Raw genomic sequence first — 72089 nt, 5'->3', positions numbered from 1 at the left:
TCTGCTGTGGAAGTAGCGGTAGGCGCAGTATTAATGGTGGAGCGAGAAAACATTCAGACTCTAATTTACTATATAAGCAAGATGCTCACTGGCCCAGAAACGCGCTACTCAATGATAGCGAAACTGGTCTTAGCACTGGTACACACATCACGGCGCTTACGTCGATATTTCTCTGGCCATGTCATCACAGTTCTCACCAATTACCACTTAGGGCAAATTCTATCCAAACCCGATGTTGCGGGAAGACTGGCTAAGTGGGCTATTGAGCTAGGAGGATACAACATCCTATACAGACCGCGACCAGCAATCAAGGGGCAAGTTCTAGCGGATTTTGCCACAGAGGTTCCCATCGGCAAAGTCCAAGAATGCGAGGCAATCCAGAACCCTGTTCCTATTTTCGACGACATGGTGTGGACTCTGCACACAGATGGAGCTTCTAATGATGATGGAGCAGGCGCAGGCCTCCGATTGGTCAGCCCAGATAATCACGAACTTACATATGCGATACGCCTGGATTTCCAAAGCACAAATAACGAAGCAGAATATGAAGCGTTTCTGGCAGGCCTTCGCTTAGCGCTCAAGATGGGAGCACGAAATCTCGAAGCTAACGTAGATTCAAAATTAATGGCTGAGCAAGTCAATGGGCATTACGATGCAAAGGGTGAAGCTATGGCGTTATATCTGGAACAAGCGCGGATGTTAATCAGCCAATTCCAAACGTTCAAAGTCAATCACATAAACAGAAGCGAAAACAAGCACGCGGATGCACTAAGCAAGTTAGCTGCCACCAGCTTCAGACACCTAGCAAAAGAGGTACGCATCGAAGTGTTATCCAATCCTTATGTCCCTCTTAAACAAGTAAACGTCATAGAGATCGGCAATCCATCTTGGATGTCCCCGATCATCATGTATCTACAACATGGGAAACTGCTGGAAGGAAAGGCAGAAGCTAGGAAAATCTAGAACAAGGCAATAAACTATGAAATGGCGGAGGAGATTCTGTACCGGAAGTCATTCATGGGACCACTACTGCGCTATGTTGACAAAACAGACGGGCAATATTTAGTCAGGGAAATCCATGAAGGTTTATGCTGGATACACGCTGGACCGCGCATGGTAGTGGCAAAACTAATGAATGAGGGCTATTATTGGCCGGGAATGCACGTGGACGTAGTAGAATTACTACAGAAATGCGTAGCTTGTCAGCGCCATGCACCAAAGACACTCCGACCAAAAAATCCGATCGTACCAGTCACGTCCGCTTAGCCCTTCCAGCAATGGGGCATTGATCTCGTTGGTCCATTCCCTAACACGCCAGGCGCCGTTAAATTTATCATCGTAGCAGTCGACTATTTCACAAAGTGGGTTGAAGCTAAGGCATTAGCTTCAACCACAGCAATGGTAATCCGCAAATTTATATGGGAACATATTATTTGCAGATTTGGATTACCATTACGTATTATCTCCGACAATGGCACCAATTTTGCCTCAGAAGATCTTCAATAGTGGTTCAAAGAAATGAAGATCGAACACAATTTTGCTTCTGTGGCACACCCACAAGCAAATGGCCAAGTTGAGAGTGTCAACAAACAGATCGTCGATGGCATAAAAGCACGACTTGGAATAGCGCGCAGAGGATGGGTTGATGAACTTCCCAGCATCTTATGGGCCCATCGTACCATGCCAAAGACTAGCACAGGGGAAACCCCATTCAGTCTTGTCTACGGATCAGATGCGGTAATCCCAGCCGAAATTCGCCTTCCATCGTCGCGCATGCTCGCCATGGAAAAGCAAAACAACGAGCAGGAGCAAAGAATGGATTTAGACCCTCTTGAGGAAAGGCGCGAAAACGCCGCCATCGCAGAGGCAAGGTACAAATCCAAACTTGAAAAATACTACAACACGCGCGTACGCGTGTGTACATTCGTTCCAGGAGACTTCGTTTTGCGCGACAAGGAAGCTTCTAATGCCGAAAACTAGGTAAACTAGCGCCAAAATGGGAAGGACCATACATTATCAATGAAGTCCTAGGCAAAGGGGCGTACACCCTGAAAATAATTGATGGGACAAAAGTTCCCCGCACCTGGAACGCGCAGCAGCTGCGCAGGTGTTATATATAAGCCGAACTATTCCACAAGACGAAACAATACAGGCAATGTATTTTTCTGTTCCACTTTGTATTATTGGCCCTGCGCCTTACTAATGCAAAAAAATTATCCTTACACGTTATCGTTTATTACAAATTACATATAATCCTTTTTGGTTTACGCGAAAACAAAATGGTGAACATTGTGCGCCTCATGAGCAGTCTAAAAACAGCACAATTCCGCGCGCATTTTTAGACAAACATTCACGCATGAGCACAAATACCATTCTCATTCGCTCTACCTATTCAAAAGTAATTAAGCATATTCAACATATTGTAATTCAAACATAACCTATAAACCATCAAGACAGATATGCACAAGCAGTGCATCAAAAAATATCATTAGTGCAGCAAGCACTCTAAACAAGCCATTTATAAAAAAAAAAAACCACAGTAGTGTTTCTTCAAAAAAGGAAAGAAAAAGTACTAGTTACAAAGTACACAAATTAGGAAAGCTGATCCAACACCCCAGTATGGAGAACCTCACCATACTCGGACAAAGGACGAGGATCCACAATCTAGGGGTTGGCACCCTCCCCACCGACTTCATCAACACCTGCCGGAACTTCATCCGGAATAACAACCCGGCAACGTCGTTGGTAAATAATCGACGAACTCCCTCTCCGGCCAACCGGAAAGGACTGGGTCACCAGATGTGCCGACAACCGGGTAACTCCACCATTATTATCGTCAGCAAGACGAAGATGAATCCGGTCTTCTGAAACGTCCCGACGGTTGGCATCTTCATCCCTAGCAGCAGGATCAGGCAATGATCGGGAAAGTAGTAGCAAACCATCAGCGGCATCAAGCACTTGCAGCACCTTAGAAAGTCTTCTCCATCGAATCATTCCCCTGTTCTCCATTTTGTCAACATTGGGGAAAGAACGTCTCCCAAAGTGAATATATGGACCAAAGAAGCGGCAACATCGAGATAAGAATTGTGATGATTGATTGTCAAATCAACTGCTGTCTCAACGGCGCTGCCATTGCAAGTATCACATCCCATTTAAAACCCCTGACATGGCCTACACGCATTCCAAGAACCTACAGTTAAGCCAGAAGACGAAGAGTCAGCACGAATTATAAGAAATGACGTCACTTATCGTCAGCTCATAATTACAAAAACCCTTCATCGCAACAGTCCAGAATAAACAAAGGTATAAATATCTTCCCTCATAAACTGTTCATCTTACCCAAAGTCAAAACTTTTTTCACTAAAATAAGCAAAGAGAATCTTCTCATAAAAGATTCTTCATTTTCGCGCCTAAAAAACCCACAAGTATCCCTCTCATAGTCCAGTCCTCCACTTATTTGCATAAGAGCAACAGTAGACTGGGGGGACTTGAAGGGGTAAGGTCCCAAAAACCTCATAAATAAATATTTGGGACCATACCATAACTTTATCTTTTAGCCATCTTTGACCCCGCGCGGCCGCGCACTGGTCCCACAAAGAAGGCTTAGGAGAAAGACAACAAGTAACACTTGCGCGCTGAAAAGGAAATCATAAATCCTTGCGCCTTCCTCCATAAACAAAGGATAGAAATCCTAAGTTAGACACTTCCGCTTAAATAATACCCAGACTTAGGGATTGTTTACTCAACTGGTGCCACACGATAAGGAGTCACACTGGATTATGGTAATAACCTTCTAGAAGGACTCAATCGTGCACTACCAGATGGTTATAACCGTCTGGACACGTGTCGTCATCTCAGGCCTCCCTGAAACCACGATGATGGCATGGAATTGGAGGAAAACCTCCACTTGTCCACTTTCCACGTGACAATTCCCCAGCCGTAGATCAAAAGAGCGATCCGTGTGCTCTCACGTCGGATCAAGAAGATTAACGGAAGGAAATGTAACCGCCTACGGGTTTAGCATCTTCCGTTAATATTTCATCAACGAGTTTTCCCGCCCAAACTCTCGGCTATAAACATGAGAACAATTCAGGTATGAACACCAAGTTACACACACTTCGTCAATACTTCTTCTTCTTCTTCATAAACACATACTTATTCTCACGCCGGAGTCGGGCCACGGAGAAAACCTCCATTTTCCCCGTGACGAGGCTAACGGTGTTCTGTTTTGTAGTGTTCACCGGAGAAGAAGGTCAGTCACATCGAATCAAATGAGAGAGAACAACCCCCTTTATGCAGATCCAAACCCCTTATAATTTGATTCTGGTCATTTATCTAGTGTTTCTTCACATGCTCATCCCTAATTATGATCAGATAGATCAAGAAGAGTTAGAACTGATGGAAATCATGTGGAACATGGCTAGTATTTTGAGACGGATGTAGAGGTTTACTGAAATCACAGGGAGACAATGTTTGCTTCGATCTGATTCTAAACTTGGCTTTGATAAATCAAAGGTTTGTTTCAAGTGCAAACAACGAGGACATTTTGAAAGAGAATGTTTGAATCAAGAAAATTAGAGCAATGTCAATCATTTTCATAGTGATTACTATCAACAAGCTATATATCACAAGCCTTCACCACAACCAGGACCTAAAATCGAAGCTGGATCTTCAAAATCGAAAAACAGAGCATTAGTTGTCACTCAAGAAGACGAGTGTTTTAATTGGAATCATCACATTCCTAACATTGAAGGGCGAGCATTGCTTGCTGAAATTATTGAAGAACCCAAACAAATGGTTGAAGAAATGATATGGAAAGAAGAAGAAATTTATTCTGATGTAACTTCCAAAAATTCTGATGTATCTTATTCTTTATCTGATGAAATTTATAATGCTTTTGCAGATATGTACTACATCAGCATCGGAATCAGTAGGACATAGAGAGTTGAAGAAATCGTCGATGTGGTAAAAGTGATGGAAGAAGAAAATGTGAGCAACATAGCAGATAAAGCAATGACGGCTCAGGTTGGAGAAAAAGATGAATCGGTTGGTGAACAGATGAAAAGTGAGAAGTTTGAGAAAGAAGAAAGTGAAAAAGATGTTGGGAGAAATGAATCTGAGTGCAACAAATGCACTAAACCATGCGAGTTCTGTGCCGAAAAAGAAGAATTTTTCAAACAAAAATGCGCAGAATTTACTGAAAAAGAAGAATTTTTAAAACGAACTTACTTATAGGTTGTTGAAAAAGAGTTTTGAAACAAAAATGCATAGAGATAGTTGAAAACGATAAAATTTTAAAACAAACATACTCAGAATTAACTGCAAAAGAATAGTTTTTCAACAAAAAATGTACAGAGATATCTGAAAAGGAAGACCTTTTGAAACATAAATGCAAGGAACTTGATGAAACAAATGATATTCTGAAGGAAAAATGTTCAATAAAGTGCATTGAATGTTCTCAAAAACAATGTTTTTAAAACCGGACCGGTGATCGAACCGGTCATTCTACCCGTTCATTGGTCATACCGGTTCAACCGGTCGAACCAGTTACGTGAATCGGATTACCTTATATTCAAATTATTATTTAGGAAAAATATATTTTAAAATATAAAGTTGCAATTGTATTTTTAAATAATAATAACCATATTCTTACATATTATAGAAAAAATGAGATTTATGGGCTTAATAAAGCCCACAAATAAAAAGAAACATTAAACCTAGCATCAGAATACCTAATCCACATTCCTATTTTACTTTCCTTTCTTTTCGTTCAGTATCAAAACCCTACAACAGATTGCAGCCGTCATTCTTATGGTATCCAGAGCATCACCAACAGTTGAAAATTGGTACTTTTCCAGTATCGTTATTTTCAAGCTATTACAACATATGAAACTCTGCAATCGTATCTACAGACTACAACTCCTCGATCTCACCCTTTTTTAATCGTTCTTACTCCTTCTCTGGCACCCGCAAACAAAAAAATAAGAAAATCCAGCCCGACCGCCGATGGCCGGCTAACGGCTCAACTGGAAAACCGCCAGAACCGGCCGATTTAAGTTAAAAGCAGTTCAGATAGCATGGCCGGACCGTCAGCGTCGCCAATTCTCGGTTGAACCAGTCTGGCCGGCCGGCCGGTCCGGTCTGGCTGTGAAAACATTGCTCAAAAAGATAAAAAATTTCAAGAATTGAAAAAGCAAAATGATCTTTTGAAATATGATTATTCTCTGATGAAAGAGGCATATGATAAGATGAGTAGCAAAACTAAACAATTTGTTGAGCTTATCCATGAAAATGAGACTACTATAATGATCCTTAAAGCAACCACGATAGATAAGCAAACTGCAATCAACATTCATCTTGACACAATTGCAGTACTTAAGCAAGAGTTAGCAACATCAACAATTGAAATGGAAAGGTCAATAAGAAATTTAATAGTTACTCAACTTCGTCATATGTGTTTGATCACATTTTTCCAAACCAGACCAAAGAGAACGAATATGAGGAAAAGGTTGTTGGGAATGGAAAAGGATCAGAATATCATCATGTTCCACCTCCCTTTAGAGTAAGTTATTGTCAGAAAAAACTAGGGATAGATTCACCTGAAGAGGGGGTTTGAACCACTTTCTCTGAGAGGATAGAGAATCACACCTTGTTCTTCCTCTTGAACGTTGATCTGCAATGGAGAAGAGAGAAACACGGGGATGTAGAGATGGCCGGTAAGAGAAGAATCTCTTATTTCCAGCAGCAAAAGTGTGGCAGCTCCATATCTTATGCCCTAATAATGAGGTGAACACCTCCTTATATAGGAGACATGGGCTTCCCCTAACCTTAATGGGCCAAACCCAGTTAGGGGTTATCTCTACAAGTCCCCAGCCCAAAGTAGTGTAAACTACACCATGTTGGATCTCGCGGTTGGGTTAGTAAGCAACAATAATAAATATTAATATAAAAGACGATAAGTAACGAGAATGTCCGACCATTCGGGTCGGGTCCAATACCATACCCCATCACCGGGCCAAAGAATGTAATTCACAACCAGGTCAGCTATTAAAGCCGACTAAACCCAAACCTCGAAGTATTGTAACCCATCAATCCTTTTGATTACAAACCAGTTGAATACCTCATCGTACTTCCAACTAAAAATTTCTACCAGTTGACTTTACTTTGAAGCCCCTTTGTTTACATACAAAGCTTTGACAATTGGAGGAATAGACAACTGCTTAAACCATGAGGCGTTCTCCTTTTTCTTTTCTTCACTAGATTCTACTTTGTCTGCCCCTGTTGATAGAGTTGTTGAGCTTTCAGAAACACTGGTTTTCAGTTCTTTATCATCTTCGAAAGAATAATTGATGTTAGGAACCAATCCACCATCTGAAGCCACATAAGTTCTATCAGAAGACCATTCCAACTCAATTTCATTAGCATCCTCTTCAGTGATGTCTTCCATGATGACGTCCTTAACCTCAGCTTGCAGGCTTTTTAGGTATCAGGTATCTGAGGTTTAAGGCACATACACCACCATTTCCCTGTCTGTTAGAGCACTTGATACTTCATCAACAATATCATCCAGATCCAATTCTTCTGTAACTACCAATTCTTTTGTATTTTCACTAAACTCCCCTTGATCAGTAGCTTCATTCATATCATCATATTTTGGCTCAGTATCATCATAAACATTATCATTATTGGGATCTGGTTGTTCACCATTCCATTGTGATAACCGAGAGTTTTTAAACACTCCTAACAAAGTAAAGAAAAAGATAAGCAAAACAAAAGGGATAACGCATACTAATTTGAATTTGAAATTTAAAAAGATAAGAAAAATAATAACTCCCATGTAACCCATGTGATGACGGGGGTAGCTCAAGTGTCAATAATATGACTAAAACACATAACAGCTTAAGAGGTTAAACGGTTAAAAGGTTCAAAACCTGCGAGTTATGGTAAACAACAAAAAGAACAAGCACAGTAACCAGTCACGTCACTGGTAACCCACCAACTCTCCTCTCAGCAGCAAAAGTGGAATGCACAAAGGAAACATCCTTTTACCCGCAAGTCCGAAGCCTTCAACCCCTAAATGGGTAAGTCCCCTACTGCAGTTGAGGTTCACTAGTCAAAGGTTTCCCCTTTGGGAAGAACTTTCCTCTATAAATGACAGCCCTTGTCATTCATGCAGGACATTCCGATCAGCTCAGATGATCCTTGATCTCTAATTTTTCTTCTTCTCCCTTGAGAACTTGCTTCATGCATGCCTCTCTTCTTCACTTCAAATATTATAACTTCGCTAATAACAACATTCGAGGCTGAATCTATTTCAGTCAAGGATTTCAAGTGAACAACAACAGAACTGGTGAACCTCCTCCTACGTCTAGCAAACGTGGGGGGACCCCACGACCTGCGTTAGGCAAACCAGAACCCTTCAAGCCTTTTGCCTAACCAGTCAGTCCACTACCCTTGGTCTCGTATTTGTTGTAGTAACAAGTTGGCACCCACCGTGGGGCTACGTCGCTTATTTTTCTCAAAAGACTAGTAGTGTAGCTCCATTCTCTCTGAAATCATCATGTCTGAAGGGGAATCCCCGGGAGAGGTAAACCAAATTCCACGTACCTCTACTCCCAGCACTAGCCAAACTCCTATGGTTGTACCTACTTCGTTTTCGACTCCGGGAAGCACTCCAACAGGAGCAACATATCCCGAGTTCCTCTCCTTCCAGACACCGACCCCGTCTCGTTCAGGAGTCCCATCTCCTAATGTCGGTGCAACAAACACTCCAACATGCATCGACCTCACACCGGAGGGGGTCGTGAACAATTTCCTACATTTAAGGTCTCTCCTTAACCAATACGTGAACAGGGAAAGGGATAAAGGGGTAAGAATCAGGCTAGACTATGATGAACCAGAACCGTCATTGTCACCAGGGCCACCTGTTCTTCCTTTAGAAGCTCACAGCCTACCGTGTCCAGAAATGAAGCTGGTCCTAGCCATCCTCCTCTGAATCCCAGTCTATATACATTTACAAGGCCAGATCCAACATCTTTTCCTTTATTTTCTTCTTAGCCAGTGGCAACCGGTGCACCATTGGGGCACGAGTTAACTTTGGTTCAGTTGTTACAATCTCCTATTGCAAGTCTTCCACCTCCAGCAACTACCACGTGGGAACAGGCCTTATCTGTCCTTGCCTTGGCACGTAGTGCCGTCATGAGTGCTCCTATGGGGGTGAACTATACAGCTGCACCTGAAAGCCTTCAAGGCTTCAACTTCATGCCACAAATGATGGCCAGCTTCCCTTAGCAGCACTTCATCAACCAGGTGCTAGCCACCCAAGGGAATGCTAACAACAACCTGGGCACAAGAGCAGAAGAAGATTTGGCCAAACCATACAAGCCAAGCAATTTATCCTGTTTCTCCTAACAAATTGCTGATTACAATTTCCAAACCAGAATCAAAATCCCTTCTCACATACGGACGTATGATGGAACGGAAGATCCAGAGGATCACCTCCAAATCTTCACCGGGGCAGCGAGAATAGAGAAATGGTCCAACACTGAATGCTGCTTAATGTTTATGCAAACCCTCGTAGTGTCTACTCGAATCTGGTTCAACGACCTACCAGCCTGAAGCATTCGAACCTTCGATGACTTAAACAAAGGTTTCTTGGCTAACTTCTCACAGAAAAGGAGGTATGTGAAGGATGCCACAGTGATTTTCCAGATTAAACAAAAGGACAATGAAAGCCTCAGGGATTTCATCGAGAGGTACAAAAAAGAAGGTTTGACGTATGTGGGAGCCGAAGAGAAGATGAGGGTTGCAGGCTTTATGAATGCAATCACCTCTAAGTATCTCACCAGGGACTTTTACAAGCGCCTGCCCAAAACCTTGGAAGAAGCCCTTGAAAGGGCTGAGGCTCACATCAGAGGGGAAGAGGCGGTCGACATCAAGGAGCAAAGAAAGAGGGGTCCCAGCTGGAGAAACAACAGCCCCGGCCGAAAAAGGAGCAACTATGGCTCTTATGATAGACGCTCCCGGAGCTCAGACCCTCGAAGGTCTGAAGGCAGGAACCCTTCAAGCAGGGATAAGGTTGTGAACTTCACAGCCTTGACCAAAACTCCTCAGGAAATCCTTGCCACAGAAGAAGTCAAGCATAGCTTCCGTGTCACACTCCAAAAATGTCGCAGCGGAATATAAAACGTAGTGGTGACGGAAATTGGTGCCCATAATATCTTTGATGAACGATGCATTTAATTGTTGGACATATTAACTTAATAAAAAAAAATTTTAAACATAGAGTTTCAAAACACGACACAACCACAGCATAGTTTAGTTATCTTGATCCTTATGGATCTTATTACATTGTTCCCGAATAGTTTTAAAAGTTTGTCCTACACATTACGTAACAAAACATGCATCAACAACCACAAGATACGCCATAATTCCCGAAGCCGAACTCAAGTACCTCAAGAACACGTTAAAATCAAGTGTCAACACAAAGGAAAGTGAGTTCACATATCCAAATTTAAATAATTTGATCCCAAGGAAAAAGCTTTCCAATTATGTGTTTATCATAAAAACATCCATATAATTTACGAAAGTCAATTTATTTCCTTAATAAAATCCAAGGGTCAGTTGTCGCAAGCGTTTCCCAGAAACCTTCGAACAAAGCATCTTCCCAAGTTTACGTATTAAATTTATAGCATCAAATGTTTGGACTCGTAAGTTAGCTAGACATTACGAACTATATATTTACAATGAAGGGATAATCAAAGCTAGACAATAAACCGAATATCAATTCGTCATTTGACCTGACATGGAACGACCGGTCACGACGGGGTTGTCAACCCGATAGATCTACCAACAATTCCTCGCGTGCAATACTTAAATGATTAAACGACATCACTTGCGCATGACCCATATCGAGGTCATCTATGATGCCTGCCTCACGTACAATATATATATATATATATATATATATATATATATATATATATATATATATATATACTAGGTTATTCCCCGGGTAGATACCCGGGTAGGAAAATTTAAATTACAATCAAAAGCAACAATAATATACGGGTTCAATAGTCATCAACACACCCTTAAATCTTTTTATGAATATAAAAATGAAAATATTAGAAATTTTAGTCAACTCTAGACCACAACATGCTAAACCATATCCATTGTGACCTCATTAATAAAAGCTTTTATAATATGTACCTTTGTTACATTAAGAGTTAGTTTCCCATTAACTTCTACAATCCATTAAAGAGCATATACACTATATTATGTACTGAGCTCCCATGAGAGACCGGCTGCAATAATTTATATTCAAAAGGAGAATAGATAAAGACAATCACTAACACATCATCAAAGTTACTAAGGTAAAGAAACAATAATCCTAGTAAATATAGTATAGATCTATAAAATAAAACCACATTATTCAACTGGATAAATAGCAGATGCAAAATCATAAACCTCTATAAGTAACGGCTTGAAGACCCATGTAATTCAATAAGTTGTTTAGTTATATACCTTTTCAACAGTAATAACTTCGGTTTGGTAAGCATTAGAACCCGTTACCAAGAAACTGATGGGACCCTACCAAATATTCTACTAACCGATGGAAACTTAGCCGTTCAACGTACAGTAAGGTCTTCAAAACCTCCACCCATTGTTTTCGGAGAGATCTTTTTCAAGCACAGTACAAAATAGTTCTAAAAAATTTAGCCGTTTCTTGTTCGCGAATCCAATGTTTTAAAAACCACTTCAAACCGGCCGGTAGTACCGGTTGAATCGACCGATAGAATCGGTTAAACCACACGGTACACCCGGTTGGACCACCCGACACACCCGATTAAACCGTTTCTGAGCCCAATCCGATGACAATTCCCGTGAACACCCCATACAGAAAAGATTCAATACCAAATAAAAAAATCTTTATATTTCACATAAAAATGCAAAAGACACTTAATTAAATTAACTTATATATTTCCAACGCACTGTTGAGTCAAGTATTTGGTCAACATTGTGTTTCTCTTTCGAGTTGGCAGACACCCACTTGGCTAATTAAGATCCTTCACTAATTCCCTGTCAAGAGTTCAACCAATATCACCCCAAAACAATACACATTTCCACGCATTGTCACCCTAATTGTGTAAGCATAATGATTAGGATTTGAACCATTAAATAAAACACAAAGCAAATTAACCAATTGAAAAATCGGGGTGCTAAATGGTTCATGTTCGCAGATTAACGGGTTCGAACCAAAATAAAAAGTGAAATAAACCAAATAAAAATAAAGATTAAAAAAGACCTTTCTACAAGAAGCATATACTTCATGGACCAGTTGACCTCATACCATCTTACCATGTCTGTAAGATGATCATAAGAGTACAAGAAGATAGAAAGTGTCACCAACGCTGGTTTGTCCACATTGAAGTTCAAACTCTTTTTGTTGGGCCTTTAAAGTCACACTTTTAGTGAAGTTTGTAAATTGTCCATTAACTACAATGTGTAGGAACCTTGTAGTGAAAATTAAAATTAATAAAAATCATATTATTTATTTTGGGACATCCCGAGAGAGAGAGAAATAAATCCATTCATATTGTAACCAACTGGACATGTGTTTTGGTGTGACATACAAACCAAGTGAAACTGACCATTGAATGATATCAAAATAAATGCATAATGATTAAAAATTTCCAATATGATATGGCAAATTCTCAAGACTGTAACAAAATATATTCAATGAGGCATTACATTGAAATCGACTATTTCTTTTCATATCTTGATCATCTCTTCGTTCGGATTCTTAGCTTTCATAACACTGTCTTGAAATTCCTGTAAGCCAAAAGCCAAAACAAACATGCTTAACTACAATCAAATCTTGACTTCAAAGTCATGTTTATATCCACCACTTGAAGGTATTGAGGGGCTGCCAATGTGGTTTACAACATAAAGAACCTCTTTTGTCTTAAATATTAGTGTTAATTGCCATTTTAGTTTTTGTGGTTTGGGCCATTTTGCTAGTTTAGTCCAAAGGTTTCATTTTTAACATTTGGATAAAAAAGGTTTCATCGTTGCCATTTTGGTCCAACTGACTTAACTCCATCCATATCTGTTAAAGCTGCCAAGGGCATTTTTGTCAGATATGGATGGAGTTAAGTCAGTTTGACCAAAATGAAATGACAAAAATGCCCTTGGCAGCTTTAACAGATATGGATGGAGTTAAGTCAGTTGGACCAAAATGGCAACGATTAAACCTTTTTGGATCCAGATGTTAAAAATGAAACCTTTGGACTAAACTGGCAAAATGACCCAAACCACAGGGACTAAAATGGCAATTTACTATAAATATTATTAAAAATACCAAAAAAGGGAGAATCTGATATCCATATCATCAATTCCTTTAATAAGATAACAATGGAAAAAAAAGCAATTTATAATATTCTCATAAACATGAATGCTTTTAGCCCATATCTAGAAGCCCTGTATCCGTATGTCATTCAATTCTTCACAGTATTCTTAAATTATTAATCACCAATTAATAGTGATGATCATGATATATGCACACCATGCATCAAGAACTAAATTCGGAACATACTAATATCTTTAGTTACCTTCTTTGATCGTGATCCATTCGATTGGTTGATCATAGTCATGTGTTCACTTCTATTTCAATCGCTGATTCACATTATGTCACCTGCTGGAAACATCACCAACCTAGATTCATGTTTTCAACTACTTAAATGTAAATATTAAATTTTCATACACTACTTTTAGACCATCTGGCCAGAATTGATCCGTTCGGCTGGCTCAGTTATTTCAATAAATCAATTTAAGAGGTTGTAACTATTCAAATATGTTTCAGGTCACTCCTGACCTGTTCAACTAATTTGACCTGTTCCAATTTTACTCGTTTGACCCATTAGATTTAGAATATAACCATGTACGTAACTCTTTGCAGCCTCTCTACTTTGACCTCATGTTATATTTGTACCTATGTTGTCAAAGACGCAAGGCGCAGGCGAGGCGCATCGGCCTCGCCCGGAGCCTAGGCGCAAGGCGCAAAAAAAGCGTGGGCTTTTTTAAGAAAAGCGCACATAGAGAAAAAAAATGTAAAAAATATGTTATGCTTTGAAAATAAATAAGATTCCACATAAAATTAAAAAAAAAACTATTATATATGCCATTTAAGATCATATATAATAGTTTTTGCACGCACTCGGTTTCATTTTTTTCAGTTTTCCTGCTTATCCACTGCGCCTCAGCACCGTTTTTGCGCCTAGGCGCGCGCCTTTTTGCGCCTCAGCAACGTTTTTTTTCAAAAAAACCCATTTTTGCGCCTAGGCTACCACCAGGCGCTATAGGTGCGCCTCGCTGCGCCCGGGCGCCTAGGCGCACGCTTTTTGCGCCTTTGACAACATAGATTTGTACAGCAGCGGCAAGACCCCCAATCGCATCATTACTTAGGTTCTTTGTTCCTTCTGCATCTGCTAAACCATGATTAATTTCATGATGTCTCGTTAAAGCTCATTCCAAGCACCAAAATCAATAACCATAACTAACTCCTTTATTAATTTTTTTTACAAAGATGGAGGATAAGTGTTTTATGGATCAACCCAATGTGACCCAGCCCATTTCAACAAGTATTTAGAAATGACCAAAATAAACCCTTTACCCAACACCCCAATCCACCAATCTCAAACTTCTATTTAAGAAAATTTGAATCATAACATGTTTAATGCAATAATACTAATAAGTTCCTATAACCTAACCTGAGAGCAGCAGAACCGAACTAAGCAGCCAATCCAATACCGAATTCACCAATAAATTCGCCTCAAACTTATTCAGATCCGCCAAAGCAGACATATCCTATGTTGTCAAAGACGCAAGGCGCAGGCGAGGCGCATCGGCCTCGCCCTGAGCCTAGGCGCAAGGCGCAAAAAAAGCGTGGGCTTTTTTAAGAAAAGCGCACATAAGAAAAGCGTGGACATATCACAACCAAATGTGATCACAGCAGCTGCCAACGCAGTCAAAACCTTCAAATATACTCTATCGGTTCTTCCGGGATGGCTTTGTCCACAAAATAAATTATCTACAACAAGACGATATTAATATATAAGTTTTAACCTATAAATTGTCTATTCGCTAACTTTTTTAGAGAATCTGATCGCCACACTTAACATCGGACCACCTGCTACTTTATAACTTTTATAACTTCAGAATATCTAGAATATCTGAGTGACTAAATCTCATTTTTATTTCAGTCAAAGGCGTGACCGAATCAATTAGAAAATACAACTCTATCAAGTCACAAATAGCTAATCACTTACCTAAATTCACCAAATGCTGGCAGCCTCTCTAGTATCTGCGTCATTGAAGCCGAGAAAGCCCAATACCACAGTCATCTGAACCCAATGTCGGTCCTTACCAGGTTTTGAATGCTATGAACGATCTTGAAGGTGGAGCTTTTCACTTCTGCAGATTTCAGTGATTCATGTCACTAAACTGGAACTCATACCAACCAAAAAGCATAACACCAATCAACTTTCCAAATTCAAGCAACAGGTCCACATCAATTTACATGATAATTAAGGCATAATTCAGCTAAATTTCTAGAAACCCAATTTTAAATAAATCAACTTACAAAAATAAAAATAAAATAAAAACCCAAAAACAAAATTCAACAACTGTAACAAACAAAAACCCCAATTTCCCAAGTTACAAAAAATAAAAAATAATAGTAAAGTGAAGAAGATTAACCTTATGAAAAATTAGGTTAAGAGCATGATGACCCGCGAGTTGTTTAACTCGATTGATAGCAACTTGAGAAGAATTATCAAGATTATCAATCACCACCGTCTTGTAACCGCTTAACAGCAGTTGCAAGACGGTGTGACTGCCAATATAACCGGCACCACTGGTGACCAAAATGCAATGCAATGCGGTGGCGCCATTGTAATAATCAACAAATGGGTATACCATATAAAAATGGGTTGAAATTACCAAATAGTATATGTATGGTGAATCAGATAAGGAACTTTGTCATCACAAAGCTTGTTTCCATACATGAAATAAAGCCAAATGCAAGCCTAAAAATTAAAAAAAAAAAAAAAAAACTTAAGAAACCAACAAAAAGTCAGACTACAAACGAAATTGAAGACGAAATACATACCTTCTCTAATAACAAAATTGATGCTTAATTTTATGACTAAATTTTCACAAACTTAACTTGGATTGCACCTGAAGAAAATAAAAAAACAAATAAACAATTAGAGCAAGAGACGGATTAGAAGAACACAAACGGTTTGATACATTGGAAAAAATCAAATCTTCAAGAATAAAATGCGCCGCTGCCACTGTTGTTAGGGTTCACAGCGAAACCCTAATCGCGCCGCTGGAGTGCCTCTTGCCGTTGTTGTCTTCAGCCTCAGGAATCGCCCGAGTCGTCGTCCGATGATCCAAAAGAAATGGTCTGCAAAGAAGAGAGAAGCGGATGAACATATGAAATCATATGAAATTCAAGTAAAATTCTCTACAAATTGTGGATTAGAAAAAAACATACCACGATCCATATGAAATCAATATATGAAATCGGCCAGCTTGAAATCTTCAAAGTCATAAGCGACAGAGATTTAGGGTTTGAGATTGTAATAGATTGGATGTAACAAATAATCAGTTGCTGGAATGGAGATGGAGGCTCTCTAGGGTTTTGGAAAAGAGAAAACAAAGTCGGGTCATAATAATAGGAAACGGATCCCGCTGTAGCCCATATACCAAAATCTCTGACCCGAAGTTTTCCGCCAAAAAGCAAAATTCAGAGCCCTCATAGCTTGACACATCAGCAAAATTTAACACATTTATTATATATAATAGATATATATCCTACTAATATGACAAATTTAATATAAAATGTTGTACGAATTTATTGAAATCTCTTGGACCAAGCAAATCCGTCCCAACTACACGGTCGTTTTCTCTGAAACGCCGTACAAATCCCCGTTTCATCCCGAAACAAATATATTCACCAAAACCGTTTCATCCCCGAAACATATATTTTTACCAAAACCGTTTCATCCCCGAAACATATATTTTCACAAATCCATATATTTTCAACGAACATATATAATTTATATAAAAAAGGTATGTTTTATTCCAAAAACATTATTAAACCCTTTTTGGCGTGTTCTTCCCCCAAAACATATACAAAACAGTAAAAAGAGGGGGTTTACTGACACTCACCTTTGGGTGCGTATTTTTAAATAGCGCAATCCCACAGATTGATTTCTACACGTCCTATTATAGTAGGAACGATTTATAAATCAATATATCACAAAATCCTAAGTTTCTCTGTTTATTAAAATTTTCACATAACTTTGAGATTTTCTCGAAAAGTTATAGTTTTTGATTATGTTGGCACGTTAACATATATATGAGTCCACATATATATATATATATATATATATATATATATATATATATATATATATATATATATATATATATATATATATATATAGGGGATGGATCATGAGAAAACTAGTTTAAATGAGAAAACCAAAAAACTAACTAATAAAACCTAAAAAAAAACCAAATTTTTTTTTTTTACAATTTTTTAAAGAAAAATCGCTACTTTTTATGTATGGAAAAAAATTTTCAAAAAAAAAAAAAAAAAAAAAATTTGTTGTCCTGCACATGTGCACTAATACGGAAAGCCTAAACCACTTAACCCCCCCCCCCAAAACCTAAACCCCCCACCCCCACCCCCCAAAAACCTAAATTCACCCTCCCACCAAAAGCCTAACCCCCCACCCCCCAAAAACCTAAACCCCCCACCCCCATCCCCCAAAAACCTAAAACTAAACCCTAAACATAAACCTGAAAAAAAACCTAAACCCCCCACCCACCCCCCCCCCCCCCCCCCCCCCCGCAAAAAAAAAAAAAAAAAACTAAACCCCCTCTCCCCCCACACCCAAAAACCTAATCCTAATCCTAAACCTCCAAAAAAACTAACCCTAAAAGCTAAACTAGACTCAAAAAGCTAATTTTAAGCATGTAATGCAATTGTAGTACATGTTATATTGCACATGTGCACTACTATAATAATAGTGTTAAAAACAAGACGACACCATAAATCTTTTTTTATGTCATAAAAAATATGCTCGAATATACTTGAATGAAAGATAAGAAAATTTGTGATCTTATGGTGCCATTTTTGTTTTAAAATGATAACGTATGGAGAAATGGGAAATGTTTGAAAAATTATATATTTTTTTTTTCCAATTTTACCCCTCCTTCATTAAAAGTCCCCCCTCCTTCACTAACGCTGTGTTCCAGAGATGTACTTAACAGGGGGAGGGGAGGGGAGGGGAGGGAAAATGGTGTTCCAGAGATCCACTTAACAGGGGGAGGGGAGGGAAAATGGGGTTTTTTTTGCCTGAAAATAGTCTTTCCAATTTGGAAAGACATGGAGGGGAGGGGAGGGGAGGGGAGAGAAGGGGAGGGATTTTTAACTCGGGAACACACCGTAAAAGTCTCCCTCCCCCTCCTTTTTAGTGGATTTTAGTTAGTTTTCTAGTTTTCTCATTTATATCTAGTTTTCTCATGATCCTCTCCCTATATATATATATATATATATATATAAGATATTGCGACTTGAACGATTTTATTGATGACCGTGATCATGTAAATCCGTTAACACACCCGTTTATACGTAATATATCTACGATTTGCGCGTCGTAATATATATATACATAAACGTAAACAATTTAACACGCGAAATCTAGTTAGCTTATTTATTTTGTCATTTTTAAGGCATGCATACATAAAATAACTCATATGCATCAATTTTCATGCTCGATAATAAGTTACACATTTAACGCGATTTTACCGATTCTACCGCATAAACGCACAAGTGTACATGCATAGTCTAAATTTCCCACTATCATGTTAACACTTAAGATATTATCACATTCACATGTTTAAATCACATAACACATTTTAACACATAAGGTTCACCCAAAATAATCCATACTAGTGTTCATTGAAAAACGCGTATTTTAGTGATTTAGTAACGTTTTCGGGCGTCGGAAGTCACGTATGACTAACCAAACACCAAGTAAACTTAAAATACTTATTTTTAAACTAAAAATATTAGTTTACTTACTGATCTAAATCAGTTTCATAGAAATCGTTCGAAAAGCTGATTTTTGACCGTTTTACCGCATAGTCTTGCGTTAAACGTTACTATAATCATCCCATCTCGGAATGACTTGATATTTTAACACAATATATGTTACTTACTGATTAAAATAGTGTTTATAATCAGATTAGTGCAATTTTTGTGTAAGTCACATAAATCATGCGATTTCACGTATTTTACAACTCCTAATGCACCAAGTACAACATGCAAGACTAGTAAACTTTATGACAAAGTTTTATATCATTTAACACTTCAAAATAATCATATTTTAGTGTTTATGATCTGATAAAAAATTTTTTTATCAAATCATGCTCAAATCATCATTTCATGCTTTCATATCATCATGCATGTTCATGTATGTGCATCTAATGCACTCATACAACATCATCATCATTACTTATGATTTAATCATACCCAAGAACACATTAATTCCATGTTCTCACAAAACACAACATATATCATCATGATCATCCAATCATTCATAAATAAATGCAAGTATTCTTCACATTTATGAATATGTGACAAGCATTTACATGCATGCATACATATATACATACATATACACGACATACATATATACATATGAACTTCCAAAAGTTCACTTTTTCATCAAGTCCCTTTCAAATCTTGAAACACTTTTAGAACATTCCTTTATGACACTTTTGATTCTTGCATGCAATCTATCATTCAAGTATCATATTATTTCAAGAATCTTTCAATCAAAAATCAAAACACAATCACCTACACACACACACATATTCACAGCCATACATACATACATACATACATACATACATGCATACATACATACATACATACATACATACATACATACATACATACATACATACATACATACATACATACATACATACATACATACATACATACATACATACATACATACATACATACATACATACATACATACATACATACATACATACATACATACATACATACATACATACATACATACATACATACATACATACATATACACACCCATTTTCATTTTGATTGAAATCTCATCCTTTATCATTTTCAAGTGCATGTTAAATTCCAAGTTCAAGAGAAACTTTACATCATCTTTATCATCCCTAAAAATCAAGAATGTAATTTCAAAAATAAATTTATACCTTTCAAGTTTTTAGTGGGGTTTGACTAGATTTTGATGTTTTAAAGCTTGTTTCACCAAGAAACCTCCTTTGGATCCTTAAACCACCTTGAAACCTTCTTGGATTTAACTTTAATCTTCAAGAACAAGTTGAAAACTTTAAAATGGATGAGTTAGAGGGGGTGTTCGGCAGTGAGTGTGTTCAAGAGAGAGAGAGAGAGAGAGAGAGAGAGAGAGTGATTTTGATTTGATTCTTGGAATATGGTGAGGTTATGGAAGCTTTGTAAAGATTAATCATCATATGGGATTTCCAATGCCTACACATGGAAGAGAGAGGAGAGAGAGAAGCACCTCCTAGCTGCCACCTTGCACCATCATGTCCACCTTTCACACATTTGATATATACATACATATATGTATGTAAATTAGAGGTAAAACTGGTATTTTACTGGATACCGGGTATTTTATCTAGCATTTTAATCCCGTTTTAGTGCATTTTAAATTATTTTTTATCATTCTATAAATATAATCACACTAAACTATAACTGAAATAATTATCAATTGCCTTGACTGGCTGCGTTGACAGTATTTTGTCAAATACGCGCAGTATCGCGCGGTACGCGCTCAAACTCGAAAAATAGAGTTTCTTAGCGTTTTAATTTATTTTTCCTCATGAACATGATTAAAATTACCATTCTAATCATAACAGACTATTTTTAGGATTTTAACACTGATCGGGTGGTCACCGACGTTCGTTTCGCATTTTATTCGTTACGCGATAAGCGTTTATTTTATCGTTGCCAACATAATTTTTACCAATGTTTGGATTTACCAACACATTAAATATCACATATAATTATCAAAATCAGTCAAATACAGCTTTTTTGTTTATTCATAACACGTGTTACATCTGTACGGTACTGCCTGAAAAGTCGGGTGTCACATTCCGACCGCCAAGACCCTTTCCCAAAAGAAAAAGAAATGAAAATTCTACTCAGTTTTGTGAGTTCCATGAAGAAAAGGGCCATCACACCAATGGTTGATTGTAACTCAAAAAGAGAATTGAGGAAGCCGTCAAATCTGGAGAACTTGCCCACCTTGTTAAGGGGGTGAAAGATAAAATGGGTGATGGAAAAAACAAATAAGTAAACATGGTAAATGTTGTTGAAGAAACCCCCGCCAAGCGACAACACTTAGAAGTTTGGGTGCTTCAGTTCTTGTGCTTCCCACCACCACAAAAGGGACTTCACTCGAACCCTTTGGTAGTCGAAGCCATGGTGGGAACATTGAAAACAAGCAAAGCATACATTGACATGGGTGCAGCAACAAAGATAATGTTTGAAAAATATTTCAACCAACTCAGTGACCATGAGCGTTCAAGGCTTCAGCCAGCTGAGTCATCCATCAAAGGCATTGTTGACATCCCCATCAAGCCTTTAGGCCAGTTGACACTTGACGTTTGCTTCAAGGAGGGTGAAATGGAAAGAACCAAGCCACTCACCTTCATTATAATCGACATGCCTTCTACCTACGATGTTATCATAGGGAGGCCAGGCCAAAGTGAGTTTAGTATGGCTGTCCCTGTTGGCAAGGCATTGTTAAGTTCCCCACCAAGAGAAGAATTGCAACCCTTCAACCTGCCCAAGAAGCCTTCCTGGTTTAAGGGGAAAGCTCAGGAAAGAATGAAAATGAAGAACAAGGTTAGGCCATTAACCCTAAGTATCCCGAACAAAGGATAAGGGTAAACACCAACCTCACTCAAGAAACTATCTCGTACCTCAAGAAGTTGCTGACCCATAACATGGACATCTTTGCATGGTGTCCTGATGACATGACCGATATCCCTCAGGATATTGCCGAACACGAGCTCAAGATCCCACCAAACGTGAAACCCATTGTTCAACAGAAAAGAAGCCTCGCCCCTGATCGAAGTTTAGCAACATGCAAAGAGGTTGAAGGGTTGGTGCAAGCTGGCATACTCTGAGAGGTTAAGTACCACTCTTGGATAGCCAACCCTGTGATGGTCAAGAAACCCAATGGATCATGGAGAATGTGCATCGATTTCAAAGACTTGAACAAAGCCTGTCCAAATGATTGCTATCCTTTGCCCGAAATTGATCTAAAAGTAGACTCGCTCACAGGCTTCCAATTCAAGTGCTTCCTTGATGCTTATAAAGGCTACCACCAAATTCAAATGAAAAAGGAAGATGAAGAAAAGACGGTCTTCCATACCAACAAAGGTATTTTTTGCTATCAAAAGATGCCTTTTGGCCTAAAAAATGCAGGGGCAACCTATCAACGATTGGTGGACAAAGCGTTTGTTGAACAAATCAGTAAAAACATGGAAGCCTATGTGGATGACTTGGTAATCAAAAGCAAGACTGAGGGCCAAATGCTTGACGATATTCAAGAAACATTCTGAAACCTCAGAAAGATAAACATAAAGCTAAATCCGGTGAAGTGTTCGTTCGGTTTCGAAGAGGGCAAGTTCTTGGGGCACATTGTAGGCAAGCAAAGCATAAAAGCCAACCCAACAAGGTTAAAGCTGTGACAACCCTTGCAATTACAGGTACTGTACAAATTAATGAATTTTGATTATGTGCTTAATGACTGTGCGTGACTACAACTGACACCTTAAACTGCTTACTGATTTATGTAACATACATACATGTGCATCACTTTACATACAGTCGCCCCATTTATTTCATACAGACTCTTAGTGACAAACCTGATGCACAAAGCACAACTAGCACAGTGAGCGGATAACTCAGACACATGCTGACAATGCCAGCACATAGACAAACACTATATTGAGGCCAGTATGAGCCAGGGACAGAGTACTACACCAGTATGGAGTGTAGGGAAGTAAGGACCATAAGACTGTGTCACTAGGTGATAGTTTGAGTGCCGGAAAGTGCCTAAAACTCATTTCAAGTACAGAATTCTGCATTTTCAGAAACAATTCAGCCCTTAACACACTCGTGTTATACAGAGAATTGACTAAATGGTCCTGAACGCTTTCCTAAGTGTTGGAATTAAAATTCGTTACAAAAAGATGCATAAAAGACACTGTGCGGTACAATTAAACGCTTTAACGGAACGATACGTAACCGAACAAGCAGACATTACCCGGGACACCAAAATATTGTCAGAAATATTATTTTATCATTCTTAATTATTTACGGTCACAAAAATCCCCACACACTATAGAAACATGTCATACACCCACTATTCTAGAAAATACCCGTAACCTCCTAATTATTTACCTACTAACTATCAAATTTTACACTTAACCCCGCCCCTCACAAATTTTCGGCCCACATATGGGACCCACCCCATCATTACAAGATCCTACCAAATATTCCATCTATTTTGTGATTGGACCACCTTATTTGCTACACTTACCAAGATATTATAATTATTACAAATAGGTTGGGCTAGATGCTTAATCTCATCATTTCACCTTCACCAACAAGACACTCCACCATTTTCCTTCACTCTCTCTCTCCCTCTTGGCTGATTATATCCGCCACCACCACCATCACTTCAACCTCCACTCCTTTGATCCATTTTTAAGTCTAAAACAAGTGTTAGAAAGAAGTCTTGTGGAGTTTGGAGCATTAGAGCCTTGAAGAAGCATCACCACTTGCATTCTCACACCTCTTTCACCATCATTTCTCATTCACAAGTTCCTCCCTATCCCTTGTGCTAGTAGTAAGTCTTCGATCTAGCTCATGAATCATTTCTACGTTGATTGTTCGAAACATTGTTGTTTGAAGCTTAAAATAAGAACACAAAGAGAAAGTGAACAAGGAACCTAAACACAAACTTATGTAATGATAAAATCTGGTTGTATTATGTTGGTATAAGTATGCATGTTGTTTGATCATTGATTTCTCGATAAACCCGTTGTTAGAACAATCGTTGACGCGTTTTTAGTAACTTTTACATTGTAAACAGCAAGCTGATTGGTATTTCCAGCCAACTTCAACAGGCTGTAACTGGACCGTTTTAAATCAAAAAACTGATTTTCTGAAGCCTAAAATATGCATTTTGGAATAACCGAGCAAATGGCACTGGAATCGTAATTTTTCGAGGTCGTTTACTATTTTTAAAGGACTGTTTTTGGACAGCAGCTTAAGCTGTGTTTTTACTACAGGAAAAGTGTGTTGTATTCGGAGTCATAACTTGAAACCTGAGTAGAATCAACTCATGGAATTTTTACAGTAGATGGTCACCGTTGTCAAGATGATCCTCCAACTGGAATTTCGTCAATCGGACTTACGGTTAATTTTTAGTGAATTATTCCGTAAACTGCAATCAGAAAGTAACAAATCTGATTGCAGTCGGGTAAATAAATTTCTATAAAATATTGGTAACAAACTGGACCCTGATATTCTCACACAATAAAATTTGGATCGTATGAGTCATTCTGTAAAAATTTGGGAATTTTTGGAAAAGGTTAACTATTTTATAAAAATCCTCGAAAACAGTCCAGTTTTGGGTGATGAAGCTGAAATAAAGTAAGTAATGCTTTGTATGTCTATATGTCGGTTTGATTATTGAAAATGAACTACGGGATATACGTAAAAGAAAATGATATGCTATGAAGCATGGACACCCCTATTTACAAAGGAGACTAAGATGAAATTTTCCGAAAATCCTAACACTTAATAAATATTTTTGAGACGGGTGTTTACTAGTATACTTTAGATTTTGTTTTCAAAGATAAAACTCGTCATAATATTTATCACAAAATACAAAGTATCGGAGGTTGGTTTCATACATGAATATGGTTAAATATATATTCTCTAAAAGGGACTTAAAAATATATTTCCGGCATCCCATCCTTGGGAAGGAAACGCGTATATAAGATACTTTAGAAGTATTGATACTAGAATATAGAATGAACAAATATTCCAACACGACATATGATTAAGTTGAAGTATTAATTATTTTGACAAATAATTATCACTCGAAATAATATAAGAAACGTAACTCAAAAACATAAATACTGAGACAAGGCACGACCCGTTCGTCTAATAGACGTTAGACCATTGTAGGTAGTCGTGTTTGCTGAGGAGATTTGGGTTACAAGTACCGAAGACGCAATACAGTGAGTTCATGTCCCCCTTTTCTCTTTAACTGTTTTCAGTTTTACACCTCGGGGGTGAAATACATGTTACAGACATTTACAGACATTTATAGACATTTACAGACATTACCGACATTTATTTACATGGTATGGTTAGCTTAAGGAGGGTTTTTATTACGCGAACATGTGAGTGGTGGGCATGACACTTAAGGCCATTAATCATCGTTGTAGGACCGAGGGACATTAGTGATAGATCTATTTGGGTGTAGCGAGCCCCACTCCTGAGTCCGCTGAGTGGACCATGAGATGACTAAGTGCCCGACGCACAAATCCGCTAGGTTTGAGTCTTCCTGCATCACTTCAAACTTATCATTGGCTTTGCAACCCAATGGTGGTCTCTTTTTCCTTAATTGCTACATACCAGGGATTTTCATACACACAGACATTTTTACAAAGGTTTATACATACTCACTTACACATGAACTCGCTCAACTTTTGTTGATTTTTTTCAAACTACATGTATTTCTGGGAATTAGTAAATGGATCTGGCAGGCGTTGGAGTTTTTAAGCTGCGTTGTGAATAAAGGTGTCATCCAAGTCATTAGGGCTTAGGAGGCGTATCTTAATCCTGGACGAGATACGTGGTCCTAAACTCGGGGTTGTTTTAAAATCTTTTGTTGAGTCTTTTTGAACTCCTTAAAACATGTTACGGCTTGTAAGTTGAATTTGGTCTCGTCATTTCAGACAATTGTTTTGTACTACTTTTAAACTTAAATTAATGGATGTACACCTACTGGTTTTATCATATAGTGTTGTTATGATCATATGCAATGGTATTAAGAAGTCACACCAATAATCACGCTTCCGCAAAGTCAGGGTGTGACAGCTTGGTATCAGAGCTTCGATCGTAGCGAACTAGGATTCACTCTCGAGTCTAGACTACGATCAATAGGGCTCTCACGAAAACGCTTTTACAAACATGTTTTCATTGCATACACAAAACGCCCAAATCCAGGGAACAAACATTTTTACAAACAAAAGGCACAAATACACATTCCAAAATATATGTTTATAATTCAGCCTTAGAGGCTGGGGAGGTTCAGTCTTAGAGACTGAGGGATTCAATCTTAGAGATTGAGGGAGGTTCAACCTTAGAGGCTGGGGAGGTTCAGTCTTAGAGAATGAGGGGTTCAATCTTAGAGATTGAGGGAGGTTCAGCCTTAGAGGCTGGGGAGGTTCAGTCTTAGAGACTGAGGGGTTCAATCTTAGAGATTGAGGGAGGTTCAGCCTTAGAGGCTGGGGAGGTTCAGTCTTAGAGACTGAGGGGTTTAATCTTAGAGATTGGGGAGGTTCAGTCTTAGAGGCTGGGGAAAAATTTAGTCTTAGAGACTGGGAGGTTTGGTCTTAGAGACCAGGGATTTAGTCTTAGAGACTGGGAGGTTTGGTCTTAGAGACCAGGGATTTAGTCTTAGAGACTGGGAGGTTGGTCTTAGAGACCAGGGATTTAGTCTTAGAGACTGGGAGGTTTGGTCTTAGAGACCAGGGATTTAGCCCTAGAGACTGGGGAAGTTGGTCTTAGAGACCAGGGAGTTGGTCTTAGAGACCAGGGAGTTGGTCTTAGAGACCAGGGAGTTGGTCTTAGAGACCAGGGAGTTAGTCTGAGAGACTAGGGAGTTCAGTCTAAGAGACTGGGTGGGATAGTCTAGGGAAGACTAAGATGATTACTTGCTTACATTGTTATCACATACATGCTTAATTGCTGATTATTGATAAACGTGCATATGTGGAAACTGTTTGCATACGCTAACTGATAGTAATTACTATGGAAATACATACTATGACTACCATGTACCGATACACATGTCGCCTTGATCAAAAAGCGGGTTGTCAAGCATTGATGACCCTCTGGCCACCACCACAAATGATGAGACTGCACTTGCGCCGGAGATATTTACGTCAGACACTGAGAGTGATCCTGATATGCTGACCAAGGGCAAGGACGACTTACAACAGTCTGCGCTACCAGATTTTGGGATGATTTATCCTTGCTGAAGGCTTCTCTGATAAGAATCTTCCTATTACTCTTGTTTCAGTCCATGACCACTCCATCACTGGTCACCCCGATGGTGAACGCACCATGGCTCCGATCCTCGACAATACGCCTCATGTGGACCTTTCCTTCCAAAGGGTGGCTACTCGACGAATAGTCGATGACGTTGACATGACTATTGATGGTCCTCTTGACGACATCCATGGTGATGGAAAGTTAGACGAGAACGTTATTATGAATTTCACATCTGAGACCCCTGTTATCAGGCTATCCTCTGCGCCTAGAATACGCTCGATTTCAGACTCCTTTGAGTCTGTGACATTTACAGCCTTATAGATGGCCGGATTACAACCTTCTACTACTTACACAGACGACGACGCCATTATGACTGCTGCACTATCACTTGCTCGAGGCACCACACCGTTACACGACCCAGGGACTGCCCCTGAGCTAGTCTCTGCACCTTTGTGGGACAGCTTGATGTTGCACCTGCTGGTCCTGCACCCTTGATTGATCATGACCCTGTTTCCTTTTGGTTTACCAGACATTGCACCCCTTATATCTGACCAAGTACCTGCACCTGATGATCCCCTTATTGGTTGAGATGTTTGTTTTTGCACTCGCAACCGATGATGATTGCTCCTTCTCTCCTATGGAGACCGACGTCCATTGCATCAGCATGCCTATCGCTTCCTCTTAGGACTTACCCACACCACAGAAAGGTACTCCAGGACGGCACCCGCATAATGATCCTTATTGCTGCTGCAACATTTTCGATGACCTCACAGGCCGCACCATTGCTACTGTCAACCCTACAGCGCTGGACGAGCCATTTCGATGGTCCCTATAATACACTATGCTAATTTTAGACCCTTACCATCCCTCACACTATGGAGACTACACAGCTACAGTTTGAGGATATGAGTCGCAGAACGTTGGAGCTTGAGCTGACACCACGTCCTCCACCCTGTCTATGCCAGTATACTTTGATCCTCCACATTCATCACTGTCTCCTTTGGCACGCTCTCCTGCTGCTATTACACCTTCTTGATTATTAAGGCTCGTTTCTCTACTGTCGAGCGGCAGATCAATTAATTACTTCGATGTATATACAAGCTTAAGGAGGAATTCACGCATGTCAATAGTTTACTTTTCTTTCCCCCTCCACCTCAGTCACAAATATAATTGATTTCTGGATTTTGCGGATTGCATTACATTTGGGTAAAGACACTAACGATAAGCCGGGGTTGTGGAGACTTTTAAAGACCACTTCAGACTACGTGATTTTGATACACTTATTGGGCAAGGGTAGGGTGACCCTGTTTCCCCTTGATGTGATACATTTTGAAAGACGATACAATTGTGGTTGGAGAATAATGAGAGCCCAACCATCATGAAACATGCGACAATACTTTGTGGCCAATGACCAGCGAAAGCTCAGACGCTATGTGTTCGTTAAGCACGTCATTGATCTATATGTGTGTGCTATAATTTTAACGCTACGTGCTTACTTGCTATGCTCTCATTAAACAAAATTACCAAATTACTTGGTTATGCTATGATTATGCTATTACTTGGTTGGTCGGTATAATGACCTGTTATGTGTATGTACGTATGACCACTAAACAACTAAATGCACTTCCTGAACAATATGACCTGAGCTAACTTCTTCTTAGAAGATGTCGATACAAGGGAACATCACTACCAACAATCCTCCGCCAACAACAGCATCAGAACTACAAGAGCACATCTCACAGGCTATTGCACAGCTCGAGGCCCTTCGCTCCGAATGCGACGAAGGCTGCACCTACAAGCAGTTCTTGGACCACAAACCTCGAGAATTCGACGGCACCGGGGGTGCCTTAACTTTTGTGCGTTGGGTTGAGAAGACGGATTATGTTTTGCGACTAAGTAAATGCGCCCCAGAACATCAGGTTACGTACATAGCAGGGTTGTTTGTAGATGGGGCTCTGTCATGGTGGAACCTTCAGGTTCAAATAATGGGCGAGACTGCTGCAAATGCTTTGACGTGGGACGAACTGAAAGAACTAATGCGAAAAAGATATTGCTCGAGGGCAGAAGTCCAGAAGTTGGAGACGGAATTGTGGAGCTTGAAAATGGAAGGTCCAAAGATAGCCGAATATGTGCAGAGATTTGGCGAATTATCACAAGTTGCTTCGCGTTTGGTGGAACCGGAACCTAGGAAGATTGAACGTTTCATAGGGGGATTGGCACCTCAGATTCTAAGCCTAGTAACAACATCTAAACCTTCAACGATCACCGAGGCTATCAACACAAGCATGGCGCTCACTGAAGAAGCGATTAGACTCGGAAAATTTTCCACTACGGACGAGAAAAAGGAGACTCCTATAGAGTTATCTGGGGATAATAAGAGAAAGATCGCAAATTTCAAGAAGATTACTCAGGAAAGTAACAAGAAAAAGGCCAAAATGGGAAAGGACTACATGGGTATTCTCCCTAAGTGCGACAATTGTCTACGCTATCATGTCGGGCGATGTAAATATGGGAAATGTGATAACTGTGGCAAGAGAGGGCATCCTAAGGAAACTTGTAGGCAAGTTACTGAAAGTAGGAATGTAAGCCAAGATGGAAGCAAGAATCACGGAGGGAACAACGACAGTGACGATTATCCAGGCAGGACAAGTGACAGACAGAAACGTGCTCAAGGTTGTCTTAACTGTGGGAGCAAGAAGCATTTCAGAAAATACTGCCCAAAGAAGAATCAGACACGAGGATAAAAGCTCAGTAGCAGAGCTAGGGGAGCACACCAGGAATCCAAGCATGGATACCGGTACGTCCAATATCACTCAACGTTATGCATCTGTGTTGCCAAATACTGTTGCAAATTTTCGGTTTCCCATCTCTAGAGTTCGAGAGTGTACTTGATATGGTAGCACGTAAGTTAGATAACTTGCACTCAACGGAACTAGCTAGGTGAAGCTAGTGGAAGCCAACGCAGTGACTAGAAACGGCAAGATAGAACCCGGAGAGCGTGAATTTACGCTTGATCTACTGCCAGATGAGTTGGAAAGCTTCGACAAGGTAATTGGGATGGATCAACTGTCGAGTGTTCGAGCGGAGATTGATAACCGGATCACAATGGCAAACGAAGAAACGACTATGGCTCATGACGCAGGATACGCCCTACAAATTACTAATTGCGGGGAGGCACAAAAGTTGTTGCGTAAAGGATGTGTTGTTTTCTTGGCTCGTGACGGGGACAAGGGAGCCGAAGAACCAAAACTCAAAAATATTCCTGTGATAAGGAAATATCCTGAAGTCTTCCCTGAAGACTTGCCAGAATTATCCCCTCAACGACAAGACGAATCTTCGCATCGATTTGATTCCAGGCTTCGCGCCTGTAGCCGATGCACTTTAGCGACTTACACCTTCGGAGATGCAAGAATTGGCAGCGCAACCTCAGAAGTTGATAGAGAAGGAAGATAACAGACCAAAAATTCCGTGTTGGGTAACCCAAATTCTGCTCGCCAAGAAGGAGGACGTAATTTTCAAATAGGCATCAACTATCAAGAGCCGAACGAGCTAACCCACAAGAGTCAGTAACTCTTGCTGAGAATTAACGAATTTCTTACTTAACTAGCTGTGAGGATCCAACTACTATTACACGACTGATTGATGATCGAGTGTCGTTAGCGATGAATTCAGGAAGAAAGTATACCTGGGAAATCGTGGGACGATAACTTGTTTTTAGACGCACACAATATGGTGTTTCCTACTCAATGCACAAAACCGAGTTACACAGAATACGAAACCTTGAGGATCTAGAGAACATATGCTTAGGACCCTTGGGAACCTAGGTCCAAACTTGTAAAGGTTGTTACTTAGACACCATATCTGTTAACTCAATCGAACACTATTAACCTGACATATATGCCATTTCAGTTAACAGAACAGAAAGTACTTGAAATTCTTTCGTTAAAATCTTCACTTTTGCTTCTAGCCGAGTAGATGTTTGCATCTCTACTCCTCTTAAAGTAGTTGCATTGCTTTGATTTTCTTCGCTAAGAGCGAACACACGTTTGCTTCGATACATGGTTATTACCTCATACTCATTGTTTCATCACCTGGAAACTCACATGTTACGCGTGCACCATCTGCTACGCATACGGTCTCATTTCGAACGCTTCATTGAAACTCGAATATTATGTTGCTAAATCTAACTACTGGTTTGTGATTCGAATGGCCTACATTATTGTAACGGTTGACTCTTTGCTATCAGGTCAATACACCTTCTCGAAAACTTCTTTTGTTTCAAGATACATTCATGGTTTATTTTTGTAACCATGCTGGGATTTCCCTTGTTGATACATACGTTTATTGGTGAGTTACACTGAAACTAAGTTCAATTGTTTGAACTTATCCATTTCACACGTTTGATTTGAGACGCAATATGATGTATTGGGAGCATCATATTCAAATATTCTTGCAAAAGTTCTTTCATTACGAGTCGTAGTAGATTAGGTTGGTCTACGACTCCATTAAATCGTTTGATTAGTTTCAATACCCTGCGGTGATATCTTCACAAAATTGAGCTTGCGCTAAGTTGGTTACTCACTTCATACACGGATTTAAATTATTTATTTGCTCTAAATCCGTCTCGTTTATCACAATTAAAGCAGTCTCAACACGATTGTGTGTTAAGGCAATGGTACATAGATTCATTTCATACCACGATGTACCTCCTAACGATACTTTCATTGTCAATTGAATACCTTGCGGTACTTAATACTTTTCACCGTCGATCAAAAACAGTGGCTCTTTGATATTTCATATTCAACTGGAAACTTTACGACATTGTGTAAATCAAATCTTCAGATTGTCTCAGTACACTTTCATTTGATTTCAGGCATGGTAAAATTGTTCAGTCACCATTATTATTGAACCTCGTCATTCGACACCTTGTGGTGTCATTAGCTTGTGCTAATCATGGTCAACTGTTTTACACAAGACTACATATACTTTTGTCAACTTGTCATATCAACATTTCTGATGCAACTACGAATTAAAACAATGACACACCAGATTTGCTTTTACCTCACTTGGTGTATTTTTCGCAATTCAAGAATGTCAGCACACAAATTCTTATCATTTACTCATTCGAAAGTTGACAGGTCATTTTCATCTCCAAGTTGTTGATTTTGAGTTCATGTAGCGGATGCTACGGTTTGTGAAAATTTGCATACTGTGATCAATCGCTTGAAAATCCTGTTGGACAAAACTCCTCTTTTGTGGAACCCCTGTAACTGGATTACACTAGACTACACGTCAATACGACTTATGCCTTTGACATAAATGCTAAAAGCACATACCTTTTAACCATTGGATTCGTGTTGTTATATATTCTTGGACTCACTTGAGGTGAATAAGGTTTGATTCGGGTTGGTGATTATTTACCTCGGTACTATTCATATACATACATGCATAACGAAACCCTAAGGAGTTAAGATAGTACAAATTTCGAGAACGAAATTTTCTTAACGGGGGGAGAATGTGACAACCCTCGCAATTACAGGTACTGTACAAATTAATTAATTTTGATTATGTGCTTAATGACTGTGCGTGACTACAACTGACATCCTAAACTGCTTACTGATTTATGTAACATACATACATGTGCATCACTTTACATACAGTCGCCCCATTTATTTCATACAGACTCTTAGTGACAAACCTGATGCACAAAGCACAGCTAGCACAGTGAGCGGATAACTCACACACATGCTGACAATGCCAGAACATAGACAAACACTATATTGAGGCCAGTATGAGCCAGAGATAGAGTACTACACCAGTATGGAGTGTAGGGAAGTGAGGACCATAAGACTGTGTCACTAGGTGATAGTTTGAGTGCCGGAAAGTGCCTAAAACTCATTTTAAGTACAGAATTCTGCATTTTCAGAAACAATTCAGCCCTTAACACACTCGTGCTATACAGAGAATTGACTAAATGGTCCTGAACGCTTTCCTAAGTGTTGGAATTAAAATTCGTTACAAAAAGATGCATAAAAGACACTGTGCGGTACAATTAAACGCTTTAACGGAACGATACGTAACCGAACAAGCAGACATTACCCGGGACACCAAAATATTGTCAGAAATATTATTTTATCATTCTTAATTATTTACGGTCAAAAAAATCCCCGCACACTATAGAAACATGTCATACACCCACTATTCTAGAAAATACCCGTAACCTCCTAATTATTTACCTACTAACTATCAAATTTTACACTTAACCCCCCCCCCCTCACAAATTTTCGGCACACATATGGGACCCACCCCATCATTACAAGATCCTACCAAATATTCCATCTATTTTGTGATTGGACCACCTTATTTGCTACACTTACCAAGATATTACAATTATTACAAATAGGTTGGGCTAGATGCCTAATCTCATCATTTCACCTTCATCAACAAGACACTCCACCATTTTCCTTCACTCTCTCTCTCCCTCTTGGCTGATTATATCCGCCACCACCACCATCACTTCAACCTCCACTCCTTTGATCCTTTATAAGTCTAAAACAAGTGTTAGAAAGAAGTCCTGTGGAGTTTGGAGCATCAGAGTCTTGAAGAAGCATCACCACTTGCATTCTCACACCTCTTTCACCATCATTTCTCGTTCACAAGTTCATACCTAGCCCTTGTGCTAGTAGTAAGTCTTTGATCTAGCTCATGAATCATTTCTACGTTGATTGTTCGAAACATTGTTGTTTGAAGCTTAAAATAAGAACACAAAGAGAAAGTGAACAAGGAACCTAAACACAAACTTATGTAGTGATAAAATCTGGTTTTATTATGTTGGTCTAAGTATGCATGTTGTTTGATCATTGATTTCTCGATAAACCCATTGTTAGAACAATCGTTGACGCGTTTTTAGTAACTTTTACATTGTAAACAGCAAGCTGATTGGTATTTCCAGCCAACTTCAACAGGCTGTAACTGGACCGTTTTAAATCGAAAAACTGATTTTCTGAAGCCTAAAATATGCATTTTGGAATATCCGAACAAATGGCACTAGAATCGTAATTTTTCGAGGTCGTTTACTATTTTTAAAGGACTGTTTTTGGACAGCAGCTTAAGCTGTGTTTTTACTGCAGGAAAAGTGTGTTGTATTCGGAGTCATAACTTGAAACCTGAGTAGAATCAACTCATGGAATTTTTACAGTAGATGGTCACCATTGTCACGATGATCCTCCAACTGGAATTTCGTCAATCAGACTTACGGTTAATTCTTAGTGAATTATTCCGTAAACTACAATCAGAAAGTAACAAATCTGATTGCAGTCGGGTAAATAAATTTCTATAAAATATTGGTAATGAACTGGACCCTGATATTCTTACACAATAAAATTTGCATCGTATGAGTCATTCTGTAAAAATTTGGGAATTTTTGGAAAAGGTTAACTATTTTATAAAAATCCTCGAAAACAGTCCAGTTTTGGGTGATGAAGCTGAAATAAAGTAAGTAATGCTTTGTATGTCTATATGTCGGTTTGATTATTGAAAATGAACTACGGGATATACGTAAAAGAAAATGATATGCTATGAAGCATGGACACCCCTATTTACAAAGGAGACTAAGATGAAATTTTCCGAAAATCCTAACACTTAATAAATATTTTTGAGACGGGTGTTTACTAGTATACTTTAGATTTTGTTTTCAAAGATAAAACTCGTCATAATATTTATCACAAAATACAAAGTATCGGAGGTTGGTTTCATACATGAATATGGTTAAATATATATTCTCTAAAAGGGACTTAAAAATATATTTCCGGCATCCCATCCTTGGGAAGGAAATGCGTATATAAGATACTTTAGAAGTATTGATACTAGAATATAGAATGAACAAATATTCCAACACGACATATGATTAAGTTGAAGTATTAATTATTTTGACAAATAATTATCACTCGAAATAATATAAGAAACGTAACTCAAAAACATAAATACTGAGACAAGGCACGACCCGTTCGTCTAATAGACGTTAGACCATTGTAGGTAGTCGTGTTTGCTGAGGAGATTTGGGTTACAAGTACCGAAGACGCAATACAGTGAGTTCATGTCCCCCTTTTCTCTTTATCTGTTTTCAGTTTTACACCTCGGGGGTGAAATACATGTTACAGACATTTACAGACATTACAGACATTTATTTACATGGTATGGTTAACTTAAGGAGGGTTTTTATTACGCGAACATGTGAGTGGTGGGCATGACACTTAAGGCCATTAATCCTCGTTGTAGGACCGAGGGACATTAGTGATAGATCTATTTGGGTGTAGCGAGCCCCACTCCTGAGTCCGCTGAGTGGACCATGAGATGACTAAGTGCCTGACGCACAAATCTGCTAGGTTTGAGTCTTCCTGCATCACTTCACACTTATCATTGGCTTTGCAACCCAATGGTGGTCTCTTTTTCCTTAATTGCTACATACCAGGGATTTTCATACACACAGACATTTTTACAAAGGTTTATACATACTCACTTACACATGAACTCGCTCAACTTTTGTTGATTTTTTTCAAACTACATGTATTTCAGGGAATTAGTAAATGGATCTGGCGGGCGTTGGAGTTTTTAAGCTGCGTTGTGAATAAATGTGTCATCCAAGTCATTAGGGCTTAGGAGGCGTATCTTAATCCTGGACGAGATACGTGGTCCTAAACTCTGGGTTGTTTTAAAATCTTTTGTTGAGTCTTTTTGAACTCCTTAAAACATGTTATGGCTTGTAACTTGAATTTGGTCACGTCATTTCAGACAATTGTGTTGTACTACTTTTAAACTTAAATTAATGGATGTACACCTACTGGTTTTATCATATAGTGTTGTTATGATCATATGCAATGGTATTAAGAAGTCACACCAATAATCACGCTTCCGCAAAAGTCAGGGTGTGACAAAAGCTATCCTGGATACAAAATCCCCACAAAGTAAAAAAGAGGCTGAAAGCTTGAATGGTAAACTGGCAGCCTTGAAGCATTTTACCTCTAAGTTGGTAGAAAGATCCCTTCCTCTTTTCAAAACCCTTCAAGGGTGTACAAACAAAAGGGACTTCAGGTGGACAGAGGAAGCAGAAGAAGCCTTCAACCAAATGAAACAGCACCTGGCTTCATTACCAAACATCGCCGCTCCTGAAATAGGGGAACTGATCTCTGTCTACCTATCAATTGCTGAGGAAGCAATCAGTGCAGTCCTGACCTTCGGAAGAAACAAGGCTCAGGTACCTGTTTACTTCTTCAGTAAAACCTTGAAGTTAGCAGAGACCAAGTATCCCCACTGGAAAAACTTGCTCTTGCACTAGTAAAAACAGCCAAAAGGCTTCGAAGGTACTTTCAAGCACATCCCATTCAAGTGGTCACGGACCAACTAATCAAAAATGTGCTTGAAAAACCTGAAACTTTTGGACGTTTAGCCAAATGGGTTGTGGAACTAGGTGAACACAACATCACCTATGTTCCAAGAAAAGGTGTGAAAGCCCAAATCTTGGCTGATTTCATTTTGGAAATACCCAAGGAAACGATAACGGAAGTCAATACAGCCTCTACTGAACCTTCTGACCCCCATACTTGGAAGCTCTTTACCGACGGAGCTTCTAGCATTGAAGGGTCAGGAGCATGGCTAGTCCTGATTGATCCTAATGAATTGGAATTCACGTATGCTCTTCGGCTTGAATTTCATACTACAAACAACGAAGCCGAGTACGAAGCATTGGTTGCAGGACTCAAGCTTGCAAGAAAAATGGGTGTCAAAAAGCTTCAAGTCTTCACAGACTCGTTGCTCGTTTCAAACCAAGTGAGTGACAACTACATAGCCAAAGAACCAAACATGAAGAAGTACTGTGAAAAGGCAAAGGAGCTTATGAGTACATTTGAAACATGCATAATCAAACAAGTCCCGAGATCGCAAAACAAAAAAGCTGATGCACTAAGAAAACTCGCTTCATTGACCTTTGCCCACCTCACAAAAAAGTATTGGTTAAAGTGTTGAAGCAATCATCAATTCAAGAGCTCGAGGTACAGGATGTCATCACTGAAGAAAGCCCGAATTGGATGACCCCTTTGATTAAATTCCTCACAAATGGTGAGCTACCAAGTGATCAGGTAGAAGCCGGAAGGGTTCGAATAAAGTCAAGACAATACGTGCTACAAGAAAATGTCCTTTATAAAAAAAGGATACCTTTCACTGCTGCTTCGCTGTGTTGGCCTGGAACAAAGTCAATATGTAAGGCCCCCAAACCGGGTGCCCTATAGTCGGGTCACATCACAGTGTACTGTTTGAAAATAAGTCTTTTCTCAAAAATACGCAGCGGAAATTTTAATTAAGACAGTACATGATTAAATAAAACTTAAAATGTTATTTAGTTTCTAACAAATCGAATGCATTCCACCATATAAACGAGTAATCTCATCTGCAAGCCAAGAGCAACGCCGACTCGAATCACACACCTGCAAAACAATCTAACATACATGCAAAAGTCAGCTACGCTGAATGAGTTCTAACAGTTTAGTTGAAGCATTTAAAAAAACATCCCAAATGCTTTATTTGAAAACCCAAAACACCATCATTTTAAGACCACCATCGTTTATTAAAATACATTAACATTATTTTAAAGTTTATGACTCCAACCCGTAACCCAAAACTCCACCTATATCCTCGGTCTAATCATCCTACCAGTAATCCTTTCCGATATGGATCAGATTGCTTAGACACCAAAGGATAACCCGCAATGCATCTTAATTAATAGGACCATGAACCAAACCGACTCGTATCTAGAACATAACAATTAATGTCCTAAAACTCAATTGTAACTTGATCTCGTTTGACAACTACACAATTTAACACCACTCGACAACCGCATAATAGAACATCATTCGTCACCCACATCATTTAACATCATTCGTCAAGTACACAAATAATCATCATTTACCCACCATTTAACTAGCGTGAAACACATAAGCAAATAAGGTGGAACCTAACACATAATTAGGTCAAATCACTAAGAAGTGACCATAGCTCGTCTCATATTGCCGCATGTAACCCCCCTCCTTGGGTCAGGTTACTAAACTGCAGCCATCATCGTCTCCCACATAAATCGTCATTGCCACTAGGGCTATAACATTGTCACAAATCGTGACCATCAACTAAGCACCTCAAGGGTGCTTCTTGTGACCTGACGCCACCCTAAAGGTAACGCCACCATCACAAGTAACTCGCATATCGTGACCTGACGCCACCCCGAAGGTAACGCCGCCATCACACGTAACTCGCATACCGTGACCTCACGCCACCCCGAAGGTAACGCCGCCATCACAAGTAACTCGCATACCCTGACCTGACGCCACCTCGAAGGTAACGCCGCCATCACAAATAACCCGCATCTCATGACCTGACGTCTCCCCAGAGGTAAGGCCGGCATCACAACTAACCCACATCAAGCACCTCAAGGATGCTAATTCACGTAAAGCACATAGATACACATACAAGGTTAGAAGCATGTCAACTACCCGACAACTACTACCTTCACATTCCCGCTACCACTAAGGTTCGAAAACTATGAAAGAGTTACCAATTAAAATTTTTCACGACACAAGTAGTGCTTTAAATATCAACATCTACCACGCCCCATACCTATACGACCTCGATATTACTAAATAAAACGTCATACGCCTACGCAGGACTATTAAAGCCCGATTAATCAGTACGTCGTATAAAAATATTGTTTGTTAAAAAAATGTTTATAAAACATTTTTATTGCGTAACTCGTTAATATATAACACTCATGAAACGTATAAAACATGTGAAAAACATGTATGCTAGCCCCAAAAATATTTAAGAAAAAGGGGATTAGAACTCACCGGTTACAAAGCTTCCAGATCCACGAGCCAACCATCTAGCAAAGTCGTCCCCAATAGCGAACCTTCTAGCTTAAAATAATTGACCTGCTTGTGTGCTTGGTTAAATTAATTCACTAGCTTATGCTTGGTTCTTTTAATTCGATGATTCTTAGACAGTTAGACTTTTTGACATGCTTGTGTGCCTGCTTGCAATATTTTGCTTCGATAGATGGTATACACCAACTTGCTTGTATGCTTCACCTATCTAGGTATTTGCTTCTTCATTTCCCATCCGTACATGCAAAACAAAGTGGGTTTAATGCTATACCTCGTGAATTATTATGATGTTAACGTTCCATACCATTTGTGCTCTACCAATGAAAACCTTAAAACAGATTAACCCCATGCGACCTATTCATGACCTTCATCACAACCAAAAATTACCATCCCCACCATGAGTAACCTGCAACACCGCTTTAATCCATACTCTACCAACCTCGCGCGCCTAATTGTTTCGACATAATACTCGCAGTAAACCATGCAGCGTATCATGAGAAAATCCCTGCCAACCTTCATCTCCTCAAACCCGTTCATCGACATCCACACCAAACGCCATCTACGCCGCCTCCGTAGCTCGCCATCATCAAACACCACCACCTTCGCCGCTAACCACAACAACGATCACAACCGCCACCATCAACACATGCCATCTTCATCCCAGACGGCCGCCACCGGCGTCACTCATCCTCCCCACAACTCAACCGGAACCCAAACCAAACTTATGCAAAACGAACTGAATGAAATAACGCGAGAAAATGCTAATAGAGTTAACCTGATCATGATATGATGTTTCCCACTCGAAAGTCTGAAAACCGTCTTCGAATAACCTCCGATCCCGAACTCCCTCTCTCTTTCGTTCCTTTGGTCAGCCACAAAAACCTCCGTAGCTAGTGTTTATGTGCCTTTATTTAATTCCATATTTACAACACTGCCCCTCTACTTTCTATTTTATTTTATTTGTTCCAAAATAATTACTAAAACCACTTTTCTTAATTGCGACCGGACCCCTCGGAGTTTATAAAACCAAATTATCGAGTCCATCGCCTTTAACCGTCTCGTAGTTAAACCTCATCGAGTTCAAGTGTGCAAAACGTAAAAAGTGACAAAAACCAGGATGTTACACAATACTTGATCAAAGAAGTTCATGAGGGAATTTGTGGGGGCTCATTTCGGCCCAAGAACAGTGGTCTCAAAGTTGATGAACCTCGGGTATTTTTGGCCCACAATGCACCAAGATGCAAGCGACCAGCTGAAAAAATGTGAAGCCTGTCAAATACATGCCCCAGAGCCAAAAAGCCCAAAGCATGACTTGGTTCCCATCTCATCTGCTTGGCCATTCCACAAATGGGGAATGGATATTGTCGGACCATTTCCTCCGGCCAAAGGAATAGTCAAATTCTTTCTAGTAGTTGTAGATTACTTCACTAAATGGCCGGAGGTGAAACCATTGGCAAAGATAACAGGGAAGCAAATCATTGACTTTGTATGGGAAAACATCATTTGCCGATTTGGGTTGCTAGGAGTGTTGGTCACAGACAATGGAAAACAATTTGCTGAAAAGCCCGTCAGCTCATGGTGCAAAGAGTTTCGAATAACACAAGTATTCAGCTCAGTGGCCTACCCTCAATCCAACAGCCAGGTCGAAAGAACAAATCGAAGCATTGTGGAAGGCATTAAAACACGATTGGGAAAGCATGATACCAACTGGCTTGAAGAACTCCCAAACATGTTATGGGCAATCAGGACCACTGAAAAACAAGCCACAAGAAAACACCATATAGCTTGGTGTTTGGATCCGATGCTGTAATCCCAGCAGAAATAGGAGTTACAACAAAAAGAACGTTCAACATTGATCTAGAAGCAAACAAGCAAGATACGATGTTGAACTTGGAACTCCTAGAAGAAGCAAGGGATCAAGCAGCTATTCAAGAAGAAAGATATAAACAAAAGATGGAATCTTACTATAATGCTCGGGTGAAACAAGAATGGTTCAAGCCTGGTGACCTCGTCCTCAGAAACAACGAGGCAAGCAAGAAGGAAAGCCAGGGAAAACTTGGCCCCAAGTGGGAAGGGCCATATACCATCATCGAAGCTCACAAGGGAGGATCCTACAAGTTGGCTGACCAAAATGGCAAAAAGCTTCCCAGACATTGGAACTGCAAAAACCTTAAAAGGTTCCACGTCTAGAAAAACATGTGTTAGAAGAAGTTAGCAAAGTGGTTTTGTTCCTTTGTAATCTACACACTTTGATGAATGAACAATGAAGTTCTTGTTATAACTTGTCTTTCTATCCTATAATCAGGTTGAGAACCTAGCAAAAAACTCCATGACATGGGTCATGTAAGGGGATGAGCTCCCAGGCCACATCGCTCAATAGGTTCAAGGGTTGAATGGACCTATATAAGGGGTGAGTTCCTATATCAATACAACTCCATGAGACTTAGAAAATATTCTAATAAGTCTCATAGACAGGTCTGAACAACATTCACCAAATGTTCCTTAAACCTTAGAAGTTTTTCAAAAAAACAAAGTCTCATAGACAGGCTTACGAACTAAAGTTAAAATAGATAAGAGTGATAATATGATAAGTGTTATGCCTTCTTGTTAAAAAATACCAAGGCTAAGTGACTGCAACGCTGAACCCTTCAAGGTATAAGTAACATAAGGAAAACACACCATCAACAAAGGCAATTAAACAAACAAAAACACAAGGGAAAAAATAAAACAACAACACACAAACAGAAGCTAAATGAAACCTAGGATTAATAACACTGGGAAATACCAGGCCATAAGCATCAAACATCAGCTGGAAGCCTCGAAGGCTTTAAGCTACAAATAACCTAAAAGGTTTCCTTAGAAGGTGCATAAACACAAAACCAAGATACCATAAAAAGTCATAAGGAGCACAAGAATAAAAGAGAACAAATATAGCACAAGTGTTAGAAAGTTCAAGCATAGCATCAACGGCCTTAAGGGCCTTAAACCTACATGGTTGTTCAATAAAGCCTTCAAGGCTTCAACCATCACAAGGACCTAAACGGTTCCCTCTAAAGAAACAAGTTTAAAACATACAAAACATAGAATTGTTTTAAAAGGTGCTAAGATAGCTACGAATAGATTGTTCAAACATCAGAAGAAGGCTTCGAAGCCCCGGCTCCATCACCCTTGCCTTTCTTAGCTTTCTTCGCCTTCTTGGCCTTCTGGCCACCATCACCTGTAACAGCTGAACCTTCAAGGCTTGCTTCTTTAGAGACATCCGCATCCTCTGAGAAGGTTTCTTCACTATCACCCGAACGGGAACGCTTCTTGGACAAGGATTCAAGCACTTCAGAGCAAACTTTCTCATTAAGCCCAGCCGGTTTCAATCCCTGTAACATGGAAAGGGGTTTACCAAAGCAAGAATAAACTTCAGTTACATAAGGATAAGTTAGCCTTTCCATTTTGTGAACAGACTCCTTGAAAATTTCAGAAGCTTTAGGTCGGAACAAAGGAGATTGTTCCAAAGCCTGACCCGACTCATGAAGCTTGAAACCAGCAACCAAACCCAAATGCTTCCCATAGTTCAACAACTTTGTGTAAACATCCCCAAGGGCAGAATTAAACTCATTAGAATGAAGGAGATAGGTGACAACCTGCTGAAAGCCTTGCTCAATAAGCCACTAGTTATCACAAGTAGCTTGAACCACGGAAGCCTTCAAGCCTTCCTTCTCCTCTGCAAAGGCTTTCTTCTAGACATCCAAGGCTTCCCGATCAGCCTTCAGTTGTAACTTATCTGCCTCCATCTTCTTCTTTAAATCCCCAATTTCAATCTCATGCCTACGAGTCAGCTCACCAACCTTTTTCACCCAAGATTCCTCCTTTTTTGAAAAGCTATCAATATCCTTCTTCATGGCTGCCATAGAGCCTTCATCTTTTCTTTCTTCTTCGAAAACTCCTCATACTCCTGCATCCCCTTACGAAAACGAGTAACACCCTCAGCCACTAAGGCAGAAAGGTTGCAGAAGCTCAAGATCAACCTCGAAAGCATAGTATTAGCCTCCATCTCCGATATGGAACCTCGAACACCAGGGGGAGCAAAGTCAGCCAACACATTAGCACAAACGTTGGCATCCTTGAAACTATCTCCAACCTTAACACCCCAATTGGGGACATAAATCTCATCTTCACTCAAACCCTCAACATCCTTCCTCGGCGAACCTTGAACAGAAGTCACCATAGCCTTTTTGCCCGCAGAATTTTTCTTACCAAGAACAATCAAATTCTTCTCTTTCTCAGCATCAACACTGGGACCCTGTTCCCCAGAAACCTCGATATCATCACTCAAATCCATATGATCAGAAGAAGTGGAATGAGGAGCACCTTTCAATATACGTCGAGCAGAGCGACGGGTCGAAGTCTTAGGAGCAGCGGTCTTGGTGAAACCCTTCACATTTGGAATACTCACATACCCTGTATCCTCAAACCTGTGTTCAGAACCTCTAACAACAACATCATCACCCGCTGCAGCTTCAGCATCCGTGAATGCAACATCCGACGTATCATCACTTTTGACAAAATCCAATGCAGACATAACTACAAAACTCATGAGAAACAAGAATATAAGCAAACAATCAAAAGGAATGTAAAAAAGCAGACAAGTAAAATGCATACCCTGACCACTCCTCATAAGAACTGGATCCCGATTAGTTTAATCCCATAATTTGCTAATACCCAACAACACTAGCAAATGTTCAGGAAATGGTCGAATCCTCGAAGGACATTCCCGGATGGCCTTAAGAAAACAACTATTTAATTCAGAATCAGAGGGTTCCGGTTCATTGAGAACAACGTCTGGGTGTCTCCAAATCATTTTAAAAGGAACAATTAACTCTGAGACCCAAAAGAACCGGTCCTTCCAGGCACCAAGAGTGGTAACCATGGACGAAACCAAGCAATATCAATTTTAGACGTTTCAAAAGTGAATCAATCACCATTCTTCGCTAAGCGGAAGAACCGACGGAATGACAACAAAGAGGGATCATAGCCGGAGGCTCGACACAAAACCTCAAAATGTAAAACCCTAGCCAAACCCTAAGGATGGATTTGACCAAACGAGACTCGATAATATTCCAAAGCATTTAACACAAAGATTGAGAATGGATGACGAAGATTGGAGAACTCGAAATGACGACAATACAAAGCGATTGACCAAGCAGGGCATTGATCAATAGATTTGTCACAACCCGGTGCAACCGGATTGTATTTCAAACCAAACCCCCCTTCCATACAAAACGCCTCCACTTCCTCTTGAGTGAGACGAGAATAGCTGACCGAAAGTTCTTTACGAGCACCCATGATAAGCGATTAAACGAAGAACAGAAAAAAATGAAGAAGGCGGGATGATGACTAACCTGAACGTAAGAAAGGACCGATGGAATGCTTGAAGAAAATAATGAAGATAGTTATTATGTAAATAAAAAAGAGATAAATGATAAGAAGGGGAGTTATAATTACACAACAGGTAATTACAACCGCCGCCTGCGATAACTGCAACCCATCAACATCAGTTGTCACTTTAAAAATTCAAAATCTCAACTGCTCATAAACCCTTGAAGCCTTCAAGCAATAAAAGAAATGTGTAAAGTCAGAAGCATTTTAGCATACATCCCAAACACCTCTAACTTGGGGGGCTGATGGTGGGGGTAGCTCAAGTCTCAATAATAAAACACATAACAGCTTAAAAGGTTAAACGGATAAAAGGTTCAAAACCCGCGAGTTATGGTAAACAACAAAAAGAACAAGCACAGTAACCAGTCACATCACTGGTAACCCACCAACTCTCCTCTCAGCCGTAAAAGTGACATGTGCAAAGGAAACATCCTTTTACCCGCAGGTCCGAAGCCTTTAACCCCTAAATGGGTAAGTCCCCTATTGCAGTTGAGGTTCACTAGTCAAAGGTTCCCCCTTTGGGAAGAACTTTCCTCTATAAATGACAGCCCATGTCATTCATGCAGGACATTCCGATCAGCTCAGATGTTCCTTGATCTCTGGTATTTCTTCTTCTCCCTCGAGAACTTGCTTCATGCATGCTTCTCTTCTTCACTTCAAATATTATAACTTCGCTAATAATAACATCCAAGGCTGAATCTATTTCAGTCAAGGATTTCAAGTAAACAACAATAGAACTAGTGAACCTCCTCCTACGTCTAGCAAACGTGGGGGGACCCCACGACCTGCGTTAGGCAAACCGGAACCCTTCAAACCTTTTGCCTAACCAGTCAGTCTACTACCCTTGGTCTCGTATTTGTTGTAGCAACACCCTGCATTCTTATCTTAGCAGGTGTCACGAACCATACCCCCATTTGGGTCAACTTTGAGTATCTGGTCGGTGTTTTCGAGTCTATCTGTTGGGTTTGGCTCCGGCCTCTGGCTCAATATCGGTATCAACTTCCTTACTATTACAGTTCTACACCCCCGCCTTATTATTTAGATAAATTTTTGCATATGCACATGTTGTGATGGTCTCGACGTTAGGCCAACATTAGAGACTAGGGGCGTAAACGGGCCGAGCTAAGTGCGAGAGCGTATAGGCTCAAGCTCGGTTTGTTAACAATTATATTTCTAAAGCTCGAGCTCAGCCCGTGAATAGTTTTTCAGGATCAGGCTCGGCTTGTTTGTTATTTTTGAACTATTTTTGTTATAATTATCTACATATATACTATAACCATGACTCTTATATAAAAATATTATAATATATACTACTACATTATTTTTATAACAATTTGGTATATAAGATAAGGGTAGGGATATGGTAAAAAGTGTCTAAAATGTAAGAAGGGTAAGAAGTGTTCTAAACCATTGGATATTTGCTCTAATGGTTGAGATCAATAGGGTATAAAATGTAAATTGTGTTTTAATTAGAAGGACCTTATGTAAAAATTGAAGGGCAATAGTGACTTTTCCAACGTTTCAAATATGGTAACCGTTTCAAAACCCCCATCAACTTCCTAAAGATCAGCGAATTATATGGTAACCGTCATCAATCTCCAAAAAATCAACGAATTTCTTCATACTTTATCATAAATAGATCTATAATCAGATTCATGGCGTGGTGTTTTAAAACAACTGGATAAATTGACTATGATTCAGGTCATGGTGTTTTATCTGGAGACATTGTTCATGTCGTGGTGTTTTAAACGCTTATGATTCAAGTCATGGTGTTTTATCTGGAGACATTGTTCATGGCGTAGTGTTTTATCAATAGAAAACATTCCCAGATTTTAAAACACCATAACTATGATTCAAGTCATGGTGTTTTATCTGGAGACATTGTTCATGGCGTGGTGTTTTAAAACATCTATGATTCAAGTCATGGTGTTTTATCAGGAGACATTGTTCATGGCGTGGTGTTTTATCAATACAAAAACATTCCCAGATTTTAAAACACCATGACTATGATTCAAGTCATGGTGTTTTATCTGTAGACATTGTTCATGGTGTGGTGTTTTAAACATCTATGACTCAAGTCATGGTGTTTTATATGGAGACATTGTATAATCAGATTCATGGCGTGATGTTTTAAAATAACTGGATAAATTGACTATGATTCAAGATGGTCGGAGAAGATGATCTGAATCGGAGATGGAGATGAAACGATCAATCCCTAAAAATTCTCATCGCCAGTTTTTTTCCAGTTATATTGGGGGGGGGGGGGTTAGTGCACGGACCTCCCGGCCGCCGGAGTATTTCAACTCACGCAAGCTAGCTTAGCCCCATAGCTGCCTGGCGGTGATTATCCCACCCGGAATTCAATACTTGGGGTTGCCAAGGCTCGAATCCTTTTAAATGAATTAAATGACTCGAATCCTTTTTCCAGTTATATTGTAAATCAATTAAATGACAAAAATGTACAATTACTAATCTACCCTTTTAAATTAATTAAGAGGAGGGACACTTGTCATTGCAAGATTATTTCTTACACTTCTTACAAAAGATGGACTTTTTACAGGATCGTTTACCTATAAGATAAATTATATTATCAGACTATATTTAATACATTAAATAATTAAATAAAGATTATACAAACCGATAACTAATTAGGCTCGCAAACCGGATCAAGCTTGATATCTAAAGCTCAGGCTCAAACTCATTTATTGATTAACCTGAATAAAAGCCCAAGCTCTTTTACATTTGGCTCTATCAACTTTTTAAATAAGTCGATCTTGAATAGTTTACTGATAGTTTGGCTGGTTTACACCCATTGTTAAAGATTAATTCTAGCCTATAAAATTTACGTGTAGCACGAATCCATGGGTGCACATCATTTCAGAGGTAAAAAAAATACATTCATAGTAAATAATTTACAGTTTGGTTAATTATAGTCAACGGTCAGCAAGCTAGGTTAGTTATATAAATTTATATTTCAAACATTTCAACATCAGGGATCCGTGGCGCAATGGTAGCGCGTCTGACTCCAGATCAGAAGGTTGCGTGTTCGATTCACGTCGGGTTCAATCCCCTTAATCCCTTTTTTTTTTTTTTTTTTTTGTTTTACACCTCTATACTTTTGTCTAATTCCGTTTCATCCCCATTAGTTTACAACAATTACATTTCAACCCCAAACACTTTCATATAACATAATCACTTCTCACATTTACTTTCAAGTATTGAATATACATTCTGAAAATAATTAACTCACATCGGATTTCTGGTCGAGTAAATTTAAGTTTAGATTAAGACGTATCGTGGCCAAATAATAATTATAACAAGTATATTTAATAACTTTTGTGTTTCAAAACTATTAACCATTTTACTTATTCTTATGAATTACAGACATGTGAATTCATTTTTGTTAATATACGTGTGTATATTCATTTTTGTGAGTGAGATGTGGATGAATTTTACATTTTGACCTCTATATTTTCAGAAAGTAGTAATCTACAAAAATAGCCATAGTTAAGACTGCATCCGTAATCCTATCGGGATGATATTGACACATCAAGACTCCATCGGTAATCCCCTCGGGATGATATTGACACATGAACTGCCAGTAAATTCCGTCGATGATACCATTCGTTTATATTGTTTTTACCAACATCATGGTTTTCAAAAGATTACTCACAATGCCAACATCATGGTTTTCAAAAGATTACTCACAATGTCCAGTTTCATGGAAAAACTACAGAACAAAATGACACTAAAACCCTATATTTTTGTAGTAATGATATGATATTATTATACATATTATAGATATAAAATATTAATTACTAACATGTTAACTTTTTTTGTAAAACAGAAAAATCAAATAAAATTAAACACTCCAATTTTTTTTTTCTTTTCTTTTTTTAATGGAATCACAGGCAAACATACTATTCTAAATTCCATACTATTATTTCTGTCATGCTATTGGGTCACTAATTTGCAGCAGCAATCAGAAAGCCTCATCATATATCATAAACTCATGATCCAAACAAATTTGGTAGTATAATCATTTGTACTAACAACCAACTGAAATGCCCCTATAAGGATTGAAGTCACTTATTCCTACTAAACAAGTCCCAAAAGTAGTTGACAAGCTGTGTGTGGGTGAAAGAAGTCATCTGCTATGTACCAATTCATCTGTTTGCTTCAGTATCAAAGATTATGAATTCTTTCGAATGAAAATCGATCCGCTCTTCAGATGTCGAGTACCGTAAGCCACAGTCGAGCCCACTGTTGTTGCAGCCACTAACCAGCTGTGTCAAATCAAATCTGATGCTTTAGAAATGACCCATTCTGACCCAACCCGCCAATAATGACCACCTCTAGTTATAAAAATCAGAAGGAAGTTGAGTAGACGTACCTAAGGTATGTAATGTATGATTCAGTTTCCTGAGTACCAAACTCGGGTTGCAGAAGGGCCCCAGTAACCAAGGCTAGCTGGAAGCACGTATTAACCTATAATAATAAGGTACCCATTAGTAAATCTCATAGAATGTTTCAGTAATATCTAAAATAAAAGGTACACCAAGTAGAACATGATGTTTACCTTACTGATCATTAAAGGTTCGACTTTCTGCGGGCGGACCCCATCAAGATTGAAGAACTCAGACCAACTCCTTGACTATCGCAAAATACACACACAAAAATTTCAGATAAATACACAGATTCAAACCCATAAATAGCTAAATTCACTTAAATACAGTTCACCTTTGAACCTAAATGGTTAGCCCTTATATACACCGCACCACCAACTAGAGCAAGATCTCGGATCACAACGAGTGCAACCAGTCCTGCTGCATAATAAGTAGTAAATCAAAGATTCGGAGACCAATAATCATTCATATTGCAAATATCGGGTCAAATACAAGTCAAATCAAGTATTATTTTAGGGTGAGTTGAAACAAAGGGGAAAGTTGCTGAAATCATATCATACTTACAGTGCAAAAGACCCCTTTCTACCATGGCCATGGCAACACATCCAATTAGCACCTGTATTAACAAGTTCCCATAAGCTTTTACGCATGATCTTACCACCAAAACATGCATACGACAATCAACTATTACTTATAAACACCCCACAAAAGAAAGAACCAACCAAGATCACTTACTTTGTCAGCAAGAGGATCAAGGTACGAACCCACCACAGAATTGATTCCCATTTTTCTAGCAACGTATCCATCTAACTGCAAGAGAAAGCAAGAATCTCAAACAGAACATTCGGATGTGAAGGGTGCTTGTTACAAGACATGAAAAGATCTCATACCCAGTCGGTTGCCCCAGATACAACAAGCCCAATAAATGCAGGAAGATACATATCTTGCATGATCATCCTGCATTCAACAAGTTATATATATATATTTTCAAGTATGACCCATGTAGGAAATACACAAAATAAACCCTATAAAAGCCTATCTAGTGTACATTACAATGGAGGAACCCTCAATACATACAGAAAAGAAACCCATAAAAGCCTATCTCGGGCACATTACAATGAAGGAATCCTCAGGAAAAAAAACCCTATAAAAGCCGCACATTAGAATGGAGGAATATCTACTTCAACCCATCGTTGTAAAAATCCCGACTAGTCTCCGATTAGTCTCCAATTAATCACTAATCGGAGGTTCACTGATTAATGGCCGATTAATTGCTAGGCGGTCAATGGCCGTCCTATTCTGGCCAAATTTATGCGAGACGTCGGCCAAATTTCGACCAACCCTTATAAATTCAGGGTAAAGTTCTTGTACAAATAATCTTAACATACTAAACATACAAATTGAAGGAAAACTCAAAAAGACAAGGTGGCATTTTTGTAATTATCAATAACTATCAAAGTTACTCTACAAATATACCTAAAAAAACCTAACCACTCCCCCCACCCCCAAAAAAAACCTAAACCCCCCACCCCCCAAAAACCTAAAAAAAAACCTAACCCCCCCCCACCCCAAAAACCTAAAAAAACCTAACCCCCCCCCCCCCCCCCACCACCCCCAAAAACCTAAAAAAAACCTACCCCCAAGCTAAAATGCTAAAAACTAAACCCCCCAAAAAACCTAAAAAAATCTAAAAAAATAAAAAAAAACACACACAAATTATTTTATTTTATTTTTTTAACATTTTTTATTAAAAAATCGCTACTTTTAGTAGCAGCCCAAAAAAAAAAAATTTGTGTTTTTTTAGGTATTTTTGGTTGTAGTTGGTGGTAATTACAAAAATGCCACCTTGTCTTTTTGGGTTTTCCTTCAGTTTGTATGTTTAGTATGTTAAGATTATTTGTATTTGATCTTTTGCCTATAAATTCATTCCAGTTACTTAAAAAAATGGGTTAATAAGGGGTTAAAACATGTCTACTTCAAAAAAATGTGTGTGTATATATAACTAAAAATTACATATAAAAATCTCGATCCGATTAATTTCGCTTAATCCCTATTAATCCGATTAATCGCTAGTCGGTACCCACCGCCCGACTAGCGCCTAGCGATTCTTACAACATTAACCAATCACCATTTCCATAAACATACATAATAAATGAATTAAAAATCATACCATCCAAGAACCGGACCAGAAACCAATCTACTCATGGAAATAAAATTAGGCCAATTAACAAAACTCCGCACCAATCCATCACCACCACGGCTTCCAAATATCTCCGAATCCTTGTTATGATCCAAACTAGTTCCTAAATTGATGGGTTCTGGAAGAAAGTCAAGAGGGCGTAGTTTAGGGACCGAAACGACGTCGGATTGGAAGTACAAAGGTGTAGCCAATTGCAGAAGCTTCCATGGAGGATAAGAGAGGAAGAGTGGGCCGTGGAAGTTAGGTATGGAAGGGGAGAGAAGGTTTGAAGAGCGAGAGAGGAAGATGGAGGATCTTAGGGTTCGTAACGACGTCGGATTGGGGGTGGAGATGAAGAAGGGGCGGGTGTAGGAGGTTTTCCGAGCAAGCTGCCGGAGTGATCTTAGGATGGCCATTGGTGGCGCATTGCAATTTAAGAGATGAGATGGAAATAGGTTTTGCAGAGGTTTTATGGTTTGACCAACAAGTTGACACGTGGGAGGTATTTACACGTGTTAGTGCTCTCTAATTTCTATTTTTTAGAGTAAATTAAAAGTTTTTTCCTTTATGTTTGTACCAAATTACAGACGCTGTTTTTTTCCTTTAAATTTGACGAGTTTTGTCCTTAACGTTTCAAAATCATGCACGTTATGTCCTTTAGCCCTAACCCAGTTAGATTTTTTTGGTTAAATATGGTCATGTGCCTTGCAAATGAGGGTACACTTGTTTTTTCATCTTTTTAGGGGTTATTGTGTAAATAAGTAATATATAAGGATTATTTTGTAAAAATAAAATGATATTTTAATTAAAAAACCCTTGCACGATTCTCTCTCTTAGGTTTTGTGAAGGGTAACTGCAATTCTGATTAAGAAGATGAAGAGAAAATGTTTTCTACGATGATTAGATTTTGTGAGGCTAACAAGAAGCTTATAAAGTGAAACATCCCATTGGAATCGAAGAAATTGATTGAATTGAAGGTGTAGGGTTGAATTGGAGGTTTAGATCAGACGAAAAATGAAGGCACTGAAAGTGAAATTGGGGAAAATTAAAGAAATTGGGGGAAAATGAGGGAGGATGAAACCCTAATATGTGTAGTTGACCGGTGAGTTATCTCAGGGAAGTGACGGAGAGAACTCCGGGAAGCGGCAGCGAATGAGAGTGGTGGGTTTAGCGGTGGTGGTTGTACGGTGGTGGGTTAGAGGCAGCGTTGGGTGAAGGGGTGGGTGCGGCGGTGGTCCAAGCCAGTAAATCGTCTGACGTTTAGATCATCTGTTTTGGTTTTCAACATCTGTCGCGGTCAAACAAGTGCATTGGAGGAAAAGTTTTACTAATTTGACTTTTCTTACAAGTGACTTTGCTAATTTGACTTTTCTTACAAGTGACCGTTTTAAGAATTCCAAGCAAATTTCTTGAAGTTGGTATGGGAATTTCATTGATTGCCGTAAAGTTGATTGAATTTTAAACTTATATACTTATCTTAAAATCATTGAGAGCAAAATGGAAATTTGAACCTCATATGTTTATTCCTTACAACTGAGATACTTTATTGAGGGTAAAGTATATCTGTGAATGAAGAACTGACCTTGCAAATCAAGATTAATGATTGCAGATATGTACGCTTTCTTTTATGCTCTAATTAGGTTGCTTAGACTCCAAATGTATACGTGTGATCTGCAAAGCCTTTTTATGGAATTTACCAAGGCGATTTGTAGAGAGAGAGAAGAGAGGGGGAGAGGGAGTTAAAGAGAGAAAGAGAATGCAGCAATGAAATTGTTTTTATTTTATTTTTTTATTTTTTCACAATTAATCCCTTGTTATAAGTTATCTACTTAATAGTCCTTAGGGAGGTAAAATGACAAAAGTGCACTCATGTGCAAGGCACATGACTAACTTTAACCAAAAAATCTAACTAGGTTTGGATTAAAGGATATACCATACAAGATTTTTAAACGTTAAGGACAAAACCGGTCAATTTTGAAGTTAAAGGACGCCGCCTGCAATTTGGTACATACATAAAGGACAAAACTTGTAATTTACTCATTTTTTAAATGTTTAAGGTTATTGAGATGAACATAGAGAGAATTAGGGATGAGCAACTGGGACCGGCTACCGGTTTGAAACTAGTATTGAGTTTTTTTGGACCGGTTTGATTTTCGGTATTGATTCGGTACTGATATTTGTGTTTCGATATCGCTTTGGTCCAGTACTGGTTCGGTACCGGTATTTACCTTCAAATACCTGTCCGTACCGTAACTAGTATCGAACCATACTGTATAGGGTATTTTCGATACCGGTACCCATTTTTTGGATTTTCGTTGTCGGTATTTTAGGTACCAGTTCAATGTCGGTTGCTACCGAGCTCATCTCAAAAGAGAACAGAGAGAAAGTAGTGAGTAATTACCAAATATTAATAAGAGGGTGTTTGGGGTTGAGTTTTGAAGGAGATTTTTAGATAATTGAGTTTTGAAATCGCAAATAATCAGTTTTGAGTGTTTGGGTAAAAAAATTAAAAAATTGATTATTTGCGTTTAGAAAGTTACAAAACGCAGTTTTCCAAATGCAGCTCCCCCCTACCGCAACAAAACGCAGTTTTCCAAAAATTCATTATTTGCGTTTAGAAAAGGATTTTTCACTTGTTTATTTTTTTTAAATATATATTTGCCAAACACTCAAATAGTTGATTATCTGATTATTGTGATATCAAGCAACATAATCAAATCCAAACACTATCTTTCAACATCACGTTTTGTTACAGTTAATTATCTGATTTTGATTATTCAAAACGCATAATCTATTTTCAAAACTCAACCCCAAACACCCTCTAAGCAAACCTTATGAATAGTATGAGGGTATCTTGGTAATTTCATTATACACATTGCATATAACGCTCAAAACAACAGACATGATCATCACTTCTTCATCTCTTTCCACCCCAATTTCCTCTCAAAACCCTCACACCAACCCACCGTTCCACCATCCATCCCCGACACCGCTAAATCCGGCCAACAAACACCCCTCCAGACTCCTTTAACCCTTTCACCCACAACAATTTCGCCACAACCCTCCACTTTCCAACAGAGACAGTCATCATCCGTTCTATATTCGTTAGGATTGGTCCCTATTGTGATGTTTGGAGCTCTTTTGTTCTATTAATTCAAACTAATGGTTAGGATATAATAGGAAGTTTATTTGGGTAGGAAGCCTAGGAAGAAATCTTGGCCATCCATTTATTTAATCAAGGGTTAAGATTAAATGAATGAAAATGAAGGAAAAAGAGGAGGCGCGTGGGTTTGTTTAGGGGCATTCTAGTCAAGCCAAGGCAATAGTTTCTCTCTCCTCCAATTCTCCCCCCCCCATTTTTTAAACGTTAATAACTCTTTCATACGACATTATTTTTTTTATAAAAATTCACCAAAAAACGAGCGTTTTTTAATCTTTAAAACGAGTATACTATTGCTATATTTTCGAATTTTTTTTTCGAAAACCCAGTTGCGTAAAACACAATGGAAAAAACCCAGTGGCGTAAAACGCAATGGAAAAAAACCTAAAAATGACATTTTTCTAAAACGCAATGCACAAAAAACATAAAGAAATATCTTATTTGTAAAACGCAATGGCCAGAAAACACAAAGAAATGTCTTATTTCTAAAACGCAATAGCCTAAAAACACAAAAGAAAGTGTACTTTCTAAAACGCAATGGACTGAAAACACATAAAAATGTGTTTTACCTAAAATGCAATGCACAAAAAACACAAATAAATGTCTTATTTCTAAAACGCAATGGCCAGAAAACACTTAAAATGTCTGTTTTCTAAAACGCAATAGACTGAAAACACATAAAAATGTGTTTTACCTAAAACGCAATGCATCAAAAACACAAAGAAATGTCTTATTTACAAAACGCAATGGCCAGAAAACACTTAAAAATGTCTCATTTCTAAAACGCAATGACCTAAAAGAACAAAAGAAAGTGTTCTCTCTAAAACGCAATGGACTGAAAACACCTAAAAATGTGTTTTACCTAAAACGCAATGACTAAAAACACTTCAAAAATGTGTTTTACCTAAAATGCAATGACTAAAAACACTTCAAAAATGTGTTTTTCTAAAACGCAATGGCCAGAAAACACATAAAAATGCCTTAGTTGTAAAACGCAATGGCATAAAAACACCAAAGAAAGTGTTCTTTCTAAAACGCATTGAACCAGGACAATTTACAGAGGCAAAAACTGTCTACGAATGCAGTTTTCCAGAGGCAAATTTATAGAAAATTAAATTTTCTCATGCATTTTTATTAAAGCAATTTATTAAGCTCGACCCCAGCCAGGGGCTCTGCCCCTTGGACCATGCTACCAGGGGCGGTGCCCCCGGACCCCCGCCAAGATCGTAAAACGCAATGACTAAATCAAAAACCCAGATTGTAAAAATGAAATTAAAGAATTTCTTACATGGATCGAAGCCGATTTCTTCAACGATTGATGAAATTTGAATGTTAGAAACACTTATCAGCGATCGAATCAAACGAATCGAGTGATTCGCTTCAAAATCACAGGGAAAAAAACGAGATTTTGTATGAAATTAAATTGGGTTTCTTCAAAAAAGGTGAAGAACACGTTGATTGGGTGTTTGAATCATTGATTTGTCACGATTCGTACTATAATGTAGTGATTATTGAGATAGAAAGTGAAGAAATGGTTGAAGATGGTGGGTTTTTGAAAATGATGGGTTTTGAAGTTACTGGGGAGAAGAAGGAAGAAGAAAGGATACGATTAACTAAAATACCCTTCCTCTTTATTTTAAATTTTGCCATATGTCATAATCCTATTGCTTCCTATCTTTCTTGCCAAATTAAACTTCCTATTTGATCCTCACCCTATTCAAACTAATACATAATATATCACACATATATACATGTGTTAATTGTAATTGTTGATGAATTATAAATAGGGAAATGATGGTATATTATGTCTATAACTTGTGATTATTTATAACACTCTCCTCAAACATATTTGGAATTATATTAAGTAGGTATTTCAAGACCGAGAAGATAAACTGATATTGTAGGATTAGTTATGTTGCCTCATTAAAATCTTACTAAAGAAACCCAGTGTAACAACCTTGAAAATTTCAATTACCTATTCCTAAAATGCACACTAATGAACCCTAATGGGAACCCCGAACTTGTACGGTGCGACCCGAAATTTAAAAATGGATGAAACCAGTAACAGGCCCCCCTAAAACTCAAGGGGGATCCCCTAATTGTTCCGTGACTCATAAAATGAGTTTGAGACACGTATCATTCGTGTTTGACACCTTTCCAGGCTGGATTCGACACGAGGCTACCCTAGCCTAAAAGGGTCTCCCCGCGCCACGTGACAAGATCAATGGGGGCTGGCGCGACACACGAGAGGCACAAAAATTGGCTATAAAGCCTACGGCCTGGCACTGGAACAGTTTGCAGGTTACGGCGTTAAAATTCGTTTCCTATGTTGATAATTGCTCTGTTTCTTTCGAAATCACAAATCGAGTCTTGAAACCCTGCTGCGATATCAGGGTAATAACTCGATCACTGCTACAGTACTATATCCGATTGATTAAAACCGATCCGATGGATGTTTAAGTGTTGTCAGTACTAGGCTATACTTTGTCATTCGTCGTGAGGGTTTCGATCTCGTGATTATCGTAAATGGTGTATTAAGTTAATAACCTAATTCGTTTGCATTGTATATTTAATTAGGTTCACTAGTTATAAACAAGTAGGCGAGCTCTACCAGCCTAAATCTGCAATGTGAGTCATATTTTTATCAATTTCTTTCAAAACCATACTTGTTTTCAAAGTTGTAATTACAGTGATTAATTCTTTGTAATCTATAGTTACTGTCGGTATGTGGGGTTTTGTATACATTACTTGATAAGCTTCACCACTGCACAACAGGTTAGCCAATGTGTGATATGACCATAGTCACAGATCCGGTCGAGTGACAAATACCGATTTGGGGTAATTGGTTGATATAAACATTTTAATTGCTCTTAATACTATATATTATAACAATGTGTCTTTTGTACAAATTGAATGCACTCGCCAGTATTTTTCGTTGATCAAATATTATTAGAAACATGTTTCAGGTAATTAAAGGATTTCCCCAGTGAAATTCCTTTCCTGTAAATACGGGGTTTACCCCGCAGTTATGAAATAAAATAATTCGGTGTTTTGAAACTCTGATATTATTTTTCCTGACACCCGATCCTGATGAAATTTCTGCTGTAAATTAATAAACACCGGTACCACGGTTATCTGTCTCGCGGCGCCCGAACCATGGTACGGGTCAGGGGTTGTGACACCTAGTGGGACAAAATTTAGTTAAGGGAAAAATGTGCATCGAGTAAAGCGTGTATCTTACTCCCTCTCAGTTTTAAATATGTCTCTTAGTTTCTGGAAACCAATATCGAGTGACACCTGCTTGTCTTGATCTTTGATATTGTCTTCTTGGCTTTTAGGGATTCAGGGTACATTGTCTTGAAATAGTACAATTGGACTTCCTTCGTTCGACTTCAGTCCTTACCCATCTTGAACATGTTGAAACTTTTAACTTCCATAAGTAAAATCGTATCTGGATTGAGATTGGGCTTTGTATTGGTTTGATATACATTCATCACCATAACCTAATAGTTGGGATCCCATATTCTCATTGAATTATATCATGTCTCAAATCCTATATCATTTAATATGCTTTGTAATTATTAAATTATAACTATATCTTGTCGATACATCTATTTGGAACACAATATCAGGCGTCTTGCAAGATACCTTAATGCCTCGATTGCAATTAACTATGGTACTTCTAGTCCAAGTACTTCTCCATCATCTTTCTGCGAATGGTAAGAATCTTTTTCTAAGTCAAGAAATTAGACAATTGATGATTGTATCGTCCTGATCATGTAAAAACCTAATTAACCTAGGAAGCTAGGGTAAGTTGACTATCGTATCCATGGAGAGCATGTGGTTAGTATTGTGACACTCTGGAATTTCCCCGAGCACTATCTTATATATATATCATTTCGTGTATATACATTATTAAATGAAACTACGGATTATTGGTTATTATGTGTTGTATGTATGTATATTATATATATGTGTGAATATTGCTAGTGAGCCGAGACCCCAAGGACCCGACTCGAGACCGCCCGGTCTCGAGTGAACAGTGAACAAATGGGCCGGTTGGGGCCGCAACCCACTTGAAAAACCCATAGGGTGCATGGCCCTCAAACGGCTTATAAAACCCTTGCTCTAAACCAACTTATCCCTCTTGATCAACAATCATTCTTTCACTCTCTCTCTCTCTCTTCATCCTCCCTCTCTCTCTCTCTAGAAAACCTTAAACCCTAAAGCATCACCTCCACTCTCCTTTCTCTCTCGGATCAAAACCGGTAATAGCAAGGACTTCCGGTTCAAGCTTCGGATCTTACTTGGAAGCTTATTCATCATATTATCACACCTTGAGCCTAGCCGGTTAGTATCTCCTTTGGTTGGATATTTAAAAGTTGTTGTTTATGTATGATGATTAGATAAGGTCCTTTCTTGATGATATGAGTAGCATGTTTTACTTGATTAACCATGTTTCTTCATGATTTATATATGAACGGTTTGGTAAAAAGAGGATTAGAACCATTCGGATTATGTTAAGTGTTATAGTAACCTTTTTATCTTAGTTATTTTGCTCCCAAAAATGCATGGTTGTGAAGGATGAACTATTTGAATATAGGATAAACTATTTGAATGTTGACATAAATATTTGAAGATGCCTTGTTTGATCCATTTTTGTTATAAATCAGACAACAAAACATGTTTTTGGAAATGCTATTGGTTAGTACCAAATTTCATGAAAACAGAATTCTATTGGTTAGTACATGTGACAGGTTCTAGAAGGTTTATGTGCACGTAACTGTGGTCTCGAGTCGAGACCCTTGGTTGCGACTCAAGACCATCCCTTGACGACTCGAGACGGACTTCAGGGACTCGAGACTGGTAAGGTCTCGAGTTGAGACTTCATGATCTCGACTCGAGACTGGACTCGGGACCTCTGAGGTTGCGACTCCTGACCAGCACCACTCGAGACCAAAACATGATAACACGAAACCTCCTGGTTGCGACTCGAGACTGTGCGTTCTCGAGTCGAGACCGCTTTGTCTCGAATGGGCTACCTGTTTTGGTTATTGGGCCACAATGTGTTTAATTGGGTTACCTGTTTGACTGGACTATGTGTTACTGACTATGCAAATATTAGGGCCGGCCCAATAACCCAATGTATGTTTGTATGCATGCTATGTGTTTAATACGTGTATGATATACGTGATTACTTGTACCCCAACTTGACCTATATTTGGTAACCATGCTAGGACGTGGTGACCAACGTGATTTACCGGATAATTAATCTACCGAGCAACCCAAGGTGAGTTCACAACCTAAAGCGTGCGTTCCCGGTGGTTTGGGAAACGGAACTAAAAACAACACTATCCCCTTATGAGGGATACAACTTACTTTTCTTCCCTTGTTATTGGGAACCTTTAGTTAATTACTGTTTATACGGATTGCAACAAACGGCACTAAACGAAACTCTATCACTCAAGTCCCTACTACATAATACCGATTAGTCGCCGGGGCCAGGCGAACGGGTTATTAGTTGATAGCGCTATTTAGGTTTTACCAGCCTCACACCGTGCCCGCGTATGGGATCGGGCGTGAACTAATGTACTCAGGCATCCGTCAATGATGATAAAACATTGACATCGGGGCATCCTGCGGAAACGCAACGGTTACCTAGTGTTCGGTATTGGAAAAACAGTTTAGTCGCTAACTTTTGGGGTAGCTCCCCATGGCATGTATAAACGGATAAATTAACTGGTGAAACAAGTTTTTGGTAATTAAAACTGGACAACTAGTGAACTCGCTCAACATTATTGTTGACACCTTACTGCATGCTTTGCAGGTAACCAGTGACGGAGGAGCTTGCTGCTTGGGGACGTGTAGTGTTCGTCTACCCCTGTGTTGGGTGTTAAATAAACATGAACTATGAACCTTGTTTAAAACTGTTTTACTTATGCTTCCGCTACTTACTACTATTTGAACTTAAAACTTTAAGCTCTGAACATGTTATTTGCTAATCGTATGGTTAGTAAGTATTACTTTGGTTACTAATTCAATTATTCAGTATAATTGGTGGCTGGATCCTGGTCAGTCGCGCCCTCAAGCGGATGATACTCCGCAGGTGGAATTTGGGGGTGTGACAGATTGGTATCAGAGCCATTGGTTATAGTGAACTTGGTTTTAAAAAAAGGGGAAAAATCTTTTTGAGAAAAACCAGACTATAACCCGTGACTCGTGACAACACTACACTCCAAGTGCAAGACTCGACTTATCTGACCTTATAGCTCGGACCCATGTTTACTTGCTTGTTTGTCTTATGCTTTCTGCTCTGCTATACGTACTAGTTTGCCTAACTAGATAGATACGCCTCCCCTCTTCTATCTCATTCTCGCTATATTACGACATCACACTCATACTATGTTTTCTGGCTATGAAGACAATGAGTGGACGCGGACGAGGGAACGCCAACATGACTCAGGCTCAGTTCACTAACCTGATCAACACGGTGGCTGCAGCTTTCGCAGCTCACCCTGGAGGTAAGCTCGTTGTTTTAGGATGTTTAGATCCTACCGCCACATCGTCTTTTCACCTCTGAACCTATTTCGCTTCACTCTTCACAACAGGTCAGCATGCACCTGTGCAACCACGTGTTTGTACTTTCAAGACCTTCATGGATTGCAAGCCTCTTCCTTTCAATGGCACTGAGGGTGCCATAGGGCTTCTTCACTGGATCGAGAAGGTGGAAGCTGTCTTTGCTGTTTGCGAATGTCCCCCTGCTAATTGGGTGAAGTTTGCTACTGGTACCCTTGAGGGAAGCGCGCTTTCGTGGTGGAAGGCGCAAATTCAAATGCTTGGTTTGGAGACTGCTAATGCTACTGCATGGGAAGATTTCAAGGATATGATCAAGGAAGAGTATTGTCACAGGGATGACATCCACAAACTCGAGGACGAGTACTATGGTCTCAAGATGGTTGGGTCAGAGATTGAGACCTACACCAAGCTGTCCAACGACTATGCTGCACTTTGCCCAAACATGTCCCGACCCATGTATCGAAGGATCGAATTGTACATCAAAGGCTTAGTCCTAGAAATCCGGAGCCATGTGACCTCGGCCAACCTCACTACCATACAGCCCGTGGTTCGTCTTGCCCACAAACTCACCAACCAGGCTGTGGAAGAGGGCAAGTTGCCCAAAAGGATCAGTGTTGCGGAAGGAACTTCTAGTGATGGCAAACGAAAGTGGGATGGAAATCAGGGCAAGGATGCTAACTCTACTCAGGCCCCAGCCCAGCATAGGAAAACTGAAAACAACAAAGGCCCTCAGCAACAGGGTGGCTACCGGGGAAGCTACCCTAAGTGCAACAAGTGTAACAGGCACCACAATGGGGCATGTAACAAAGGTCAGTGCCAGCGATGCAACAAGATGGGGCATGAAGCCAAGGATTGTAGAAGTCAGTTCCCGGCAAGGCAGAATCAGCAACAACCCCAACAGCAGGGAAACAACCGCAGATGTTTTAAATATGGGGCAACGGGGCACATGCGAAAGGATTGCCCTGAACTGAATCAGAATCGCAACAACAACCAGGGAGCTGGGAACCATGAACAAAACAACAATGCGGGGAATGGTGCAAGAGGAAGAGCTTTTGTGATTGGAGCTGGAGAAGCACGGAACGACCCCAACGTCGTGGCGGGTAAGTTCCTACTTGATGATCGTTATGTTTCTGTGTTATTTGATTCTGGAGCCGATGCTAGTTATGTATCCCTACGTATAAGTAAGAAGCTTAAGCACCCACCTGCGTTATTAAGTTCTAAGCATATCGTCGAGTTAGCTAATGGTAGAAACATCGAGGCCTCGCACGTAATCCACGGCTGCAAGCTAGAATTGTCTGGTCAAACGTTTAGTATCGACCTTTTCCCTGTTAAACTTGGAAGCTTCGACGTCGTCATCGGCATGGATTGGTTATCCAAACATCGCGCTGAAATCCTCTGTCAAGAGAAAGCGGTTCGTATTCCTCGCCGCTCTGGCAAACCCCTCGTCGTTCAAGGTAACAAGGGCGGAGAAGTCACAGGCATTATCTCGCTTCCAAAAGCCCAGAAGTGTTTACAAAAAGGGCACACCGCTATCTTAGCACTTGTCACCGACACCCACGAAAAGGAAAAGAGGATTGAAGATTTTCCAGTAGTACGTGACTACCCCGAGGTATTTCCTGAGGAACTACCTGGACTCCCTCCCCACCGTCAGTTCGAATTCCAAATCGAGCTAGCTCCCGGAGCAGCGCCCATAGCTCGTGCGCCTTATCGACTAGCCCCTGCAGAACTGAAGGAACTCTCTACGCAATTACAGGAACTATTGGATAAAGGGTTTATCCGTCCTAGCTCATCGCCCTGGGGAGCACCAGTACTCTTTGTTAAGAAGAAGGATGGCACATTCCGAATGTGCATCGACTATCGTGAGCTGAACAAAGTTACTGTCAAGAATCGTTACCCTCTCCCACGCATCGACGACCTATTCGATCAGTTGCAAGGATCGAGCTACTATTCTAAGATTGACCTGCGATCAGGCTATCATCAGTTGAGAGTTCGTAATGAAGACATCTCCAAGACTGCGTTCAGAACTCGTTACGGTCATTACGAGTTCCTCGTCATGCCTTTCGGAATGACTAACGCGCCTGCGGTTTTTATGGACCTCATGAACCGAGTGTGCAAGCCTTACCTCGACAAATTCGTGATTGTGTTTATCGACGACATCCTGATCTACTCGAAAAGTCAAGAAGAGCATGAACGACACCTACGCCTTATCCTCGAACTCTTACGCAATGAGCAATTGTACGCCAAATTCTCGAAGTGTGACTTTTGGCTTCGAGAGGTCCATTTCCTTGGGCATGTGGTCAATAAGGACGGGATTCACGTCGACCCCGCTAAGATCGACTCGATAAAGAATTGGCCTACGCCCAAAACACCAACCGAAGTTCGTCAGTTCTTGGGATTAGCAGGATACTACCGCAGATTCATCAAAGGATTCTCAAAGATTGCTCAACCCCTCACGACTCTCACTCAGAAAGGCATTGCTTACAAGTGGAATGAAGCTCAGGAGTCGGCCTTTCAAAGGCTAAAGGATAACCTCTGTAGTGCTCCTATTCTCTCGCTGCCTGAAGGCACTGACGACTTTGTGGTTTACTGCGATGCGTCTATCCATGGGCTCGGTTGCGTGTTGATGCAACGCGAGAAAGTTATTGCCTACGCTTCTCGACAACTTAAGACGCATGAAAGAAACTACACTACGCATGACTTGGAACTGGGAGCAGTGATTTTTGCTCTTAAGATATGGAGACACTACCTGTACGGTACCAAGTGCACTATTTACACCGATCACAGGAGTCTCGAGCATATCTTTAGGCAAAAGGAATTAAACATGCGACAACGTCGATGGGTCGAACTCTTGAATGATTACGAATGCGCCATCAAGTACCATCCGGGCAAGGCCAATATCGTGGCAGACGCCCTCAGCCGAAAGGACACTACACCAAAGCGCGTTCGAGCGCTACAACTTACCATCCAGTCTAACCTCCCTATTCAGATTCGAAAGGCTCAAGTTGAAGCACTGAAACCGGAAAACATCAGGGCTGAGTCCCTGCGAGGATCGAGACTCGACTAGAACAGAAAGAAGATGGCGCTTACTATGTAACAGGGCGCATTTGGGTTCCACTCTATAAAGATTTACGTGAACTCGTGATGGACGAAGCCCATAAGTCCCGTTACTCAGTACATCCTGGCTCGGACAAGATGTACCATGACTTAAGGACTACATATTGGTGGCCTGGTATGAAAGCCCACATAGCAACATATGTCAGCAAATGTTTGACTTGCGCAAGAGTCAAGACAGAGTACCAGAAACCAGCAGGCCTACTCCAACAACCAGAAATCCCAAACTGGAAATGGGAGCAAATTTCCATGGATTTTGTTACAGGGCTACCTAGGTCTCAACGCGGAAATGACACTATTTGGGTAATAGTAGATCGATTGACCAAGTCCGCACACTTTTTGGCTATTAAGGAGACAGACAAGTTTTCTACCTTGGCGGAAGTTTACTTAAAGGAAGTAGTTTCGAGGCACGGGGTGCCAACCTCAATTATTTCCGACCGAGACGCTCGTTTTACTTCGGAATTGTGGCAAGCTATGCACAAATCCTTTGGCTCACGTTTGGACATGAGCACCGCTTATCACCCGCAAACGGATGGACAGTCCGAACGCACCATCCAAACCCTAGAATACATGCTTAGAGCATGTGTGATCGATTTTGGCAAGAATTGGGAGAAGCATCTACCGCTAGTGGAATTCTCCTACAATAACAGCTACCACACTAGCATTCAGGCAGCACCTTTTGAGGCATTGTACGGTCGTAAATGCCGATCACCTCTCTGCTGGGCGGAAATCGGTGATAGTCAAATCACGGGCCCAGAGATGGTGGTAGATACAACGGAAAAGATTGCCCAGATCAGACAACGCATGGCGGCAGCTCATGACCGTCAGAAAGACTACGCTGATAAGCGCAGGAAACCACTAGAATTCCAGGTCGGTGACCGGGTTCTACTTAAAGTCTCACCCTGGAAGGGTGTGGTACGCTTTGGTAAATGGGGCAAGCTTAATCCGCGATATATCGGACCATTCGAAATTGCCGAGAAAATCGGTAAGGTGGCTTATAGATTAAATCTGCCTGAAGAACTGAGTGCGGTGCACAACGTCTTTCACGTGTCTAATCTGAAGAAGTGTCTGTCAGATTAAACACTCGTAATTCCTTTCAAGGAACTCACTATTGATGAACAACTACACTTTACTGAGGAACCGATTGAGATCACGGGTTGAGAGATCAAAACCCTCAAACGTAGCCAGATACCTCTTGTACGAGTCCGTTGGAACTCGCGACGTGGCCCAGAGTTTACCTGGGAGCGGGAAGACCAGATGAAGCACAAGTATCCCCAGTTGTTCCCAAATGAAAACCCCAGCACTGAAGCTACGACCGAATTTCGGGACGAAATTCCAAACTAACGGGGGGATGATGTGACACCCCGTTGAAACATTCTCATGTATACTAGCTTGACAGTGACTGCCTTAACTTTCGGGACGAAAGTTCTTAAAACTTGGGGATAATGTGACACTCTGGAATTTCCCCGAGCACTATCTTATATATATATCATTTCGTGTATATACATTATTAAATGAAACTACGGATTATTGGTTATTATGTGTTGTATGTATGTATATTATATATATGTGTGAATATTGCTAGTGAGCCGAGACCCCAAGGACCTGACTCGAGACCGCCCGGTCTCGAGTGAACAGTGAACAAATGGGCCGGTTGGGGCCGCAACCCACTTGAAAAACCCATAGGGTGCATGGCCCTCAAACGGGTTATAAAACCCTTGCTCTAAACCAACTTATCCCTCTTGATCAACAATCATTATTTCACCCTCTCTCTCTCTCTCTCTTCATCCTCCCCCTCTCTCTCTCTCTCTTTAGAAAACCTTAAACCCTAAAGCATCACCTCCACTCTCCTTTCTCTCTCGGATCAAAACCGGTAATAGCAAGGACTTCCGGTTCAAGCTTCGGATCTTACTTGGAAGCTTATTCATCATATTATCACACCTTGAGCCTAGCCGGTTAGTATCTCCTTTGGTTGGATATTTAAAAGTTGTTGTTTATGTATGATGATTAGATAAGGTCCTTTCTTGATGATATAAGTAGCATGTTTTACTTGATTAACCATGTTTCTTCATGATTTATATATGAACGGTTTGGTAAAAAGAGGATTAGAACCATTCGGATTATGTTAAGTGTTATAGTAACCTTTTTATCTTAGTTATTTTGCTCCCAAAAATGCATGGTTGTGAAAGATGAACTATTTGAATATAGGATGAACTATTTGAATGTTGACATAAATATTTGAAGATGCCTTGTTTGATCCATTTTTGTTATAAATCAGACAACAAAACATGTTTTTGGAAATGCTATTGGTTAGTACCAAATTTCATGAAAACAGAATTCTATTGGTTAGTACATGTGACAGGTTCTAGAAGGTTTATGTGCACGTAACTGTGGTCTCGAGTCGAGACCCTTGGTTGCGACTCAAGACCATCCCTTGACGACTCGAGACGGACTTCAGGGACTCGAGACTGGTAAGGTCTCGAGTTGAGACTTCATGATCTCGACTCGAGACTGGACTCGGGACCTCTGAGGTTGCGACTCCTGACCAGCACCACTCGAGACCAAAACATGATAACACGAAACCTCCTGGTTGCGACTCGAGACTGTGCGTTCTCGAGTCAAGACCGCTTTGTCTCGAATGGGCTGCCTGTTTTGGTTATTGGGCCACAATGTGTTTAATTGGGTTACCTGTTTGACTGGACTATGTGTTACTGACTATGCAAATATTAGGGCCGGCCCAATAACCCAATGTATGTTTGTATGCATGCTATGTGTTTAATACGTGTATGATATACGTGATTACTTGTACCCCAACTTGACCTATATTTGGTAACCATGCTAGGACGTGGTGACCAACGTGATTTACCGGATAATTAATCTACCGAGCAACCCAAGGTGAGTTCACAACCTAAAGCGTGCGTTCCCGGTGGTTTGGGAAACGGAACTAAAAACAACACTATCCCCTTATGAGGGATACAACTTACTTTTCTTCCCTTGTTATTGGGAACCTTTAGTTAATTACTGTTTATACGGATTGCAACAAACGGCACTAAACGAAACTCTATCACTCAATTCCCTACTACATAATACCGATTAGTCGCCGGGGCCAGGCGAACGGGTTATTAGTTGATAGCGCTATTTAGGTTTTACCAGCCTCACACCGTGCCCGCGTATGGGATCGGGCGTGAACTAATGTACTCAGGCATCCGTCAATGATGATAGAACATTGACATCGGGGCATCCTGCGGAAACGCAACGGTTACCTAGTGTTCGGTATTGGAAAAACAGTTTAGTCGCTAACTTTTGGGGTAGCTCCCCATGGCATGTATAAACGGATAAATTAACTGGTGAAACAAGTTTTTGGTAATTAAAACTGGACAACTAGTGAACTCGCTCAACATTATTGTTGACACCTTACTGCATGCTTTGCAGGTAACCAGTGACGGAGGAGCTTGCTGCTTGGGGACGTGTAGTGTTCGTCTACCCCTGTGTTGGGTGTTAAATAAACATGAACTATGAACCTTGTTTAAAACTGTTTTACTTATGTTTCCGCTACTTACTACTATTTGAACTTAAAACTTTAAGCTCTGAACATGTTATTTGCTAATCGTATGGTTAGTAAGTATTACTTTGGTTACTAATTCAATTATTCAGTATAATTGGTGGCTGGATCCTGGTCAGTCGCGCCCTCAAGCGGATGATACTCCGCAGGTGGAATTTGGGGGTGTGACAAGTATTGACCGGTGTCGAAGGGTATGCTCAAATATAAGTAAAGAGGAAGTGTTCCTTAGTACCTCTAACTAGATAGTAAGGGGTAAGAAAGGTGTTGAATCTACAAAGAGTCCATGGTCTGTGTTAAAAACTAAGTTGATTAGAAAATGGTTTATGAAGCTTTCTAAGTTGATTTTTATCTTTTTTGTTTATTTGTTTGTTTGAAAGGGTGTTGGAATGTTCAATGATTTGTGTTCAATATTAAAAACCTGATTCACAATTAAAACTAACAATGTGAGAATTTGGTTATTTTTTATTAAAACAATATTCGGTAAAATATTCACACTCTATTCGAAGTTATAAGCCCTAAGGTTTTCTCACACAACTAGAATTGGAATCAAGATCACAATTTGGTATTAATGGGATTGGGTTTCAAGGCTTAGGCGTCAATAAGAATGAACAAAAATACGTTTCGTGAACATACGAACCCTAATTTCATGTCAAAGCATAATTAACCAAATTCATTTTGCAAAGTCAATGGTGCAAGTAATTATTGACAGTTCGTGAACACAAAACAAGATTAACACAGTTAACACGATTGTTCAAATATTCAAACGTAAGCACAACGATTCACAAACTAGATTAATATATCAAGAACTCTAGAATCTTATAAAATCTACATCGGGGTGAAACTTGAAGGGTTAGCCACTCATGGCTTGTAGAACTTGGAAATCAGATGAAAAACTAAAGAAACTTACATTCGATCTTTGGATTTCGGTCTTGTTTTAATTTGAGAGTTATATGATGAAGGATGATGATTAGAATGATCCCCATATTGTTTTATGTAAGGATCTGAGTTTAATTGTTGTGACAATTAAGATGATAATAATGGAAGAAGATAAAACAAAGATGAAATATGTAGTGAAATAATTAACTTTTCAATCACAACATTGAAGAGAATGCTTTCATCATCATGCTTTTATAAAATTGCAATTACAATGTTTACATATGCATGAAGAATTACATTCATTTATGAAGAACTTGAATATGTGGATAACGATATGTTCTATGGTTTTAAATCAATTATTCCTCTTGAACTAATAAGTTCTTTTGCAGGTTTGTTCAAGACACAAGCAAGATATTGCAGAATGGAGGAGGAAGAACCTGAAAAGAAACAAGTTGAGGATATCATAAACGTTAACAAGGAAATAACTGATGACTACTTAGTCGAGATTGCCGATCAAGCTATGATGGCAGACCTGAAAGAGGTAGTCAACAAAGCTGAGTCAGCTGAGTCAGAGCAGAAGGTTGAGTCGAACAGTGTGAGAGGAGAGAGTGAGAGTAAAGAAACAATGTGATTAAAACTGAGAAAACTAAGTCTAAAACTGAAATTAAGTGTAGGAAATGCATGGAAACATGCAAGGCCTGTACTGAAAAAGAAGAGGTCTTAAAACTGAAAATAGCAGAGCTTTCTGAAAATGACAAAATTTTGAAACAAAAATGTGCAGAATTAGCTGCAAAGGATGATATTTTGAAAGAAAAATGCGTTGAACTTGTTCAAAAAGATAATGCTTTGAAAGAAAAGAATGTTTGCGCAAAATGTTTTGAAAAAGATGTTGAATGTTTTCAAAAGGAGAAACAAATTAAAGAGATCAAAGACCATAATAATATGTTAGCTTATGATTACAAACATATGAAGGAGATGTATGACAAAATGAGCAGGAAAATTAACCAGTTTATTGATCTTTCTCATGAAAATGATGCAACCATTATGATGTTAAAAGCAACTATTTAGATAAACAATCTGCTATTAATGCTCATATTTGATAAAATAGCTGAGCTTAAACAAGAATTGGAAAAAGCTCGAATTGAAACCGAGAGAGTAGACAAAAAGCTGATTAGTTATTCCACTGCTCAACACGTCTTAGATCATATCCTCCCGAAACCTACCGGGAAAGATGAGAATGGGGAGGATGTCTAAGGACATGGGGAAAATAGTGGTGTGGGTTATCACCGCGTTCCACCCCCCCTTCGTGATTGTTATGCTAGGAAGAAACCATTGGGGGTGGAAAAAGCTTTGAACATCAAGTTAAAATCTGTTAAAACTGATAAAACAAATGAAGCTGATGTTAAAACAGACAAATTGCCTAAAAACATTGATGTTGTTTAGAATATATATTATTAATATGATTATCAACACCAAAAATATATTAGCTTCTTCTCCAAGTTTTGTACTCCTATATATACCCATATTGTATCTCATTGTAAAACACATCTCAATCAATAATATCAATCTCCTTCTCCCTATCCTTCTCTGATATTCTTTTGCTATTTGGCTAGTTTCACAACACGTTATCAGCACAAAAATGCTCCTATCAAAACCCTAATCCCATGGTTTCTTGTGAACATTAGCCGCACAGACCAACCATCACATCCTAACGCAACGAATCACATGCTCAACGCAGCTTCGCACATTTCCAGTTGCCACCTTTTATTGCAAAATCAGGTATTGAATATTACCTTCTGTTGTTCATAAAACAAGTGGTTATATATATTTTTGCCTAGGTGTTACTAGAATTAGAACCCTATTATGGTATTACCATCAACCTAAACTCATTATTTAAACCAACATGATTTTATTGATATACAAAGAATTTCTGGAACAGAAAACATTCGTTAATTATTCGAATCATTTACTACATAATATGGAACTTGGAATTTTTTTTTCACTTAGTTTTAAAAATATGGGAATATCGAACATGCGACAAATAATAGGGCTATGGGTGGATGAGGGTTGCATCATCAATAAAAACAAAAGTGCAGCATATTCTATTTTAATTAATAGCAAATAAATTCTTTTTATCATACGCAAATTAATTTAGTGTATCAAATCAAAATTTTTTTCAATATCTTTCTTCCTTTTGCCTTTTATTTACCACAGAAGATAAATATTTATTTTTTACAGAAGATATATATTTCTTATGTATGATTTATGATTCTTATTAGTTATCTGCATTTATGATTTCTTTCTAACGAGTCTTAATTTAAATAATATCAAAAAGTTTACTAGTAGATAATATATAGTATGGTTTTCATTTGTGATACACTCTTACTTTCAAATATATTTTATGATTAAAAATAGTAGATCACTTTCTTTGATATTGTGATGATTGCTAAAAATAATCTTATTTATGATGATGTTATTTTGTTTGAAATCATCATTGGATTTGACCTATGTAGAAATCTTACAAATAATATAAAATAGTTACCGCAATAAAATGGTTAAACCTTTTTCAAAATATTTTTCCTTCAAATAAGATAAGATGGGTTAAGAAGATAACTGAACGATTGTCGTATGAAAATGTGTTTACATATGCTACTTTATAAAAATTTGTTAGTGCATGACAATTGATTTAAATAGTTTTGTTTTGTTTCTATTTCGATGACATATGATGCAAATGATATGAATAATAAAACCAACGCTACATATACAAGTTGATAGTAGCTTTATTACTAAGTCACTTAAAGTACATTCTTTAAAGTGCTTACCCTTGAACGCAACATTGTTTTGTGATGTGTGTTTACTAAACTGTGTAATATAATAATTAAAACACCATGGAGCTATTTGTCTATGCTTCTAATTAAAGTGATACATATTTGTGATGCGTGTCGGTGTGTTATTATTTTTAGATATATTTTTAAGCCCTTTTTACACTTTTAGCCAAGTTTTAAATTTATAAAACACGATATTTACTAACACTAAACACACATATGGGCAAGTGCACCCATCGTGGACGTAGTATAGTGTTGGTAAGATACCGAGGTCGTCCAAGGACACAAGAGCTTTTAATACCGGTTTATCCTCAACGTCTAATCAAATCAAAAAGTTAGAAAAATGTTTTAAACTAAGAAAAAAATAAAAACTAACTAAATGCTGAAAAATAAAATAAAATAAAAAACAGATAGACAAGATGAATCACTTGGATCCGACACGTGTATTAGTATAACCTTTGATTATTTTCGCACTTTTGCACTTGTTTAAGAGATTATCTTAGTTATTGTAGTAGGCCCCTTTTTCGGAGGTGACGTTACCCTCAACCCAGTAGTTTGAGTCAGC

At 39.2% G+C, this 72089-nt stretch overlaps 2 protein-coding genes, 1 long non-coding RNA gene and 1 other non-coding gene across 9 annotated transcripts; 2 read left to right on the top strand and 2 right to left on the bottom strand.

The window, feature by feature from the left end:
* Nucleotides 1-1518: 1518 nt before the first annotated feature.
* On the top strand, nucleotides 1519-1980 carry LOC110937279. Its single transcript, XM_022179707.1, has one exon. It carries the CDS (start codon nucleotides 1519-1521, stop codon nucleotides 1978-1980), a length of 462 nt encoding a protein of 153 aa, XP_022035399.1.
* A 10663-nt stretch (nucleotides 1981-12643) lies between these two features.
* On the bottom strand, nucleotides 12644-16725 carry LOC110944562. Of its 6 annotated transcripts, none has more exons than XR_004893368.1 (6): nucleotides 16562-16725; nucleotides 16172-16471; nucleotides 16003-16088; nucleotides 15330-15474; nucleotides 13614-13716; nucleotides 12644-12834 (listed from the first exon to the last, which is right to left on the bottom strand). It is a non-coding gene; the product is annotated as an uncharacterized LOC110944562 (long non-coding RNA). The 6 variants fall into 6 exon arrangements; XR_002594984.2 differs by having other exon boundaries at nucleotides 13614-13696; nucleotides 16562-16724; XR_004893367.1 differs by lacking the exons at nucleotides 12644-12834; nucleotides 13614-13716 and adding an exon at nucleotides 14988-15091 and having other exon boundaries at nucleotides 16172-16239; nucleotides 16312-16471; nucleotides 16562-16721.
* A 31097-nt stretch (nucleotides 16726-47822) lies between these two features.
* TRNAW-CCA lies at nucleotides 47823-47894 on the top strand. Its single transcript has one exon. It is a non-coding gene; the product is annotated as a tRNA-Trp (tRNA).
* A 904-nt stretch (nucleotides 47895-48798) lies between these two features.
* On the bottom strand, nucleotides 48799-51872 carry LOC110944573 (cardiolipin synthase (CMP-forming), mitochondrial). The gene is made up of 8 exons (XM_022186233.2): nucleotides 51406-51872; nucleotides 50126-50192; nucleotides 49971-50045; nucleotides 49800-49851; nucleotides 49570-49655; nucleotides 49409-49483; nucleotides 49223-49317; nucleotides 48799-49115 (listed from the first exon to the last, which is right to left on the bottom strand). The coding sequence occupies exons 1-8, from the start codon at nucleotides 51828-51830 to the stop codon at nucleotides 49022-49024; spliced, it is 969 nt and encodes a 322-aa protein (XP_022041925.1). The 5' UTR covers nucleotides 51831-51872; the 3' UTR covers nucleotides 48799-49021.
* Between the last annotated feature and the right edge of the window lie 20217 nt (nucleotides 51873-72089).

The sequence above is a fragment of the Helianthus annuus genome, chromosome 1, assembly GCF_002127325.2.
Source record: "Helianthus annuus cultivar XRQ/B chromosome 1, HanXRQr2.0-SUNRISE, whole genome shotgun sequence".
NCBI classification, from domain to species: Eukaryota; Viridiplantae; Streptophyta; class Magnoliopsida; order Asterales; family Asteraceae; genus Helianthus; species Helianthus annuus.
Note: the sequence above shows the minus strand (reverse complement) of the source record. Positions and strands in the feature narration are given on the sequence as shown.

Bases quoted from the DNA above. Each gene is read 5' to 3' on its own strand.
- LOC110944573 (XM_022186233.2), bottom strand. From the start codon at position 51,830: ATGGCCATCCTAAGATCACTCCGGCAGCTTGCTCGGAAAACCTCCTAC. The intron at 50,046-50,125 runs GTATGAGATCTT...TTTCTCTTGCAG, and splicing joins TATCTGGGGCAACCGACTGG to TTAGATGGATACGTTGCTAG. The intron at 49,318-49,408 runs GTAAACATCATG...TTATTATTATAG, and splicing joins AACCTTTAATGATCAGTAAG to GTTAATACGTGCTTCCAGCT.
- LOC110937279 (XM_022179707.1), top strand. From the start codon at position 1,519: ATGAAGATCGAACACAATTTTGCTTCTGTGGCACACCCACAAGCAAAT.